Genomic DNA, 72,089 nt, shown 5'->3' with positions numbered 1-72,089 from the left:
AGGTAGGGTGGTTTTTCAAAAGGTTTGTGCAGACTCAATGGGCCAAATGGCCTCCTTCTGCACTGTATGATTCTATACCTATTGGTCAGAATCATCACTTCTGGGGTGAAGTATCCTTTCCACGCAGCTTTACAAATTGCAAATTGCTTGGGGTCTGGTCCGAGAAAAAATAGGGGGCACGATTCTTCGAGCCCCGCGCTGGGCCGGAGAATCGCCGCAACCGAACCACGCCGCTCCGACGCCGGCGTGCGATTCTCTGAGGTGCGGAGAATCGGCGCTACTTACGCCGGCGCGTTTGGCGATCGCGGGCTGCTATCCGTGGCTGGGCCGCCGATTCTCCGGCCCAGATGGGCCGAGCGGTCGCGCAGAAACGGCAGTGTCCCGCCGGCGCCGTTCACCCCTGTAGCTGCTGGCGGGAGCTCTGCACGAAGGGTCGGGCAGCGGCTTGTGGGGGGGGGGGCTCTCCATTCCCGGGGGGGGGCCTCCGATGGGGTCTGGCCCACGATCGGGGCCTACCAATTGGCGCGCCTGCCTCTCCCCCCCCCCCAGGCCTACTTTGTTGCGTGGCCGGCCCCTGAACCCCCATGCCATGTTGCGTAGGGGCCGGTGCGCTGAAGAGGTCCCCAGCACATGCGCGGGTTGGTGCGGCCCAACTGCGCATGCGTGGGTTGGTACGGCCCAACTGCGCATGCGTGGGTTGGTACGGCCCAACTGCGCATGCGTGGGTTGGCGCGGTGCCCATTTGGCGCCCAGAAGGGAGGCTGGAGTGGCGTGAACCACTCCAGCGCCATGCTGGCCCCCAATGGGTAGTCCCCGTGCCCGTTTCGCGCCTTTGTGAAACGCGACGGTGTTCGGCGCGAACACTTAGTCTCCATTTTGGGGAATTGCGCCCAGGGTTTCTCTTCCAGTATCCCAACAAAAATTGGGGTCTGGTCTGGTGTCCTAACACTAGTCATCCCAACTCAGTGAAAATCCAGGCCTTAACCTGACCCAACCAGACTTCACACATCTGGCTTTACGGTGGGAAAAATGAATCTCTTCAGACTTTTATCCATTGACCCGTGCTGTGTGGTGGTTATGTGGATTCCAGAATAAGAAGACTTAAGACTTTACTGTGATGCCCACATGGTAGAACAGACAGCAGACGATCATTATCATAATCAATGTTATGGTTCCGGGATGACTAATAATTACTCGGCTGTGTGACCCCACTTGCAAAATGACTTTGGAGACATAGGTGGCTGAGGCCCCGGGTGGGAACAGAGGCAGATGTGGCCCAAATATCTTGGCATTGGCCAGTGGGCTGCTTTCCAGGCACCATTCCTGCTGTACCATTTCGAGTGTACCATTCGTCCTTAACTAGGGAAGGCATCTGTCTCTGTAATAATTAAGGGGTAGCCAATTAGGCTCACTAAGAGCCTTGTTAAGTGCAATTAAAGGAGGCCTTCTGGAAATCACAAGAGTGACTGTCAACCCCCCCCCCCCCCCCCCACCCCCGTACCCCATCCTACCCTCTTCCCCACAGACCCCCAGGGCAGGTTCCAGACCTAGACATTGTCCTGGAGTTCTGGTTCCTGCCCCTGTAGGGAAGATGCAGATAAGGAGTCAATGGGACAGGCTTTCATCATCTCTGCCAGAGTATTAACTTGATGCTCAGTATAGATCCTGTTTGCCTTTTCTTCCAGAGATCAGATGAGTTCTACGAAGAGCATACAACCGCCTCGCCAGTTCACAGCCTGGGTGGCAACAATGGAAACGTGCCCCAATGTGAAAAGAGAAAAATGAGCAAAAATGATAAAGAATAAGATATGGCTATTATTTCAATAAGCAGAACTACTTAGAATGCTAAGCAGCTGAGTGTGAAAAAGAAGGCTGTGATTGCAGCTATTTTCTTAAACCCCTCATTTACAGCCTGTAACTGCTGCCTCCATCAAGCTGACGATCTGGATGAGAGGAAATTCCTTCCGATTTCAAATCTACCTCAGCAGACATCTGGTAGAGTCTTACTCCATGAGGAGAAACAAGTATTTAGCAAGCTCTCTGAACCTTTCAAAGGTAAATTGCCGCTGCTACTCTTTGAATCCCATTAATTGTCATTAACTTTCTGCTTTCCATTTCCAATTTTTCCTTTTTGTTGGAAAAGGTGAGTGCTGTGACCTCATTGGAAAAATGACTCAGAGGAATTACTGAACCCAAAACGGCAATGAAGCCCATTTGACCTCCGCGAAAATACAATCATTAACTGGAGCTGTTTCAACAATCTTATCATTTCAACCGTGTACTCTAATTCACATTGGCACATTAACTCATCTCTGCCGTGGCCCCTGATGATGTTCTTAGCACTTACAGCTAATTAAAATTATTGAGGAAAACGGAGAATATTGGAGTCGTTCATTATTGTTTTCAATTATTTGATCTTTAAATGTAAGACCCACTTAAGTCTCAGCCACCACCAATTTCTTGTTTGATCACGATTCCTGCTGAAAGAATGGGTGTCAGAAATCATCTGTTGGGAAGATTAAGGATTCTTGAGACAGGAAACTAATTTTTTTGTTTGCTTTGCCGGGCCATCTCTTCAGGTTAATTGGGCAGATAAACCAGAAAAGTGTTTTGTAAATCGCTCTGGTTTGAATTGTGTACAGAACATGGAACAGTACAGCACAGAATCGGACTTTGAAAGTTTTTGAGCAAGGGTCACACGCCGTGCAAGGCGATTTTCCAGTCCAAAAAAACCCCCCCCTGAAAAACAAAGCAAAAAAAAAAAACAAAAACCTAAAGCTCTTCCTCGGTAAATATCACATTTGGATGGTTACATGACAGCAATTGAGAGGCCAGTGTTAGTCACTCAAGCAGCAGATTAATCAATTTGAGGCAGCACTTGGCAAAGCTATGACCTGACCGTCTGCGACACTCTCATTATTAGTATGTTTATAATTTTATCTTTTTAGCTCATATTAAATCTGACAAGTCATGCAGGGATTAAAAATCGGAATGCTGCAGCAACAGTGTTAGAATTAGGATCAGTGACTGGTTTGACTCTTCCTGACAAGGATTGGCTGGCGAAAGACTTGTTTACAGTCAGTAGGAAATCTTCAGCCTGAGTACACACTACAAACATGAACTGACAGTTCCCATCATGACAAGCACGTAATGGGCAATGCAATGGAATCTGAAGATATATATATAGAGATAGATACGCACATATATTCAAGTGTGTGTGCCTATTATATATTCATACATATATCCAATATATAATAAAATACTAACGTTCCTTTATCCTGCCGTTCCCACTTGAGTTGGCGTTTCTTGGAACAGACTGGGAAATAATTTGGCAGCTTTAACAGACAGAGAGATCATGTGAACTATTAAACAGCTGAACTTCTTCCTGATCTGAAAGGTAAATCTGCCTTTGCAATATGGTCATCCTCCAACACTTCCATTTAAACATGTCCAAGTGTCAGTACTTTGAAGTTAAACAGAAAATAATCCCACTAAAACTAGTCAAGATGAATGCAAAAAGAATTCAACCTTTATTCAGGCACAGGCCCGAGATTCCAATGTGCTATTGTTACTCCATCTCTTTGTACGTTTATCCTTAACCAGGCATGACTGGGATCCAAGCATAACATTTTTTGACCATGTTGTAATGAATGTATCAGGATTCAATGCCTGCATTGGGAGGGGTGGAGGTTACAATGTTAAGTACCATCTAAATATTGAACCATGACAAATCGCAAATCATATTTTAAAAGAAAACAGAAAAAGTATCCAAATACAATTTATACAAACACACATTCCATTCCCTGGTGCCAAACTATTTTAGACAAGGTTTCAGATTGAAGAGGCACCAGTGTTAAACATGTGAAATAATTAGACAGCTTACAAAGCATTTTTTATTTTTTCCCCCATTAATTTTCTATACTAAAGATGCACATTGTAGGCTACCTTCATCCAGGGAAATTAAGACCTCAGGTAAAATAAGCAAAAATGAAGACAAAAAGTGACAATAGGGTTGGAGATTGGGTGAAAGAAAGATCGGCTGGTGAATCAAGGTAACAATCATTTAGGACTATAATGTACACTGTGAGCACGGATCTGCTCAAAGGAAACTAAACTAAGATCAGAATGCATAAGATAAACAATCGGGGGAGTAAATCAGGATTACAGCGCAGATTCTCAGAGTCAGTTGCTGGGATCAGCGTGAAATAGATCAGAAAGGACTACATTAGGTCTGGAAGACAGAAGACCAGGGACAGGGCACAGGTAAAATTAAATTTGATGCAGAGTCTCACGGGCTAACAGTTAGAACGGAGGCAGCGGGAGAGAGAGAGAGGACATAAAAGACAAGTCAAAATTGAGGCAAATTACACAGCGAGATTTGATATGATAGTGATCAGCATGAAGTAGATGAAAGCTGGAAGAAGCACAAATCAGAGGTACTTGGATTCATTTGGTCTCACACGTGTAGCATAAGGTTTATCAGAAGGGCTATGTTAATTGCATTGACGATGATGTGTCATTGACATCATTCAGTCATGTGTTCGAGAGGGAGTTTGGAATACACCATGCTCAGGAGCAACATGCTTACTCTGTAACTTGTGTGGATGTAGTACGAATTAACAAGTCTTGAGAAAGAACCGGTCTGTCTAATGGAAGATAGGTCACGCATACCAATAATCAAGACCAATGCCAAGAGTTCACAGATCAGAGGGATCGTACAAAACAACTGCAACCTCTGAAATAAAAGCCTGTGGGTTCAAGAAGTGCATGAAAACATAGTCTAACAATCCATTGCATCTTCAGATGCAGTCTTCTGCACAACACTGCACATTTTCATTCTATAAAGCAGCTACACCAACTAACTGTTGTTCTGAAAACTTTGCTGGACTCAGGGTTAGATTTGGCAGCATTAGTTGGGCATTATATAATGTAGGCGACACAGATCACGCCTGCTGGAATCTGAATGCCTTAAGGCAGTTCGCAAATTATGTGACTTTCAGCTGAAAACCAGCTTCATTCGTTTTGCTGGTGGACCATTTCTGTCCCCTGTTTCCCTGCACAGTCTAGTATGTGCGGGCGTGGCTTGAACTATAACAATAATAATAATCTTCATTGTCACAAGTAGGTTTACATTAACACTGCAATGAAGTTACTGTGAAAAGCCCCCAGGTCGCCACACTCCGGCCCCTGTTCAGGTACAGGGAGGGAGAATTCAGAATGTCCATTTCACCTAACAAGCACCTCTTTTGGGACTTGTGGGAGGAAACCAGAGCACCTGGAGGAAACCCACGCAGACACGGGGACAACGTGCAGACTCCGCACAGATAGTCACCCAAGCGGAAATCGAACCTGGGACCCTGGTGCTGTGAAACAATGGTGCTAACCACTGTGCCTCCGTGCCGCCCAATACCACCTGCTTAACAGTATCCCCTGACTTGTAAGGTGAGTAAAATATATATTTCTGAGGTAAAAATGGAAGCCAACTCAAAATGCAAGTATAGCATTGTTTAGCAGAAAAGATGGGTTTTCTCGTGTGCCAAATAGAGACAAAATCATAATTTTTGGTGGCAATATAATATATATATTCTGGATCGACTTCTCTGCCACAAGCTATGACACATGTCCTGTGACATTGCTTGTGCAGGCCTAGCCAGTGTTCCACACATCCCGTGAAAAGAATGAAAAAGATAGGGGGCTGGATTCTCCGTTTGGGAGTCTATGAGCTGATGTTGGCGTGGGAACGGTGGCGTTTTACGAATAAAAAGTGGTGCAAAATGGTCACCAGCTAGCAGGCACACAGCGTAGAGCCCGCCGATTCTAGCTGCGGAGATAGCCAGAGAATTGCTGGGTCCATGGCCGCACATGCGCCCAGGGATGGGGTTTACCGACCACTCTGCCGCTTGTTTTTCGGCGGTGGAGGTAGCCCGTGTTGTCAATGGGATTTCCCAGTGACAGGACCCCTCATTCCCGGCGTGGAACCTGAATTTCCCGCCAGTAAATCCTGCCGACATCTCTCAGGTTACACAAATGTCCTAGTTTTCTGGCCAATGTTCCTCCCTCAACAAATAATACCAGATAAATAGATCAAGTGGACTTTTGTCTCTTGCTGTTCAAAGGGCCTTGTTACCTGCAAACCTACCTACCACAAATGCCGACATTACAATGATTTCAAAGTAATTAATAGACATGAAGAATTTAGAAATGTTTCTCAGGGATGGAGTTAGGTTTAAAACCTGACGTTTGACGTTTTGACGTCTCGCCGCTACTGCCAGATGCAAGATCAAGGACAACATTGGCTTGATTTGCACTGCACAAAACAAACAAATTTGGATCGAAAGAAAACAGATTAGGCATAAGGAAAGCATTGCCAGGATTAGCGTGCATTCATTGAAAAAGGAATGAGAAATTTGAGGAAGTATTGCTGGAGTCGAGGATGTACGAAAACAGAGTTCAGGACAACGAGATCAGTGGCAAACAATGCCAGACCATGACTAGGGAAAGTTCAGTCAGGGTGACAGCACAGAAGAGTAGGGACAGGCAAAACAATGTAAGGGTTAGAGTGAGCTGAGACAGGGCTGCAGGAAGGATAATCAAAGCAGGAAGAGAATCCCTGAAGCTGCAATTTTAGCTTTGAACCCAAGTGGAACAAACAAACACTCAAGGCCCCAATACAATTTTAATAAGAACATTAATCATGAAAATCATCAGCCTTGCAAACGTGCCAGTCTGCTAATTCATCTGAAATCCCAGCGATTAGCATTGTACATTTACAGCATCTGATGCCATCTGGAAGCACGAACTGCTGACAGGCTGGACACTCAGATGATACAATGAAAATTGAAACACTTAATAATGCAATGGACCTAAGGATTCTTTCAGATGTCACAGACAGTCCTCTTCAGATTGTTTTGGCACACTGCTACCTACAGCACTAGTTTCCCCATCTGATGGTTTCAGGCTAGTATGGACTCAGGGTTGCCTGTCACTTTAATCTACACGCTCTAACTGCAATGGGTTGTGTCAGTTCTCAGCTTGCTCGTTTGGTAGACAAAATAGCATGTGATCTGGAAGAGAGAGGTGACTTGGAAAATAAAACAAATTACACCATTCCAGTTAGTGACAAGAGACTTTATGAACAAAAGTTAGGGGGGGAGGGGGGCTGATTACAGTTAGCATTCTTTTAGGCTGGGAATAATTGGGTGTCTGATTACCAAGAATTCAGTCCATTTGATTCAGGTTTCAGTGATTTGACAGAACTGTTGCACGGTTAAGTCTGTTTTGCAAATTCTACATCGTAATCAAAGTACGGAGGAGGGTAATATTGGGCTTGTCATTGTTTTTAATCATTGGAAAGAGTCAGAATGTCCACAATATTTCATTATTCAGCCCAAACGCCTGCCATAATGGAGTCTTTAGAGAAATCGTCGCGTTTTCGTTTCTACTTTTGAAAGGAAGCAAAATCATGTTGCCCCCAATTCTGTGAAGACAACCGTCACCAGGATTGAGGCATCCTTCCCCGGCTTGACTTAAGGTCTCTGAGAAAATAAACTTTGAAGCTTGTTCAACTTGTCGACTTACCACTGCAACATTCTTTTTCATTGGAGATCTATCTGTTTGGTTTAACACTATCTTGTTGAAACATTCATCCTTGACTCATGTTGGGGAACGTTAACTCTTCTTTGTAGAAAAAAGAAAGAAATGCACTTGCAGTCCAGCACTTTTTGCAACCGAAGGACTTTCCGAAGCACTTTGCAGGCATTAAAGAACTTTTTTGATAGTCGTAATGCAAGAAATGTGACAACCAATTTGGGCATAGCAAAGTCCTACAAACACGAATGTTAATGGCCAGATCATCTGGTTTGACGTGTTGATTGAGCAATACGCATTTTATTTATTCCAAAATATACTTCATATAGCCAATGCATAATGATGCCCTTATTGAATGTTTAAATATGTGTTTTAAAATTAAATTTATTTCTCCTTCACCACTAACTCATGCTGGGCTATATTTTCATGGCCAACACAATTCTCCTCCTAAATGGTCATTCTTCATAAAGAACAAAGAAAAATTACAGCACAGGAACAGGCCCTTCGGCCCTCCAAGCCTGCGCCGATCCAGATCCTCTATCTAAAACTGTCGCTTATTTTCTAAGGATCAGTATCTCTCTGCTCCCTTCCCATTCATGTATCTGTCTAGATACATCTTAAATGACGCTATCGGCCCGCCTCTACCACCTCCGCTGGCAACGCGTTCCAGGCACCCACCACCCTCTGCGTAAAGAACTTTCCACGCATATCTCCCTTAAACTTTTCCCCTCTCACCTTGAACTCATGACCCCGAGTAATTGAGTCCCCCACTCTGGGAAAAAGCTTCTTGCTATCCACCCTGTCTATACCTCTCATGATTTTGTAGACCTCAATGAGGTCCCCCCTCAACCTCCGTCTTTCTAATGAAAATAATCCTAATCTACTCAACCTCTCTTCATATCTAGCACCCTCCATACCAGGCAACATCCTGGTGAACCTCCTCTGCACCTTCTTCAAAGCATCCATATCCTTTTGGTATTGTGGCGACCAGAATTGTGCGCAATATTCCAAATGTGGCTGAACCAAAGTTTTATACAACTGTAACATGACCTGCCAACTCTTGTACTCAATACCCCTCCCGATGAAGGAAAGCATGCCGTCTGCCTTCTTAACCACTCTATCGACCTGCGCAGCCACCTTCAGGGTACAAGGGACCTGAACACCCAGATCTCTCTGTACATCAATTTTCCCCACGGCTTTTTCATTGACCATATAGTTCACTCTTGAATTGGATCTTCCAAAATGCATCACTTCGCATTTGCCCGGATTGAACTCTATCTGCCATTTATCCGCCCAACTCTCCAATCTATCTATATTCTGCTGTATTCTCTGACAGTCCCCTTCACTATCTGCTACTCCACCAATCTTAGTGTCATCTGCAAACTTGCTAATCAGACCACCTATACCTTCCTCCAGATCATTTATGTATATCACAAACAATAGTGGTCCTAGCACGGATCCCTGTGGAACACCACTGGTCACAGTTCTCCATTTTGAGAAACTCTCTTCCACTACTACTCTCTGTCTCCTGTTGCAAAGCCAGGTCTTTATCCATCTAGCCAGTACACCCTGGACCCCAGGAGACTTCACTTTCTCCATCAGTCTACCATGGGGAACCTTATCAAATGCCTACTGAAGTCCATGTATATGACATCTACAGTCCTTCCTTCATCAATCAACTTTGTCACTTCCTCAAATAATTCTATTAAGTTGGTAAGACGTGACCTTCCCTGCACAAAACCATGTTGCCTATCACTGATAAGCCCACTTTCTTCCAAATGGGAATAGATCCTATGCCTCAGTATCTTCTCCAGCAGCTTCCCTACCGCTGACTTCAGGCTCACCAGTCTATAATTACCTGGATTATCACAGCTACCCTTCTTAAACAAGGGGACAACATTAGCAATTCTCCAGTCATCCGGTACCTCACCCTGTTCAGGGATTATGCAAAGATATCTGTTAAGGCCCCAGCTATTTCCTCTCTCACTTCCCTCAGTAACCTGGGATAGATCCCATTCGGACCTGGGGACTTGTCCACCTTAATGCCTTTTAGAATACCCACCACATCCTCCCTCCTTATGCGGACTTGACCTAGAGTAATGAAACATCTATCCCGAACCTCAACATCCGTCATGTCCCTCTCCTCGGTGAATACCGATGCAAAGTACTCGTTAAGAATCTCACCCAATTTCTCTGACTCCACGCTTAACTTTCCTCGTTTGACCTTGAGTGGGCCAATCCTTTCTCTAGTTACCCTCTTGGTCCTCATATATGAATAAATGGCTTTGGGATTTTCATTAACCCTGTTTGCTAAAGATATTTCATGACCCCTTTTAGTCCTCTTGATTCCTCATTTCAGATTGGTCCTATATTCCTGATATTCTTCCAAAGCTTCATCTGTCTTCAGTCGCCTAGACCTTATGTATGCTTCCTTTTTCCTCTTAGCTAGTCTCACCATTTCACCTGTCATCCATGGTTCCCTAATCTTGCCATTTCTATCCCTTATTTTCACAGGGCCAAGTCTGTCGTGCACTCTAATCAACCTCTCTTTAAAAGCCTCCCACATATCAAATGTGGATTTACCTTCAACCAGCTGCTCCCAATCCACATTCCCCAGCTCCTGCCGAATTTTGGTATAGTTGGCCTTCCCCCAATTTAGTACTCTTCCGTTAGGACCACTCTCGTCTTTGTCCATGAGTATTCTAAAACTTACGAAATTGTGATCACTATTCCCAAAGTAATCTCCCGACTGAAACTTCAACCACCTGGCGGGACTCATTCCCCAACACCAGGCCCAGTATGACCCCTTCCCGAGTTGGACTATTTACATACTGCTCTAGAAAACCCTCCTGGATGCTCCTTACAAATTCTGCTCCATCTAGACCTCTGACACTAAGTGTATCCCAGTCAATGTTCGGAAAATTAAAATCTCCTATCACCGCCACCCTGTTGTTCCTACATCTTTCCATAATCTGTTTACATATTTTTACCTCTATCTTACGTTCACTGTTGGGAGGTCTGTAGTACAGCCCCAACATTGTTACCGCACCCTTCCTATTTTTGAGCTCTGCCCATATCGCCTCACTGCTCGAGTCCTCCATAGTGCCCTCCTTCAGCACAGCTGTGATATCCTCTCTGACCAGTAATGCAACTCCTCCACCCCTTTTACCTCCCTCTCTATCCCACCTGAAGCGTCGATATCCTGGGATATTTAGTTGCCAATCATGCCCTTCCCTCAACCAAGTCTCAGTAATAGCAATAATATCATACTCCCAGGTACTAATCCAAACCCTAAGTTCACCTGCCTTACCTACTACACTTCTTGCATTAAAACAAATGCACCTCATACCACCAGCCCCTTTGCGTTCATCATCTGCTCCCTGCCTACTCTTCCCCTTAGTCATGCTGACTTCATGACCTAGTTCCTTATAGGCTTTAGTTACTACCTCCTTACTGTCCACTAACCTCCTCATTTGGTTCCCATCCCCCTGCCACATTCATGTATAGGTTTAGACTGCTGGACATTGACATGTTAATCAACAATGTTGCAATTGAGCTTTATCCTTCACTCAACATTCACACACTCACTTCACAGAATTGGGAACACAAATTAATTTTCTTCACACTGGAGCAGAAGTAAATGTAAGTGCCCTTAACAAAACATTGCTGCGATTAGCTTAGTACAGACTGGGGATCAAATATGGCACTTGCTGTTGATGACTCAGTCCAATTGGGTGCACTAACGCATTAGGGCACTCTCTCCGATGCAGTAAAATGGAACAGGAAAAATAGGCATTGCTATTCCAGTGAACGTCCCTAATTCTGGAAGTCTTACATATTGATTGCAAATTCATTGAAATGAGATGTAGGTAGCGGAAGTGGTGGAATGTCTGGGCCTCTCCCTGTTGCTGAAAAGACCTGGTTGGATGTGGTATGCAATTCACCAAACGTATGAATATGATGGGCCACACAGCCCATCAAGCCCACTGCGCACTCATGATGTCTGGAAACTCCCACTGATGCACCTCCGCCCTCCTCCAATCCCTGTATTCCCTGATCCTCACAACCAAGTCATCTTCTGGGGAAGCTCGAAACAACAGAAGAAAACCTTCAGGTAAAAAGGGAGGATATATCCTTGGAAAATTCTTCCCTCGGGTGCCCTGTACCAGTCCAGGAGAGATATCGACCATTCATATTCCAATGATTTTCTGTGTGACACTATCTCTGCCTGAGCAAAATAAGAGATTTTATGATTTGGCTGACTCTTAAGTATTAATATGGAATATTTTCCAAAGATTAACCCAAAATGGGTGCAATTAAATTTCAATATGGGTGCATCTGAAATGCCTTTTGAGACTTTCGGGACTCATGTTAAACTTGTAGGGCAGCACGGTAGCACAAGTGGATAGCACTGTGGCTTCATAGCGCCAGGATCCCAGGTTCGATTCCCCGCTGGGTCACTGTCTGTGTGGAGTCTGCTCGTTCTCCCCGTGACTGCGTGGGTTTCCTCCGGGTGCTCCGGTTTCCTCCCACGGTTGTAAGACGTGCAGGTTAAGCGGATTGGCCATGATAAATTGCCCTTAGTGACCAAAAAGGTTAGGAGGGGTTATTGGGTTACGGGGATAGGGTGGAAGTGAGGGCTGGAGTGGGTTGGTGTAGACTCGATGGGACGAATGGCCTCCTTCTGCACTGTGATACGGTGGGAAATGCGGACTGCGGAGGGACGGTGTTTCCCAAACAATTATTTATACCTCGCTCTGCTCTTTTCAGTCAAAAAAAATAAAATCACACACTCCTTACAAGTCCTGGATTTCTGGTGCACACACACGAGGAATTTTCATGGTTCTTTAAATAGCCCTGCGGGATTGCAAATGATTCAGTGTTGCTGAACTGAAGGGGCTTTGCCAGCAGCAGTTCAGGGGTTAATCTGCTCACATCACACCACCAGTCAGAAGGTCCCGTATCATCAGTTACCAACGCTCCAGCTCAGCAGCCATATGTGCTGTGCAGATTTATGTCAGCTTTCAACTGGGATGTTGGATAGTTATCCACCCTACCCATCACTCATCATCAAAGCCCACCTCCCAGCCGCCATCCACACTCACACTGACAAACAATGACAATGCTGACAGACATTTCACTTGACCATTCACTGAGCTTCAGGAAATTGTGGATGAGAATTAGATCACACTGCTGAATAAATTGGAAGGATGCGATTGCAAAATCCACAATCTGTGCTCTCTGCCCCATTTATTTTCCGAACCCTTCTCCCAACGATACAATATTCCAAGCCAAATATGTTCCCAGATAAGTAACCAAAGTCCTTATTTCACCAGGTGCAGTCCTTAAGTTCAGCTGATGGGATAAACCTGGTTTAGCACAGGGCTAAATCACTGGCTTTTAAAGCAGACCAACAGCAAGGTTCAATCCCTGTAACAGCCTCCCCGAACAGGCGCTCGGAATATGGCGACTAGGGCTTTTCACAGTAACTTCATTTGAAGCCTACTTGTGACAATAAGCGATTTTCATATGTTTTTTTCAGTTGCTTTGTATTTCTAACATAGCTTCCTTTTATTTCAGGTTTTGAGCACTTTTTCATTTTTTGTAACTTATTAATTTATCAGTTATTGTGGGTAGTTGCATTAATGCACCCTTGTAAGACACACCCTCTGGTTTCCCTCATGTTAGATATCTCCTGACTGTCTAAGTCTCTGGTTTCCCAACACCATGGCTGAGATTAGTGTGAGGAATAATCATGTGTCCGCCTTTATTCTCAGTTTATATTTCTAAGTGCAGTATGGCCGACTAACCGGTTTCTGTTGATTCCCGTTGCAGATTTGGAATATTGTGAGCAGTTTTGGCCCCGTATCTAAGGAAGGATTCCCGTACCAGCCTCTCCGAACAGGCACCTGAATGTGGCGACTAGGGGCTTTTCACAGTAACTTCATTTGAAGCCCACTTGTGACAATAAGCGATTTTCATTTCATTCAATTTTTCATGTGCTGGCCTTGGAGAGAGTCAGGAGGAGGTTCACAAGAATGATCCCCGGAATGAAGAACTTGTCATATGAGGAGTGGTTGAAGACTCTGAGTCTGTACTTGATGGAGTTTAGAAGGAGGAGGAGGGATCTCATTGAAGCTTACATAATACTGTGAGGCCTGGATAGAGTGGACATGGAGAAAATGTTTCCACATTTCCGCAGAAGACTGTGGAGGCCAAATCACTGAGTGTCTTTAAGACAGAAATAGATAGGTTCTTGATTAATAAGGGGCTCAGGAGTTATTGGGAGAAGGCAGGCGAATGGGGATGAGAAATATATCAGCCATGATCGAATGGCGGAGCTGACTCAATGGGCCTAATGGCCTAATACTGCTCCTATGTCTTATGGTCTTAAGGTCCTATAGATGTAAATTTTTCTTTGCAATCAGGTGCCCTTCAGTTGTTCCATTTCTGTTCATCGAGTGAGCAAGTGGCTCAGTGTCATGGAGTTCACTCTCTGTCAGTTCACAGCTTGGTAACCTGCTGGGATGCACACATGAGTACGGCGTCAACAGGGACCGAGGATTCATGTCGCATTACATTCATCCCTCACCATCTGGTCTGGGCTTGCACAATCCTACCAACTGTCCTGTCTTGAGACAATTCATACCTCTTTAACCTGGGGTAACCCCTATCTCTGCATCTGTCAAAACTCAATTACCTGCAAATGCTTGCATTCTAAGCATTATCTGGCATCTTTGAATTTGTCTATATATATGTTTCTGGAACATACCTCTTCATTCACCTGAGGAAGGAGCAGTGCTCCAAAAGCTAGTGTTTGAAACAAACCTGTTGGACTTTAACCTGGTGTTGTAAGACTTCTTACTGTGCTCACCCCAGTCCAATGCCGGCATCTCCACATCCTGGCTGTGGTAGTTCATGGTGGCCTGCCTCCCAGTTCTGCACCATGGTATTATATGCTCTCTTGAGGAGTGAGATGCTGAGGGTCCTTTGTAGATTACAATTAATTATCTTGAAGATCTCAGGTGTGCCATCGGGACACTATCAAGCAGAAATCAAAGCTTCAGAAGCACGGAGAGAGGGTCATTATGTAGGAATGATGACATGCTTCTTATTCAGTAGCAGTGCTGGCAAAAGGTGGGCAACAAGAAATCTGTGGCTGCCTGGCTAAACCTAGTACTGAGAAACCTGAAATGATGGGCTGGATTCTCCAGAAATGGGGCTATGTCCCCACGCCAGTGTAAAAACGCTGGTGTTTCACTCTAGACTTTCCTTAAGAAAGTCCTGAGCTATTCTCCTACCTGCAGGGGTGTGGCAGGACCCCGGAGTGCTTCTCGCAGCTCTGGCTGCGGATACGGGGCCCCGCACTTCCGGTCGGGAGGCCGTGCATGCACACGGCGGCTGCCTGCAGCGGCCGCAATGTGCGACATGGCGGACTCGCACCGCGGACCGTCATCAGAAATGTAGGCCCCCCCCTCGAGATCGTGCGTGCCCATGGGTTGGTGCTGCCCGATCGCTCCCCTGGCCGTCCATGAGGACCTCCCCCAGTGATCAATTCCCCGCCCCCCAGCAGGACAACCGCGGACTGAGTCCGCAGCCACCACACAAGGTTCCCAATGGCCAATACGTGGTTAGAACCAAGCTGTCGGGAACTCAGACAGTTTTGCGCGGAGAATTGTGGGGGGCCTCTATCAATGGCCACCTATCCGTGCTGCGTAGATCGCGCGCGAGCGATTGATTTTCCAGGGAGCGGAGAACCGCTTCAGCGCCGTCGTTCCAGATTTCCGGGTAAACGGCCATTCCCCGCCCCTCGCCGAACGCGATTTCGCCGCGGGGGCTCAGAGAATCTAGCACAATAGGTGTGAAGTAGCACATCCTTTGTACCAACTTTGGTGACTAACTCCACTGGGGTCATCTGTTGCATTGTGATAATTATGGAAAACAATGGATGGGAGTTTCCAGCTTCCCAGAATCAGTTTTCCTGGCGGTGTAGGCAGCCGGCCATTGGCTGGCGGCGAGACCTTCCAGTCCCGCCGATGTCTACAGGATTTTGCGTGCTCTGCTGTTGGGGAATATGCCACAGCGAGGAGGGCTCACCATTGGGAGGTCCTGGAAGATCCCACCGGTGGGAAGAGCGGGGAAATTTTGGACAATGTTTTGGTCTCACAAAATGGCCTTCCTCAGCAGATACAGGCTGATCCTAACTACTATCAGGCAATCAACTTTCAAAAAAAGCTGAATGCTTTTATTTGAATGTCATTTAACGTTTAGTCTTTGTAGAAATACGGGTTAATATAGTCAAACCCTTTCTAAGCTATATGTGCCCTGAACGCTTTCCCTGTAGAAGCTGTTTCTATTTAGTAATCTCTGGCGTTTTGACCTGCAAACCTTTGTACGAATGTTTCACACAGCATGTCCCAAACCTTTGCTGGAAAATGAACCATGCAACCACATTTAGCAAAACAGATAGGTTACGAAGCAGCTGTCGTAGGTTAATGTTCTATTTTCAATTGAAATTGGCTTTCATGAATCTAATTTTTTTTTGCATCAAATCTGATCTACTATTTGTTCCATTTAATATAGACCAATACTCTGTAAAGAAATGGAATCTGAGCCTAATCATTTTTTTTATCTTTTCATTTCTGTTCTGCCAGCAAGTTTAAACAGAAAATCATTTTCTTGCTTTGATTTGCTATGGGTTAAACAATTTCCTTGTTTGGACAAGTTGACTATGCGAACTGCTAACTGTATACTGGAAAAAGAAATCTGGATTGATTCTTGAATGTCTCCTCGGTTTGTTATTTCGCAACAGAATGGGGAGAAGGTTTCTTACTGTGTGCTGGCAACTTGGTAATCACAGATTTAATCTGGTCACTTTCTATAACCAGATCATAGATGAGATAGAAATCAAATCAACTCTTCCTCTAATATTCATTATTCAGTACAAACAATGAAATAATGATTTGTCATATGGACAAGCCCTTTGTATACACAGGATCTGCTCAGATGAGGAGGAATGCAACAGACATCTACAGGCGCTGGAAGATGCCCTCGTATGAACGGGATATGGCGCTCGACTCATCGATCGACAGTTCCGACCCACCACAGCAAAAAACTGCACCGACCTCCTCAGAAAACAAACACGGGACACAACCGACAGAGTACCCTCCGTCGTCCGGTACTTCCCCGGAGCAAAGAAACTATGACATTTTCTTCGCAGCCTTCAACACGCCATTGATGAAGATGAACATCTTGCCAAGGTAATCCCTACACCCCCACTACTTGCCTTCAAACAACCGCGCAACCTCAAACAAACCATTGTTTGCAGCAAACTAACCAGCCTTCAGAACAGCGACCACGACACCACACAACCCTGCCATGGCAATCTCTGCACAGAGACGTGCCAGATCATCGACATGGATACCACCATTACAAGTGAGAACACCACCCACCAGATACGCGATACATACTCAGTGTGACTCAGCCAATGTTGTCTACCTCATACGCTGCAGGAATGGATGTCCTGAAGCGTGGTACATTGGTGCGACCATGCAGATTCTGCAACAATGGATGAACGGACATCGCGCGATAATCGCCAGGCAGGAATGTTCCCTTCCATTCGGGGAACACTTCAGCAGTCAAGGGCATTCAGCCTCTGATCTCCAGGTAAGTGTTCTCCAAGGCAGCCTACAGGACGCGCGACAATGCAAAATTGGCGAGCAGAAACTTATCGCCATGTATGGCCTCAACCAGGACCTTGGATTCATGTCGCATTACATTCATCCCCCACCATCTGGCCTGGGTTTATGAAATCCTACCAACTGTCCTGGCTTGAGACAATTCACACCTCTTTAATCTGGGGTTACCTGTAATGAACTCCAATTGGCTTTATTGGTTGGCCAATTGGAGTATGAGCTCCCTCAATGATAGCTCATTGAGGGAGCCCATATAATCACCTGTGTAGGCTTTGTGAGCCAGTCATAAGTTGACTGGACTGCTAGCAGCACTGTTTGTAGCTGCTCCTGTAATATCGTTATTGTAAATAAATATTGGTGTGGTGACGGAACTCCTGCCTCCCGTGGATTACTACAGTGGCGACGAGGTAAACTAAGAATTTTGCGGAGACCAGCTGCCGCACTCGGAGGGTAAGCCTTGCCATTTTAAAAGTGAGAACTACAGACGCTGGAAGGTTAGAGGCATTCGACCCGGCTATTGAGGACTGGTCCCAGTATGTGGAGAGAATGTGTTACTTCTTCCGGGAAAATTATATACTGACGGACGAAAGGAGACGGCTTATCCTGCTGACGGCGTGCGGACCCTCAGCTTTTGCCATTATACGTAGTCTGACTTATCCCGATGCACCGGACACGAAAACTTTCCAAGAAGTAACGGAATTGGTGAAAGAGCACTACGACCCAAAACCACCCCTCATTTTGCGTAGGTACAGATTCTACACAGCGAAGCGGGAAGACAGGGAGTCAGTCACGAATTTCTTGACCCGCCTGAGAAGGCTGGCGGAAAAATGTGAGTTCGGCCCGGCGCTAAATGAAATGCTTCGGGACCGGTTAGTGTGTGGTATAAACGACCTCACAATACAGAAACGCCTGTTGGCGGAAACGGAGCTAGACTGCAGGCAGGCGTTACCGCTCACACTGTCCCTAGAAAAGGCAGCAAGTGGCGCGCAGGAACTACAGGGCACACCAATGGAGGTAGATACCTGTGAGAGGGACTACCACAACGGGTCCTGCTACCAGATAGCCGCTCTCAGGAAAAACCTGAGGAATAGAGGGAAAAAGAAAAACCCTAGAACTGCCCCCAAGTCTGCCAGGACTAACTGGAGACAGAGGGAAGTACCGGCTGAGGCTCCCCCAACAGAGAAGGACCGTTTCTGGCACCAGACAGAGTGGGGTAACAACGACAGAAACCCTAGAAGGAGGTGGCAAAAGAGGAATAGCAGGTGGGGACACAGGGAAGTACACAACCTAGACGCCCCATCCTCCTCTGAAGGGGAACAATTATATAATATTGCAACGAAGAAAGCAGAACCCATTAAGGTTACCCCACGGGTGAACGGGCGGCCGACAATAATGGAAATAGACACGGGTGCAGCAGTATCAGTAATGGGAGTGGCAGCATTTAGAAAAATCAAAGATGGACTCCAGCCACTAACCCTAACAAAAACATTGTCGAAACTTAAAACCTACACGGGGGAACCCCTGGAAGTTCTAGGCACGACTCATGTACCCGTGGAATATGAGAAACAATTGCTGAAGAAACACCTAGACCAAATAAGGGCAGCGGAACCACACCTGGAGGCAGGCGAAGCAGGACCGCTTTGAGCTGGGATAGCCCAGACGGAAAGGATACCCACACCCCAGCCCCGAGCAATTTCACCAGACCCCGTCATCCAGTCGTCAGAGTCGGAGATGGACACGCTCGACGAGGCCACCTGAACACCTCTCCCCAAGGAGGAGGAAGAACAACTTCCAAGGAGGTCGTCAAGGAAAAGACGGGCACCTGTAAGGTACACCCTGCCCACTTCGGAGAACGACCCGGCGGACGACACAGAGGTGACAGACCCAGACATGATGAGCAGGAAGAAGCTCAGAGGAATGCCAGCTGGCAGGAATTCCTCGGACCTTGGGGGGGGAAGGGGTGTAATGAACTCCAATTGGCTTTATTGGTTGGCCAATTGGAGTATGAGCTCCCTCAATGATAGCTCATTGAGGGGGCCCATATAATCACCTGTGTAGGCTTTGTGAGCCAGTCTGAAGTTGACTGGACAGCTAGCAGCACTGTTTGTAGCTGCTCCTGTAATATCGTTATTGTAAATAAATATTGGTGTGGTGACGGAACTTCTGCCTCCCGTGGATTACTACATTACCCCTATCTCTAGATCTGTAAAGACTTAATTACCTGCAAATGCTCGCATTCAAAGCATTGTCTTGCATCTTTGACTTTATATATATGCTTCTGGATTCATGTGAGGAAGGAGCAGTGCTCCGAAAGCTAGTGTTTGAAACAAACCTGTTGGACTTTAACCTGGTGTAGTAAGACTTCTTACTGTGCTCACCCCAGTCCAATGCCGGCATCTCCACATCATAATGGCTAAAAATTAGGTTTATACAGGCCAGATCTCAAACGTTTGGAGATTTTGCCTTCCCCAAACATGGCCTTCATCCTCAGCAGAAGGCCCACAGATCGAGGCTCTGAAATCTGGAGTTATCAGTTCCTGAGTTTTGACCCTGTGTGTGGTCTGGAGACCCCGGGAATGATTTGATGGCTGTGTTGTGCTTGAGCGAGACATGGCTGTTAGATTGCGAGAGAGGCCAAAATCGAGAACTGCGCCGTGCACCGGTCTGTTTACGATTGAACTGGCACAGTCCTGTTGGCGAAATTAGGATCCCACCATGGCATAGCGAGAAACCAATGATCACCACTTAATGCCAATCCATACAATTAATGGGACAGACCCCCTATCTTATGGCCTCCCGTGATCTAACCACCTCCCCAGAAAATGGTCACGCGGGTGCCGATTAGTATACCTTTTTAAAATGTGAAGCTGGTGGAATGGCTGCTGAGGGGACCTAAGGAGGTGAGTAGCAATCTTCGCTCCTGGGCAATGGGTTCGGGGGCACTGTGTCGCTGCCCCGCATGCTTGGGGTGGGGGTATGCCTTCCAGAGGCAGCCTCAGTCGGAGTGGCCCGTAGGTAGGGATCGGTCAAGCTTGGGCTGGGGAGGATCGATGTATCAGCACCTGCAGATCCGCCATGCCATCTCCTGGATCATGCGTACCTGTTGCAGCGGCAATCCCAGCCTCTGCCTGTCTGTCCCACCAACCACCCATAACTCCCACTGACTGTGGAGGTCTTTGGTCACGTGGCTGAAGGCTATTGCTGATAGGGAATTGGGTAAGCATGCCATGTAGCATGTGGGAGTTATTGCCTAGCATCTCAATCAGACCGCGATGCCTGGACACTGTGTCTGAGCACCTTGTGGCCAAGTGGAGGTCATTGATCTTCTTGCAGCACTGGGTGCCGGTCCTCCTGGTGATATTCCCCGAGCTGACAATAGCTGCGTGGGCCCCACTTATGGGTTCAGGCAGTGTCTTAAGTCCTTGAAACCCAAAGGGAGCTGTACTCGGTCTCAATCTTTTCCAAGGTAGCCTTGTTGTTGAGGAAATTACCCACCTTTCCTAATATGGAAAGCACTCTTGACGTAGTGGGGCGTAAATAAAGGACTTCTTGAGAAATTTACTAGGATTGATGGCGGAGGCGCCAAGCTGGTCTGCCAACTCAAGGTTTTCTGGGATGTTTATAGGCAGTTAGATGATGTACCTGGGAAAGATTTTCCTTGTGATCATGGTGCAGAGGCCCACCAATTGGAAACAAATTTCAAGAAATCATAGGGGTGCCTCCTTTCCCTCTGAGAACTTTATATTTATGTGAACTTTGCATCTGCCAACCTGCAAAATCTAAAGGAGCTAAATTTAACAAAACAGGTTCGAGCTAAACTTCATTTTGGAAGGGATGGAATTATCAGGAAAATGATCTGAATATTGGCTTTAAACACTGACTTCGCTTTCTTGCCTTCACAGATCAATGGAGAAATGGTGCATTAATAAGACAGTCATTTATCATTAGTGTAGTCTGATTGAAGTAAAGACAATCAATTGTACAGCAATCAGCCCCCTCCCCCCTTCCACTTGAACACTGGTCCAAACCACCGTCATTCAGGGTTGGGTCGAAAGCTGTAGCCAGGTCTCATTAACCACAATGGGGGGGGGGGGGGGGGGGGGGAGAGAATTCCTCTGAACACTGGAAAAAAATGAGCGATTGTGATCAGTACCAACCTTATCAGAATGCTTACTGCATCAGTTCCAAATCCTTCATTGCACTTTTATTTATTGGGAATGAACATTGCTGGCAAGGTCAGCGTTTGTTGTCCATTGCTAATTACCCTGGAACTCAGTGGTTTGATAGGCCATTTCAGAGGGACAGTTAGGAGTTTACCACATTGCTGTGAATCTCTAGTCACATGTCGGCCAGACCGCGTAAGGATGGCAGATTTTCTACCCTAAAGGATATGAGCGAACCCGATGGATTTTTATGACAATCAGTCATGCTCACCATTAGTGAGACTCGCTTTCAATTCCAGATTTGTTAATTGAACTTCAGGTCCCAATAGCTGCCATGGTGCGATCTGAACCCATATCACAAATGCACTGGCTTGGGCCTCTGGATTACTAGGCCAGTGACATTATCACTGGACCACTGTCTAATGCAGAAGTGGCGCTGTTTAAAGTTTGGTGGAACTGCGTAAGGAGCATACAAGGGCACGGCTGCTCTAATCATAATGTTTACCCTTCCGGCTGAGTAACATCGTAAACAATATGGGAAGTTCGAGTTTTCTCTACATTTGCAAATATAATCATTATTTTAGTTAAAGTTAACTTTTGTCTTGGTAAACATAAGGCTGGTTTTACAAGAAATGTTATGCTTGCCGCAATATTTTTAAGGGGCCATCTATTTGAAAAGTAAACACTACCTCAGCCCACACAATTGAATATGTTGTAAACTGGGTCTGAATGGAAGAGGAACACCCTTACACCAAGTACACCATCGTTATTTTAAAAGACGTTACGTATGTTCAATGTGAACAATATTTAGCAGATTGAAAGGACAAACAACTGAAGAGCATTGAGTTTGCATTTGGATGAAATAGGAGTGAATGGAAATGGAATGTGACAATGGACATCTTAACTTTTGGCAGACGTATGTATACTGACATACGTCAGGACCTAAAGAAAACAAGCTTGCTGAATGTTTAAAGCCATGCTTCCCATTTTTAAAATAAAGATAAAGAAAGTAACTTTATTACCATGTTTAAGAAGATATCTTTTTCCCTTTAGATGTACCAAGTGGAAGAATTTACCTTCAGAAAATCTCTATTCGCCTCTTTTGTCCCCCAAGCTTTTGTTGCTGTTCTATTCTATCCAAACATTAACTTCAGAAACTGAGCTAAGTCATATTGAATTGATTTTGTTCTAAATTATCTCAGAATTTAAAATAAAGCACTTCGTAAGATTAAATAAACAGAAACATTTGAGAAACAATCTAAAGTGATCTGCAGATAGTCACAAAATCGACGATCTGATGGATGAGATCAATGTTCTGCAGTTGGCACAACTAAATACATTAAAATGTTTTCTTCCATTTTGTTCCAAAGTTGAAACCCACAAGAACAAATCTTTATTTATCAACCTCGAATTTCAAAAATATTTCTCTAATCTTAGTGAGTACTTGGTTATATTTCCAGCTTACATAAAAAATTAGTGAAGAAGTTATAAACCTGGGGCGCGATTCAATGCAAACATTTGGGGAGGCGTTGAGCAGGGTGTTCCTCAGCACTTGCAGTGCCAAGAATGACCCTGCTATTTAACATGACTTTGCAGGGTTTTTGTGGCCTCAGTAAGGAAACCCCCGTCGAGGCCGCACATTTTAGTCAATTTCTGCATTGACGAACTCAGCTCAACAGTGGAGGAAGACTATCCGCTGATTGGGAGACCATTTTTAAAAATAAATTTAGAATACCCAATTTATTTTTTTCCAATTAAGGGGCAATTAATCGTGGCCAATCCACCTACCCTGTACATCGTTTTGGGTTGTGGGGGTGAAACCCACGCAACACGGTGAGAATGTGCAAACTCCAGACGGACAGTGACCCAGAGTCGGGATCGAACCTGGGATCTCAGCACTGTGAGGCTGCAGTGCACCACTGCACCACCGTGCTGCCAGGGAGACCATTTTTAAAGGAAGCCCCGATCTTTTGAGCCCCCTCAGTGACACTACCGCGGCCTCTGAACCCCCCCCCCACACTTCACCCAACCTACCACTTCCGGGGTCTTCAAGCCACTCCCCCATACCCCATCTTTCATGGGTAAGGCACCCCCAGGTCTGTCTCCTGACACAGGCAACCTGGCACCCAGGTGCCTTGGCATTATCAGCCTGGCACCTTGACAATGCCAGCCTGGCGCTCTGGCAGTGCCCTTTCCAGCCTGGCAGTGCTACCCAGTCATCCCGGAAATGCCAGGATGGCAGTGTCAGGGTTCCCAGGTGGCACTGCCAAAGTACCAGGCTGGCAGTGTCAAGGTGCCATGGGAGTGCCAGGGGGCCACACTGCATTGTCCCCCATCACCTGGGGGTCTCTAATGGCCTGGGAGGCCCCCCTCATGTGCCATTATGCCTAGTCTACGTTTGCAGAAACCAGTACTGACTGGCGCCATGGCGAGTTCTCCCAGGTGAGGCTGTTAGATCCTGGACGCCGGGAGAATCCCATGAATCCATATTTGAATTACCCTAATGACTCATTTAAATCTGCTGATCTGGATCATGCCAAGAGAGAGCGAGAGAGCGCAATCCAGATCGCGATGTCTCGTGAGGTCTGGGTTGAATCTTGCAACAAGTCTCGAATGTCACAAATCCCGTGAAATGCCTCTCGCGAGATTCAACAGCCTTGTCGCGACAGCAAGTTGGGTGCTACAAAGCTGTTAAATTGTGCCCTGGAGGTTGTCCAAAACTCTACTGCCCATGCTCTAAGGTGCACACAGCCCCAGTTACCCATCACTCCTGCGCTCATCGACTTCCATTGGCTTCCAGTCCTTTAAACATTTTCATCCTTGTTTTCAAATTCTTACTTGGCTTGGCCTATTACCCGCCCACACACCCACTTCCCCCCTCACTCTCCACCCTTGCACCGACACTCCCCCTCATTTCGGTAATTTTGGTAATCTCCCCCAGCCTCAACACCCTCTCAAGATATCTATGCTCCTCCAATCCAGGCTTGTTGAGAAACCCAATTTCCATGGGTAGCTGTGCTGCAAAGGTCCAGAACTCTGAAATTCCCTCCATTATTCTCTCCAACTCTTTCCTTCTCTCTCTTCCAATCAGATTCCTTATAGACTACCTCGTTTACCAAACTTTTGGTCACACTAATATCTCCTCATGTGATGCAGTTCCAAATTTTCTTTGATAAGGATGAAGTGACTTGGGATTTTTGGCGCCGCACAAACATAAGAGGAGATCTTGTGGTGCAGTGGGTCGTGTCCCTCTGAGCCAGAATCTCTCGGTACAAGCCGCACCCCAGGACATGACGGCCACAGAAGCTTTGTGGTCAAGCAGGTTGATTATTTTATTGTAAATCCTTCCAGTACACTGATGTCAGGGGGTAAAAATGGGAGGGTTTCCTGGTCAACCAGAATCATCATAGAATGATAGAATTTACAGTGCAGAAGGAGGCCATTCATCCCATCGAGTCTGCACCAGCCCCTGGAAAGTGCACCATACTTAAGCTTAAACCCACACTTCCGCCCTGTCCAGTAACCCCACCTAACCATTGGACACGAAGGGGCAATTTCGCATGGCCAATCCACCTAACCAGCACATCTTTGGACGGAGAGGAAACAGGAGGAAACCCACGCAGGCACGGGGAGAAAGTGCAAACTCCACACAGTCACCCGAGGCCGGAATTGATCCCGGGACCCTGGAACTGTGAGGCAACAGTGCTAACCACTGTGCCACTGTGCTGCCCATGTGGCAGCTGCCGCACAATATTCTCCCCACTTTAAAAGCTTCCATGCACCCGCTCTACCATGGAATCTACGGCAAGCGTCTCCTTTTACAGATGCACCATAGAAATCATTCTTTCTGGTTGTATCACAGCCTGGTATGGATCCAGCTCTGCCCAAGACCGCAGAAATTACAGAAGGCCGTGAATGTAGCCCAATGCATCATGCAAACCAGCATCCCATCCATCGACTCTGTCTACAATTCCCGCTGCCTCGGAAAGACAGGCAGCATAATTAAGGACCCCATGAACCCCAGACATCTCTCTTTCACCTTCGTCCGTCAGGAAAAAGATTCAAAAATCTGAGGTCACGTAACAAGCGACTCAAGAACAGCTTCTTCCCTGCTGCCATCAGACTTTTGAATGGACCTACCTCGTATTAAGTTGATCCTTTCTCTACACCCTAGCTTTGACTGTGACATTATATTCTGCAGTCTCTCCTTCCTTCCCTATGTACGGTATGCGTTGTCAGCGTAGCATGCAAGAAAGAATACTTTTCACTGCATACTAATACATGTGACAATAATAAATCAAATCAAAATCAAATCTCATTTTGAGGGTCTGTTACGGACAGACAAACATAAGATGTTGTTTGCGGTCCTGTACCAATCTGCTCTCCAAGTTCTCTTCAGAGCAGCTGTGTAACAGATAATCCGTAAAAAAAAAATGTGCGGTGGATGCTGGGAGTCTGAAATGAAAAGACAATGCTGGAAATTTACAGCAGATCAGGCAGCATCCACTGAGAGAGCGAGAGAGATCTGACCAAAAAAAAATGAAATATTAATTATGTTTTTCTCTTCATATGTTTTTAACCACTTGCGCAGTTGTTTGAACATTGCTGTTGTGTTTCTGGAGATGCAGATTCATAAATGTCTGTGATAGAACTATTTCAGCATTGGCTGCGTAGGCATGCGAGGTAATAAGCCAAGAAAAATTGCCCTTACCCTCAGGCAACAATATTTAAATGGATGGCAGCCGTGCTACTTGCCTCTGGTAGGATGGGTGAAATCTATGTGATAGGTGCTTCTCAGTCCTCTGGAGATCACGAAGTTTCTTGATGTACCATTGAATTCAGGGATGCTGTTGGCAACTGTACAAGAAAGTGAAAAGGCCAACAGTCATGGACAAGCTCAAAAATTATACAGTCTTTGATTACTTTGCAAATCTGTTTGAGCTGGTGAGAGTAAAAAGAAGTTTTGCCACTTGTATAATTCATATTATTTCACAACATCCTTTTCCCCAGATATTTCCATTTCTTTCAGCAATATCCAATCCCTAACTTGAACAAACAGTGCAACCATGTAACTGAGGCAAAACTAGTTCTACTTTTCACATCTGATTCATGAATTTTCAACCCATGCGTTCATGGAGTCAGTGGTTCAACTCCATAAATTATCTGCTCACCAAAAAGGTCTCCACCATAAAGATTTGAATTTCCTCCTCGGGGGTAGTGTTGGGGATTTTTTTCTTTTGAAAATCTGCTGAATATCTTGTGTTCAGTGCAAGATATTGGTACAAAATGTAACCTACACAAAAATCTAAACATCATGCAGTTTTCACTGTGGGCACGATTCTCCGCACTCACGACGGGGCGGAGAATAGCGGGCGGCGCAAATTTTCACGGCGACGCTGGTCCAACGCCCTCCCGCTATTCTCCGAACCCCGCACAAACTCCAAGTCGTCATTCCCGTCAAACGCCTCGAACGCGCCCCCGACACGACCAGAATCGCTAGTTTTTGGCCCCCCGCTATTCTCCGGCCCGGATGGGCCAAAGTCCCGACATCATCGCGCACTGTTTACACGGCGTCCAACACACCTGCTTTTCAAGTTCGTCAACCAGTCGTGCTGACTGACGACAGCTTCGAGGAGGTGAGCGCACCGCTCAGCGCACCGCTCAGCGCACCGCTCAGCGCACCGCCCAGCGCACCGCCCAGCGCACCGCTCAGCCCACCGCTCAGCGCACCGCTCAGCGCACTGCTGGAGTCTGGCCACAATGGGGAAGGCATCCCTGAGAACGGGAGGGGGGTCCAGAGCGGGGGGAGTGGGGGAGACGGACGGGGGGAGTGGGGGGGAGTGGGGGAGATGGAGGGGGGGAGTGGGGGGGAGTGGGAGAGATGGAGGGGGGAGTGGAGGAGACGGAGGGGGGAGTGGAGGAGACGGAGGGGGGAGTGGGGGAGACGGAGGGGGGAGTGGGGGAACAGAGGGGGGAGTGGGGGAGATGGAGGGGGGAGTGGGGGAGACGGGGGGGGAGTGGGGGAGACGGAGGGGGGAGTGGGGGGGAGTGGGGAAGATGGAGGGGGGAGTGGGGGAGATGGAGGGGGGGAGTGGGGGAGACGGAGGGGGGAAGTGGGGGAGACAGAGGGGGGGAGTGGGGGGGGGGGGTATCCCGTGGAAGGCGGCTGCCGAGGTGTCGACTAACCTCCGTCTAACATGTCCCGTTTCTCTGCCCCCACCACCCTTCTGTAGGTTAGCACAATGTCTGTGAACAGAACGGCTATGTTCTGCGCAGTGGTTGGGGCCGCTGCACTGCATTTGGCGATGCAGCAGCATCCACAGCCACAACCCGCAGTAGATGCAGGGCCAGCTGCAGCAGCAGAGGGAAGGGCCGAGGAGTTGTCAGTCGTCGAGCAGCATGGGGAGGAGGAGGAGGAAGAGGAAGAGGAGAGAGTGAGGGTGCAGCCACGGCACCAGAGGCGACGACCAAGGCCGAGGGTGTACCGTGTCCGGGTCTCTTTCCTAACAATGACGGACATCACCTGCAGGAGGAGGCTCCGGCTGAGTAGGCGGATGGTAATACATATCTGTCTACTCGTGGCGCACCTCGCCCCACGTGGAACGGGGGGGAGGACACGCGATCCCAGTTGCCATCAAGGTGATGGTCGCTCTTAACTTCTATGCGACCGGCTCCTTCCAGTCTCCGAGCGGGGACCTCTCCGGGATCTCCCAGTCATCGGTGCACAGGTGTATACGGGATGTGACCAACGCCCTCTATGCCATCGCGGACCTCTACATCACCTTTCCCGAGGACCGAGCAACTCAAGACTCACGAGCTCGTGGATTTGCCAGAGTGGCCGGGATACCGATGGTGCAGGGGGCAATCGATTGTGTTCACGTCCCCATGCGCCCGCCTGCAGGGGACAGGGACGTGTTCACAAACAGGAGGGGGACATACTCCATGAATATCCAGGTGGTATGCGACCCCCACATGAGGATCATGAATGTCTGTGCAAGGTTCCCAGGGAGTGTGCATGACTCCTACATACTGGCGCAGTCGTTCATCCCTGCGATGTTTGAGGGACGTCCCCCCCGGCTGAGGGGCTGGTTGCTAGGCGACAGGGGTTATCCGCTGAGGTCTTGGCTGATGACGCCTATACGGAGGCCTCAGACCAATGCGGAAACCCGATACAACGAGGCCCATGCAGCAACCAGGGGTGTGGTGGAGCGCTGCCTTGGCCTCCTGAAGATGAGATTCAGGTGCCTGGACCGCTCCGGAGGGGCCCTGCAGTACCAGCCCGACCGGGTCGATCGCATTGTTGTGGTCTGCTGTGCGCTGCACAACATCGCGATGCAGAGGGGAGATGACCTGCTGCAGGAGGCGGAGGGAGAAGCCAGTGGCAGTGGTGCCAGCACAGAGGAGGAGGAGGAGGAGGAGAGGGAGGAGGAGGAGGAGGAGGAGAGGGAGGAGGAGCAGGAGGAGGAGGAGGAGGAGGAGGCTGGTGGAGTGGCGGGCGCAGCACGCAGACACGACCCAGGTGCTGGTGATGTCCAGGAGGCGGCACGACGGACCCGGCGAGGACGGCGGGCACGCGACACCTTGGTGGCGGGGGGGGGGGGGGCGGAGTGACCACCGGCGAGCCAGGATCCATCCGCCATGTTTGTGCGGGGCGGCCTCAGGGAGGGCGGCCACCGCGCATGCGCTGGTTGGCACTCCTTGATGGCGCCCCCTAGCACATGGCGCCCCGGGCGACTGCCCGAGTTGCCGGTACCTTGAGCCGGCCCTGCGGACACTCCATCACGTGCCCGCGTGGGCTAGCTGTGGGAGGGGGTGGGAGGAGGGGCAGGGACTGCACACCCGGCACCGAAGTTTCACCGCTCGTCAACCCCAGCGACACTCGGTCACCATCACGATTCCTGTGGCTGTGGAACAATCACACGGTTTTACAAGTAAGGTGGAACAGTGCGTTTAATGTTAACAATAATTTACAGGTGCCAGAGCCCCTACAACTAAACTGTGCCCTTCACCCGTGCCAACTTACTCTGTGTCTCACTTTGTTGCCTTACGGGCCCTACCACTACGTCTAAGTGACTCCCCAGATGATACAGCAGGAGTGGAGGAGGACTGCTGCGAATCGCCCCCTTCGACTCGTTTCTCCTTGGCCAAGCGTTTCCTGGGGCGACCCGGCCTTGATGGGCCAGGCTGCTCTGCGGGCATCTCGGGTAACGTTGTGCCACCCTGCTCTGCCTGCTGCCCACCCGATGCACCAGGGATGGGACGGGGGGAGGCCGAGAATTCCGGGACATCCCGTGATGGACTTAATGGGACGGGCCCCGAAACCTCCTCCTCCCTCGGGGAGCCCGGTGGCCCCCGGGCCTCACTTTGGGACAGAGGTGCAAGCGGGGAGGTGCCCCGTTGCGCCACCGACACCTGGCGCTGCCAGTCCTGGAGGCCTGCGACGGTATCCACCAGGATCCGAACGTTTTCAGACACGGAGTCCAGGGAGTTAGACATTCCCGCCAGGGACTGTGTGACCTCAACCTGTGAGTGCACAACGCCATCCAGCACGTGTGTCAGGCGGTTGATGCTCTCCGCGACTGACTGCTGCGACTGGGCCATGACCTGCTGAGACTCGGCCAAGGCCCGCAGGACGCCGGCAATGTCGTTTTGGCTCTGGCACATTGCTGCCTGTGAGAGGGCAACCCTGTCCAGGGCCGAGGATGACGCATGCACATTAACCCCAACGCCTTGCATAACCTGACCCATTGCCTCCACCGTGGATGCCATCCGTGCGGTGTCGGGCTGGGTCGCTGCCATGAGCGGCACCACTCCCTGCTCGTGGACGCGGTTCGACTCCTCTAACAGCGTCTGCAGAGCCAGGAAGACAGCCCTCATCCCGTCATTGTTTCCCTGGGTTTCTTGAGGCATCGGCTGTGCAGGTGGGTTGAGAAACTCCAGGAACTCAGAAAACGTCTGGGAGCCAGCTGCATGCTGGGCCTGGCCTGGCCTCCGCCAGTCCGGGCCCTCGGCTGCTCCGACCTCCACCTGCTGTACCTGCTCAGCTGTGATGTGCGACCCAGACTGTGACCCAGGAGCCTCATAAATAGGCCAGCCGGGGTGAGTGTCTCTGGGATGGTGGATGGTGTGGGAGATAGCAGTGTCGCAAGTTCGAGGTCGTCTTGGGTTGACGCCTCCTCTGTGTCATCGTCCAGGTGAGAGGCCGCAGGGCGTTGGCGGGCCATTTCTGTTTCCTGCTGCGTCGCCGCCCTCTGGGCGTCCTGCTCCACAGATTCTGTTGGGGAGGATGGGACTACCCGCTGATTGGGCACCGAGTGTTGTGCAGCCCTGGGTGAGGTGGGGCCAGATGCATGTCTCCGCCTGGAGGCAGACGGCCCTGGTCGTTCGGCATCACGTCCTAGGGAAGAGAATGAAACGGCTTATTTAGATTCGCTCGGCCGGGCGCTGGACGGTCCCAGTGGGCAGGGTGTGAAGGGACAGAGAATGGGGGAGGTGTCCAAGTGGGCAGGGTGTGTGAAGGGACAGAGGATGGGGGAGGTGTCCAAGTGGGCAGGGTGTGTGAAGGGACAGAGGATGGGGGAGGTGTCCAAGTGGGCAGGGTGTGTGAAGGGACAGAGGATGGGGGAGGTGTTCCAGTGGGCAGAGTGTGAAGGGGCAGAGGATGGGGGAGGTGTCCAAGTGGGCAGGGTGTGTGAAGGGACAAAGGATGGGGGAGGTGTCCAATTGGGCAGGGTTTGTGAAGGGACAGAGGATGTGGGAGGGGGGGTGTTTGTCATGGAGGGTTGTCTCACTTGTTGCAGCTCCACCAACCTCGCATAGCGCGACCTCCCGGGTGCCAGACCCCCCAACAAGGTCCAGTGCCCTCTGCTCAAACGTGGTGAGGGGGTGCAGGTTGGGCGAATCCCTTCTAGTCTGGTGCCGCTCACGGGTGTTGTGAGCGGTCTTGGCCTGTTGGGGGAGGGGACATAGGTAGATCATTACAATACGGCAGGTATCAGCAGTCCGTTCAGATACTGGCACAGTTTGGGGGTCAAGTTGTCATAAGACCATTGCATCTCTCCACGGGGGCCAGAGCGCTGGGTCTGTGACAACTTTGTGAACCACCCTCAACTAACTCCGCCCCAATCCCCTTCCACCCCCCGTGCCAGGGGGGGAGGTGGGTGATTAAGTTAAGGGGGAGGGATGGTTGTGACCAGGGGGCACCCTCTTCGCACTTACCCTGGCAGCCCTGGTGAGGTTGTGCATCTTTTTTCTGCATTGCTCTGCTGCGCGAGAGGTCTGCCCCACAGCACTAACGGCAGCAGCCAGCTCACGCCAGGCCTGGCGCACAGCGCTGGCAGGTTGGCGATGCCCTCTACGCGAGCAGATGATGCCCCTCCTCTGCTCGACGGCATCGAGCAGCGTCTCGACATCGGCCTCAACAAACCGAGGGGCAGCTCTCCTGAGCTCCGACATCATGGCCGACAGATTCTGTGCTCGCCCGCGCCTTTTTACGGCGTCGGGCGGCGTCACATGGGCGTGGTCGTATCGTCATCGCGTTCCGTCGTCATCGCGCACGTGATTGACGCGGCCGCGTTCCTAGCCCATTTCCCGGACGTGAATACGTCTGGAAATGGACCCTTACCGACCGTCGTAAAACGCGCCCGTTTTAACGGCCAACTTCACGATTTTTCGCGTGTGCGGAGAATCGCACCCTATATCTTACTGTAACTCCTTCACAGCCAGGATCTTTAAACACTGTTTCCACTCACATGTGTCACCTTTCCAACTACAAACCACATGTTTTTAAACAGCTTGATATTATCCAAGTGCGTCATGGCTGCTTTTGTCTTCTTTCCAAATCTTTCCAATGCTTCTGGTGTCATAGACAATAGTCTCTTGTCCTTTAACTATGCTTCTCAGTTTAAAAAGAATAGCTTTATGCTCCTTTATCACCCAATTTAACCATCACTCCTTACTCCTGACAGCATAACTCTCTCCTGGTTGTAGAAACATGACTGGATCCTGTTAATAATTTAACTTTATTTGTGTTTTGTACCTAACACTGCTGAACAAATGGGATATTTGTTCAGCTGCGCAAGCAGAAAACATGCATGAAAAATGGAAATTGAAATATCGGGAGTGGGAATGAAAAAGCATGTTTTCTTAACTTAAATATCAACACTTGAAAATAGGATTAAACACTGGAATTCATTCCCCATTTCCGGAACTCACTAAATATCAATGGAGGAGCAAAGTTATACGAGGAGAAAATGTGGCTTGAATGGACACTAATTAAAAGAATCAAATCCAATTCAACTACATATGTCAAATCATATTAGTAGGTTTGGTGATTTCCTACTCAGTGGGCCGGTCAAGATTAAAGGATTTGTTAATGTGACTGACTTGAGCAGGTACTCAGAACTGACCGAGCACATTTGACAACAAATTAATTCATTTAACATTAACAGTCAAAGATTGATTTTTCATGAAACAAATTACTTGTCCTGTACATCACCTACTCCCAGTGGGCCGTGGATAAGAGGAAGAAACAGAAAGAATTTCTGAAAAGTGGTTCCTATTTAAGGAGGCATTGCTGTTAAACGAAAAGACCTAATGCCACGTTTACATATGAGTGGGGCGCAGGAACAGAAGTTATGACACAGAAACAGGTATTCAGCATGCAACGGTTCATTTAAAAATATGATTACTCCATTGAACTATCCTTGGTGCATAGCTCTGTGTGTGATTCACATTTCTTTTAAATTACTACAGAAGGTAAGGCTTCTCTTCGTGGGTAGATGCACAGCACGTAATGGATTTGCACCATCGAGACCAGGAAATTTATATGTTTGATCTCTGAACTTAGCAACAAGTTGACTACAATGTAACTGGAAAGGGAAACTGAAAAATTCGGATTCCTGCCATCCAATGACTTCTACACACATATATAGGCACCTGTTTAGTGCAGACTGGTAATAATTTTCAATTCCTCTCTGGCCACAGGAGAGGTGCTGGAAGACTGGAGGGTAGCCAATGTTGCCATTATTCAAGAAGGGAGGAAAGGATAAATCAGGTGGTAGGGAAACTATTGGAAACAATTCTGAGAGACAGATTTAATTCGCGTTTGGAGAGGCCGGTATTAATCAAGAATAATCAAAATAGCTTTGTTAAGGGGAGGTCATGTTTGACCAACTTGATTTAATTTTTTGAAGAGGTGACCACATGTGTAGATGAGGGCAATGCATTTGACATGGTCTCTACTTGGACTTCAGCAAACTTTTGCTAAGGTCCCACGTGGGAGGTAGATAGTGAAGGTAAGAAGCCTATGGGAGCCAAGGAAATTGGGCAATTTGGATCTAAAATTGGCCTAGTGGCAGGAAGCAGAGGGTGATGGTCAAGGGGTGTTTTTCTGACTGGAAATCTGTGTCCAGTGGGGTCCCGCAGAGAACAGTGTTGGGGCCCTTGCTGTTTGTGGTTTATATAAATGATGTAGATATGAATGTAGGAGAGTTAATCAATAGATTTATGGATGACACGAAATTTTATGTGGTGATAAATAGTGAGGAGGATAGCCTTTGATTACAGGAGGGTACATATGGACAGCCTGGTCAGATGGACTGATCAGCGGCAAATGGAATTCAATCCACATAAGTGCACTTGGGCTGGACAAACCAGACAAGGGAATACATAATAAACAGCAGGACTTTAGGAAGTACCGAAGATCAGAGGGAACTTGATGTCCATTTACACCCATTCCTTAAGTTGAGAAACCAATTATCACCACTTAAGCCCCATTTCCATACAATTACTGAGAACCATCCCATATCCAACATTCCCCATATCCCATCATTCAGTGACCCCCCCCCCCCCCCTCCCCCCCCCCCAGCAAGTGGTCACACTGGTGTCAATTAGTACTCCTTTTGAAAAATATGAACCTGGCAGAAGGGCTTCTGTGGGGAGTCAAGGAGGTATTTTAAGGGCGTTGATACAATGGTGCAGACCAAGGGGAAGCGCCAAGACTGGCAGAGCCAGATGATGCAGGGGCAGCCGGAAATTGAACCAGTTGCCCCTCCGTCCCAAAGTGAATCCCAGGGCCACATGGGCACCAAGCGGGAGGAGGGGGTGCTGAGTGCTAACCTGCACCGTACCATTTTGTTCACTGGCAAAGAGCCCTGGGCTACAGGGTTTGCCACCCCAATTCTTTGTGGAGGGGGCGTAGGACCCTCGGTTAGGGGTGGGGCACCCTCCGCAGGGGTGGCCACCATGGCAGCGTAGGGGGCTGCGCTGTGGGGGAGCGGGGCAACCATGCCAACCTCTGGATCGTGTGTACCCATTCCTGGGGCAACCCTTATCCCTGCCCATCTGCCCCACCGATGATGCATAACCCCCACCGAGGTCTCTGGCCACACAGCTGAAGGCTATTGCTAATAGGGAATTTCGGGAGTTGGCAATCATGGTTAAGTAAGCACTTCACACAATCCAAGTGGATTCCTACGGGTGGGCGGGCCATGTAGCATGTGGGAGTCATTGCTTAGCATCTCAAACACACCTTGATGCCTGGACACTGTGCCTGAACACCGCGGGAGGCAATACCACACACGCAGCAGCCAACATCTGAATATCCAGGGGATGGGACACAGCTCTGGGGACATGTCCACAGCAAGAGGGTGGGTGGAAGGTGCCACTGGGAGGGAGAGATGCCTGGAGAGGTGGGCCAAGAGTTCGGAGGTCAGCCCGCATTGCGGAAGAACATGACAGAGGCATCATACTGGTTGTGCACAAAGGTGATTAATGCGTTGGACAATGCCCCATTCTTCTGATGGTGCTGCTGAGAGTGGGAGTGTCACCCTATGTAGGGTACCCTTTCAGAGGGTCAGGGCAATCTCGATGGGCCGAATGGCCTCCTTCTGCACTGTAGTGATTCTATGATTCTATTAGATGCATTAGTCTCCAAAAGGGCACAAGTACACTACAAATGGAGAAGAGAGTATAGGTGAGGAAAGTTGCTTTTACTCCTGAAGTGCAGGATTTTAATAGACGTTTTGCACCCTTACAGTGGTGGACCAAGGTGGAGGAAGCTCCATGGTGGCAGGCAGCCAGTGAAAATAAGATGCTCTGTTTTTCCCCTCATGAAATCTAGTGGGGTTCTCACTGGTGGTCGTAGTCCTAGTGACAAGCAGGTTTGTGGGCTACTGATTCTCAGAGCCTAAATGTTTAAAAGTTGAACAAGGTTATATTACTATAGGAAATGTAGAGGCTGGGTCTTTATTCAAGGTTTAGTTGGATGGATTTTTGTTTGACAATGGAGTCAAAGGTTATGGAGGATGGAAAGGAAACTTAAGCTGAGACCACAACCCAGGGCCACGATCTTATTGAATGATCGTGCAGGCTGGGAGGGCCAAATGGCTTAATCCTGAACCTAAGTCCTATGTTCTGATGTTCTCAAAATGTCTATGGTGAAGCTAATTCTTGGAGTATTACATGGAACTTTCAAGATTCCACCTGCCAATAAAAATGATGCATCGGAGAGGTTTTAAGGCTGAATAACAGAGGTAATTGCAGAAATTCTTGTTTTCATTGGGAAATTGAAACTTCGAAGGAATGTGTCTCGGAATCACTGAAAGGCATCAAGATAGCAAACGTAAGAAGATAATATTTAATATGAACTGTGTTTGCAGAACTGAAGGACTCAAGTACAAAACTGAAGCCTCAAGCAAGGTGTAGAAATTAGAATAATGTTTCCCCCATGGAGCAATAGATATTTGGAATAGATTTCCAACAGAAAAGCAGTTAATGCTCTGTTGATTAATTTAAATTTGTCTAAAAGGAACGTTGTTGAGTATGTGCCTCAGTACAGTACTGAAGGTTATAAGGGTATATATTGGCATGGATGATCAAATAGTCTATGTAGCATTATAGTTCCAAATCTCCTGAGACATGGAATTGTCACCTGATGTATGAAAGTCATCAAGATCAAATGGTAAAGTACTTGAAATAATGCAGTGGGATTATGGTGTATGAACGCTTAATATTTTTGTCTGCAATTCCACTCTGCTATTTAAGCTGATTCATAACCCTTAGAAAATAAATGAGTTAATGTCCTCATTGAAATTGTGGAGAATACATCATGCATTGATATTAAATTCATTGAATAACGTCAAAGATGCTAGATTTTAATATTACATTATTATCCTGGAAATGTTTTATTTCATCATTTCTGGGCATCTGGGAGAAATTTTCTGAACTTTCTCTTCTTGAAACACGGAATAATCATCTCTCCAAGGAGTCCGCAGGTTGAATATTTATTGCATTTATTGAGCACCTTTAATGTAAAGAAACATCCCAAAATACTTCAGGAGTGCCCTCGTTCCAATTATCTTCAGCTATTTCATCAATGACCTTTCTTTCACCTTAAGTTCAGAAGTAGGGATGTTCACTGATGGTTGCACAATGTTCAGCACCATTCGCAACTCCACGGCTAACGAAGCAGTCCATGTCCAAATGCAGCAAGATCTGAACAAAATATGCATGCTGGCCTGACAACTATCATTCACACCACACAAGTGCCAGGCAATCATCATCTACAACAAGAGAGCATCTCACCATCAGCTCTTGAAATTCAGTGGCATTGCGATCACCGAATCTCCCACTATCAACATCCTAGGGGTTAGCACTGACCAGAAACTGAACTGGAAAGTGACAACAAGAAGAAATCAGAGGCTAGGAATCCTGTGGCGTGTAACTCACCTCCTGACTCCCCAAAGTCCATCCACAAGGCACAAGTCAGGAGTATGACGGAATACTCTCCACTTGCCTGGATAGGAATAGCACCAACAACACAAGAAGCTCAACATCATCCTGGACAAAGCAGCCGGTTGGATTGGTATCCCTTCTACAAACATTCACTCCATCCACCACTGACGAACAGTGGCAGTGTGCACCATCTACAAGGTGCACTGCAAGAACTCACAAAGGTTCCTTGTGCAGCATCTTCCAAACCCACGACTGCAACCATCTAGAAAAACAAGGGCAGCAGACACGTGGGAACACCACCACCTCGAGATTCCCCATCAAGTCACTCACTATTCTGACTTGGAAAAATCTTGCCGTTCCTTCACTATCCCTGAGTCAAAATCCTGGGGCTCCCTCCTCAATAGCACTGCTAGTGTACATACCCTCAGCGACTGCAGCGGTTCAAAAAGGCACCTCATTGCCACCTTCTTAAGGGCAATTAAGGCCGATCCAATAATGCCCAGGCCCTAAAAATGAATTTAAATAAACAGACTATGAGCCAGGAGAGGCGAAATTAGGAGAGTAGCCAAAAGTTTGACTAGAGAGATTGTTTTGAGGAAGAATTTGCAAGGTGGAGGAAGAAAAAGGAGAAACAGAGATGGAAGCATTTAGTGAGGGAATTCCAGAATCAGAACCAAGGTGACATAAAGACTCTGCAAGATAAGGTGGGTAAGGGAAAGGAGGTTGCTCAGAAAGGTGGAGTCAGAGGAATAGCACTTTAGCAAGGAGGTACAAGACTGGAAGTGCTTTCACCGATATGGCGAGATGTGACTATGAAGAGCTTTAGAGATGAGGGCAAACATTTTAAATTGAATGCATTGTAGAGTGGGGTACAAATATATGACAACCTGTTCACATTGAGGGTGTATGGACCTTAATGGTTATGTGTGACCGAGTATGACAACATAATTTGCACTCAAACTATCAAACTAACAGGCTAGATAATGCAAATAATCATTCATAAGTCAATATTTTCTTACGTGCATTTCTTCACCTCACTAGCCTTGAGGCAACCTGATTTTGTTTTGTGACATACATTTAAAATGCGTTCCAACCGTAGATTAAATAATTGTTGAGTTCTTCTGGCTGAGGCACTAAATGAGTACTTTATATCTACCTTCACCAGAGAGAGAGACCGTCTGCAAATATAGCAGTAAAGGAGGAGACAGTAACAATATTAAATAGGAAAAATGTGAAAGAATAGGTAAAGGAGCTACTTAAAAGATCAGCAGTCTTCAAAGTAGAAAAATCATCAGGCCCAAATGGGATGTATCCTAGTCTTCTGAGATGGAAATTGTGGAGCCCCTGGCCTCTATTTTCCAATCCACCTTGGAAATGGTGCTGGTACCAGAGGGCTGGGAGACAGCAAATGGTACACCCATGTTTAAAAAGGGGGAGAAAGATAAATTCAGTAACTAGTCGGACTAATGTTCGTGGCAGTAAAACGTTGAGAGACAGAAATATGAGACAAAATTAATTGAAGTTTGGAAGGAAGCAAGTATTTGTTAAAGGTGAATTGTTTCTGAAAACCAGATCAAATACTTTGATGAAGTGGATATGTCCGATATAGTCAGGTGTTGTGAGTTGAAGTACAAACTCCTGACTGTGTCTGAGATGTCCTTTTATCTTTCACAGCTCATTACTTGATGGAATATCTGCATTTTCTTTTTAGCAAGTTCTCTAAATGCAATCCCCGGTCTGATGGCTGTTGAACAGCCCCTGTAGTTTGGAATACAAAGATCCAAATAATGATTGAGCTGAACTTTCCCACCTGAGGTTAAAGACCAGCATTTCTAGATGTGTAGTAGCATCAGAAGATGATGTGGAGATGCCGGTGTTGGACTGGGGTGAGCACAGCAATTGTCGCGCAATGTCGCGATGTCGCATGACAATCGCCAGGCAGGAATGTTCCCTTCCAGTCGGGGAACACTTCAGCAGTCAAGGGCATTCAGCCTCTGATCTTCAGGTAAGCGTTCTCCAAGGCGGCCTTCAGGACGCGCGACAAGCAGAATCGCCGAGCAGAAACTTATAGCCAAGTTCCGTATCCATGAGTACGGCCTCAACTGGCCTTTGGATTCATGTCTCATTACATTCACCCCCCACCATCTGGCCTGGGCTTGCAAAATCCTACCAACTGTCTGGGCTTGAGACAATTCACACCTCTTTAACCTGTGATTATTCCTCTCTCCAGTTGCTCCGTCTGGATCTGTAGCCTTAATTACCTGCAAAGACCCGCATTCAAAGTATCGTATTGCATCTTTGACATTGTCTGTATAAATGTTTCTGGAACCAACCTCTTCATTCAACTGAGGAAGGAGCAGTGCTCCGAAAGCTAGTGATTTGAAACAAACCTGTTGGACTTTAACCTGGTGTTGTAAGACTTCTTAATATCATTAGAAGAATTCTGGAACTCACTGGTCTCTTATGAAGTTGCCCACATTGGTGAAAGTTTGGTGGTCAAAGTATCGTAGCGAGTAAGGCTGGAAAGCCTTTTACTATGTTACACATAGATTTGTGAGCACAGTAAGAAGTCTTACAACACCAGGTTAAAGTCCAACAGGTTTGTTTCAAACACAAGCTTTCGGAGCACGGCTCCTTCTTGGTTAAAGTCCAACAGGTTTGTTTCAAACACGAGCTTTCGGAGCACGGCTCCTTAACCTGGTGTTGTAAGACTTCTTACTGTGCTCACCCCAGTCCAACGCCGGCATCTCCACATCATAGATTTGTGAGGAGGACGTCATCCGCAATATAAAAATGCAGTTTGAAAATCAACCCACGCCATCTATAAAACTGGAACAAAACAGACACAAACAAAAGGGCAGTCTCCCCAATCAGACATTGATGACGCTTGAATTCGTGTGATCTTTTCTAAATATGGTACAGTGTGTCTTGGGCGGGGGTTCTCCATTCCCCGCCGCTACAATCGGGAGTCCCAATCTGGTGGAGAATGCAGGGCCCCCACAAGGCCCGTTGCCACTCTCTGCTTCCCTGCCAACAGCTGGAGCGCGCTGCCTGCCCCACGCTGACAGGAAAATGCAAAATCAGGACAAGCATGCAATTAACGCGGTGGTGTCTCCCCCTCCAACGGGATGCTCCGACCCCCACAGCGGGAAATCCACTGGGCGGGCTTTGGTGTGACGCTGGCCGAGCACAGCCCTGCATAGGTGGACCTGAGGGGTGGGGGGAGGGGGGGGGTCAAGGGATTCAGGGAACTGGCAATGTGCCCCTGTTGCTGCCAGGCTGCAGAAGGGGGAACTCCTCAATGTAGCGAGAGATCAGGATGCCATTTCGAAATGACGTCCCGATCTCCAAGGCCCCCGAAGCAACCCCCAGCCCAAACGCCCTATGGGAGCCCCCACCCCCAACACCTGAGCAGAGCACCCTGGCCCGTTCGCACCTGTGCAAAAAATGCCAGCTTGGCACCTTGGTAGTGCCAATCTGGTACCCTGATAGTACCCCATTAGATAGCAGTGCCACCTGTGCACCTTGGTAGTGCCAGGCTGACTCCCAGGTGGCACAGCCAGGGGCCAGGCTGACCAGGTGGCACCAGTATTGCTAGGGTGCCACCCTGCCCAAAAGGCATTTACCTCAGGGCCTACGATCCACCCATGAGTGCTTTTCTGGTCCTCATTTGTGGAGACCAGTACTGAACGGCGCACACCCAAGCTCTCCAAGGCGAGGCAGATTGCTCCCATGCCTCGGGTAACTCAGGAATCTGCACATTAAAATGAGACAAGCTGTCTCACTTTAAGATGCAGATTTGCTAAAAAGCGATCCAGCCCATTTACATCGTCTCACATGAGGCGTTGTGAGTTGGTTAGATCCTGGAAGCGAGCTGCTTTTTGGGTGCAGCCTGGCCATAAAAGTGCGCCCAATGGGGTTGCATCATAAATGTCCCTATGGGGCAGGTTTTCAGCAAGAGGGGTGGCACGTAACAGTGGGCGGGTGCCAGCCCCATTTCCTTACCACCCACCCCTGAGTTCAGCCCCATAATATGACGGGTCGGGTGAGTGCCAAAATTGGCAGCCTGCCTGTTTGACTTTAATAAATAATCAAGGACCAGTTCAGCTTGTTAACAGGTCAACTGACCCTGATAATATGTTGCTCATGCTACGAGAGTGGGCACGCCTTTTAAGAAAGAATTTAAAAGGGCAGTAAGGGAGCAGGGTAACATATTGGGGTAGGAGGGTTGGGGGGTGTTGGGGGAGTGCCCTTTACAATTACACCCCTTTCTTCCTATCTACCTGCTCTGCAAAACTCACCACTCCTACCGTCTTCCCCGTTCCCCAAACCTCCGAAAACCTTGTTATCCAATATCCAATATCCAGACCTACCTTGCTTCAGCATGCGTGGGCCTTCTTCTTGGGGCTGCTTGCAGTCCCAGCAGCATCCACTAATGGGCTCTTGGAGCGAGTGGCTTATTTTGCTTCTGGCATGGTGGCAAGCCATCCCTCAGAACATGTTGCCAGTGAAATTGAATGTCCTCCTTTGTTGCAGGTTTGTGGGCGAGGGGCAGGGGGATTTCCTCGGGCCTCTTTGGCCCGTGTTTGAACCAAGGTTGTAATGATGTGTGGAGTACAATGGCCATGGCAGAACTCTAGAACTCACAGTGAGCATTGCTGAGCAAGTTATTCCTGATTACGTGCCGCTTGATAACACTGTCCATGTCACCTTCCTTCACTTTGCCGATAATTGGGAGAAAACAGACTGGCCAGATTGGATTTTTGTTTTGTTAAAATTCCAAATGAGGGGAAATTTAGCGTGACCAATTCACCTACCCTGCACATTGGGTTGTGGGGGTGAGACCCACGCAGACACAATGAGAATGTGCAAGGATACACGGACAATTTTCCACATTGTTGGATTGGTGCCTGTGTTGTAACAGAACTAGTGCGACAAACAAAAGTCTTTGATTACTTGGTGTTAATAATAATAATCTTTATTAGTATCACAAGTAGGCTTACATTAACACTGCAATGAAGTGACTGTGAAAATCCCCTAGTCACCACACTCTTGCGTCTAGAGTCCTGCCTTCATTCCATCCCGAGAAGAGGAGGTTCAGGGCCAAGTGGCCACTTCCTTTTATTTCTTTATTGAGAACGACACTCAACCTTGCAATTATATAGATTCTTTATTTTAAAATGTGGGTTTTTTAGCCTTTAAAAAAAATCACACTGTAACCCTTAATCGGGGCAATTCTGTATAAGTACCGCGCGCTAACCGATTGCGACACTGGAGTCCACAGATAATCGGGGCAATTCTAAGAACACAAGAGGTAAAACGCAATACATTGAGTAGCTATCATTGGGTTTCAAAGCTGTGGCACTTTCATTCTAAATTAGAATGCTCTGGGTTTAAATTCCACCCCAGATGTTTGAGCACAAAATCTAGTTTGATACTTCCATCCTGTACTGGGGGAGTGCTGAACAGTTGATGGTGCTGGGATTTGGTGGGATTTTCCACCCCCCCTCCCCTCATGTGGAGTGTTTTCCAGCGGCGGAAGTGGCTTGCGATTAGCCGCTGGCAGGATCTTCCGGTCCTGTCCCGCTGATATCTAAAGCATTTTGGGTAGCTCAGCCGTCCCATTGCCAGGGCACCCACCGTGAGGGGTTGCTTTTGGCAGGACCGGAAGTTTCCACCAGCGGGAAGGGATGTAACATCCTGCCCCGAGTCCATCGGGTGGTCGTACAAGATTCCATGGTACGATTTTGAAGATAAGTGCTCCCTGATGTCTTGGACGGGATTCTCTGATCCTGAGGCTAAGTGTTGATGCCGTTGGAAATGCCGTCGCGTTTCTCGACGGTGTTAACACGGCCTCAGGATGAGCAATTCTGGCCCCTACAGGGGGCCAGCACGGCACTGGAGAGGTTCATCGCGGGATCTGCACAGTGGCACCGGCGGCAACGTGCGCATGAGCAGTGGCTTCCTTCAACGCACTGGCCCTGACGCAACATGGCGCAGGAGTACAGCAGCCAGCGCGGGAGAAAGGAGGCCGCCAGCCAGAGAAGCCGGCCCGCTGATCGGTGGGCCCCGATCGCGGGCTAGGCCACATCGGAGGCGCCCCTGGGGTCGGACCCCCTCTCCCCCCCACAGGCCACACTCCGACCCTTCCACGCTGAGTTCCCGCTGGCTGAGAGCAGGTGTGGCCGGCGCCGGCGGGACTCTACGTTTTTCTGATGACTGCTCGGCCCATCCCGAAACGGCGGGCCGGCCGCGTAGAGTGGCTCCCGACCGGCGCCGCGCCAACCACGCCGGCGCCAATGGTGCCGATTATCCGCTCTGTTCAGGAGGCTGAGAGAATCCCGCCCCCTGTTCAATATTCATTCTTCAACCAATAGTAATTTTTAAAATCTGTCCATTGTCACAATGCTGTTTATAGAACTTTGCTCTATACAGTGAGATAAAAGCAAATTATTGTGGATGCTGGAATCTGAAACAAAATCAGAAAATACTGCACAATCTCAACAGGTCTGACAGCATCTGCGGAGAGAGAAGGGAACTAACGTTTTGCGTCTGGATGGCTCTTTGTCAAAACTTTGTCAAACTGGCTGCCCCATTTCCGACACTACAACAGTGGCATAACTTCAAAAGCCCTTCATTGGCTGTAAAGGAGTCTTGGAAGTCTTGAGGTTGTGAAAGGTGCACGATGAATGCAAACTCCATTTGTTTCATTTCTGTTGAGTGTGGGAGGAAGGAAAGACTGAAGGAAGCAGAACGTTTCACAGATTGAAGCCTGCAAAAGAATAAGTTAAGAGTAAGGGACGAGTCATGAGATCTTAGTGAGAATGAAGGGAGAAATGGCAGTGTGTATTATATAGCACTTTCAAAGCTTAGAAGAATTTAAAAGGAATAACGACCATTGTAGGAATGGTGAAATAGAGAGAGATTAAATTAGGAGACAGAAGCATTGTGATGTAGAGAGACGGAGGGAGGGAGGCTGGAGGCCAAAGAGGAGAAAAAGATCACCTCTTCGATGACAAGTTTTTTCTTGTCAACTGTCTGGGTATATAACAAAGATGCTAGTAACACTGGCCACTATGGAGCAATGTGTGAATCAGGATCAGTCATACCCTGATTAATTGTGTCTGATGTCTGATTGTCCCTCAGTGCCAAAGCATTGGAATAATGGATGGGCCATTGTAAATTTTCATTTACATTGTACTGTTGCTTCGTTTAAGCACTAAAGGTTCAGACTGTTATGAATTTACACAATTTGTCAAGTGAAAATTCCCATGAATTTTTTTGACAGTCTTTTACCTTGTCTCTTTATTCTGGTAATTATATCTTTCCACCCTGCTGATTATGCATGTTTCAGATCCGCTGCTCGTCTTCCCGCATTAGGTCAAATCATTCAACCTCTCCTTTAATTCAGCAAAAGATATTTACAGTAACTCTGACTGAAGGCTGTTTTTCTGTCACAAGTCATTTTCGGAAGCTTCCAAGTCAGTTATAATAATCCTCTGTCAGACTTCTGCATTGCACGCCCACTGGAATAAGTATGTTTTGTTGGCGCAGCTTCTGATGAGGGTTATGAAAAATGAGTGATAAGTTTATACCGTCAGAAGCTGTTAGTATGTAATTTCGATCACTTTAATGCAGGCACTGAACACGAAAAGCATCATTAACAACTGAAAATAACAAGAACTATCTGTTCATTAACTTTGTTATAACAGTGTCATAAAAACCTTATTAAAAATTACTCCCCAATTTAACTGTATTCCACTACCTCGCGTGACAATTCTTACATGGTGTAATAACATCTCTGACTGGATTTGTAAAGCTGAACAAGGTTACTTGCTCTCTTCGGCCAATCTGTTACATTTTACTGAAGAGTCAAAGTTGAATCTCATTCCATGCAGCACAAGGTGAGGCCATTTGGTCCTTCATGCGCAGGCTACTTGAAAGAACTATCAAATTAAACCCAGTCCCCTGCTCTTCTCCCAGTGTGCTTCAGTTTTTTGTCCGTTCAAGTAGTTTTCCAATTTCCATTTGGAAGTTACCACTGAATCTGCTTCCACCACACTCTCAGTCATTCGAGATCGCAGCAACCGTTTAAAAAATGCTGCACATCTTCCTCCGATCTCTGTCCTCCTGCCAGCGAAAATGGCCACTCTTTCGACATAATCCTGAAAACACCTCCCCGTCATCTTCTCTGCAGTAAGGATTTGAATTTTCTAGCGAAGAGGTCAGAGAAATAAAAAAACTCAACCCATCTTAAAAGGAGGATCAAAGGATATATCAGGAAGTCCTTGCCGGAATCATACATGGACTCTGAGTATGCTGCCAGGATAGAGTGAATGGACTTTTCTAACTCCAGGGCTCCTTCTGTGTTTTTCCGTACAGCACAGGACAGAATACTGATTCCATGAGACATCAATCACTGTGGAATGATCTTGCCAGTCAAAGTCAACTTCAGACGCAGGATTGTCCGCAATCGGCGCGATGGCCTGCACCGAAGGGACCGCGCGGGTCCGTGCATGCGGCAAAGGGCCGGCGTGATCCCACGCATGCGCGGAACCGCCAGCGTATTCTGACGCATGCACAGGGGGGTGTCTTCTCCACGCCGGCCCCTGTAGGGCTCCGCCATGGCTGGCGTGGATGGAACAAGTGCCAGCAGATCAGTGGGCCCCGATTGCGGGCCAGGCCACTGTGGGGCCACCCCCTGGGGTCGGGGGCCCCCAGGGTCGGATCCCCCCCCCCCCCCCACTAGGATCGCACCAGACGTCTTACCTGCCAGGTCCCGACATGTGGGACCATGTCTAATCCACGCCGGCGGGACTAGCCAGACACCGACGGCCGCTCGGCCCATCAGGGCCCAGACAACCCCACCCCCGCCTGAAAACCGGCAACGGAGAATACGGTAGCCGGCATCGGGGCGACAGGGCGGGATTCGTGCTGCCCGCCGGGGATTCTCTGACCCGCCGGTGGTGGGGGGGGTAAATCCCGCACAAAGTCTTATTGTAGGTTTTCAGCAAAGAATAAATCTAGATGGGTTCACAAGAATAGTAGAAGTGAAAGTTAGTGAAGTCAGCTGAAACATTGTACTTTCACCACTGAACTCAACTCAATCTCACAGATGAAATACACCCTCTTTCTAATGGATGCTGGAACTTGGCTTTTAAAGTCCCAGCCCAGTTTCTGGTGGGCAAGATCTCAAAGCCTAGAACTTGCTGTCCTCTATTGTATTGGAGATAGAATCATAGAACCCTTACAGTGCAGAATGAGGCCATTCGGCCCATCGGGTCTGCACTGACCCTCCGAAAGAGCACCCTACCTCGGCCCACTTCCCCGCCCTATCCCTGTAAGCCCACCCAGGGGCAATTTAGCAGAGCTAATCCGCCTAGCCTGCACATCTTTGGACTGTGGGAGGAAGCCGGAGCACCAGAGGAAACCCATGCAGACACGTGAAGAATGTGCAAACTCCCTACAACTCTGCCCGAGGTCAGAATCAAAACTTTTGCACTTTGAGGCAGCAGTACTAACCACTATGCCACCGTGCCATCCCTTATGTCATGCTATTAATTTCAAATGAATCAATGTATTATATCAAGAGTAGAAAAAGGAACATATACCAATATGTTGGGCTGGTTTAGTGACCCCGTTGCATCTGGTGCAGATCTGGGCGCAACGAGTGAATCGTGCATGAGCCGCAACCGGGCTTTGTGCCGGGTGTAAAACTTTGTGCGAGTCACCGGATCTGCGCCAACTGGCGCGATCTGGCTGCTGCCCTCTCATGGGTGAGTCTTACAGCTCATACACCAGATTCACCTGGTGCCTGAGACTCATCAGCTGCACCTCGGAGACCTCGCCAGGGCGCCGTTTGTTACTGGTCCACACAAACCTGAACCGGGGGTAACAGCACCTCGGGGGTCTCCCAGGCCATTGGAGACCCCTGGTGGTCAGGAATAGGTCAGGCTGGAACCTTGGCATTCACCCTGGCACCTGGTCACCTTAGCACTGCCAGGGTGCCCAAGTGGCACTGCCAGGGCTCCCGGCTGGCAGTTACAGGGTGTCCAGGTGCCAGGTTGGCACTACCAGGGGCTGGGTTAGGTAAGGAGGGTGAGTTGGGGGGGGGGGGAGGGTGCCAGTACCCGCTCCAAGGTTAGGGGGTGAGGGGGGTGGTCACAAGAGCACGGTGGGGAATGGAAGTGGGGGGAAGATCAGGGCAGCCTTCCAAAATGGCGCCCCAATCCATAAGGCGCCTTTGCGCGGCAGCAGGAAATCCCTCCAAGTGCGGCCTTGGCAGGGAGAAACTCCCTGGCGCCAAAAAAACATGGCAATGTGCCATTGAAAAGCGGGGTGTTTCTTGGCGTTGCGGCTGCAGAGAAACACCCTGTTAAATGCATCGCTCAGCGGCCCTTTACTTGAGTCCGCTGTATCCCACCCGTTGTGGATTCAAGCAAATGCAATGTTCAGGCTCATGTCTTCAAATTCTTCGCAATCTGATACCAATTAGCACTGAATGTACAATCTTGCTCGCAAAGTCTGTTGTGGGAAATGAAACGGTCACCAAAGTGCACTGAAGGAAGCTCCACCTGGGATTGGGATTGAAAACAAAAGGAGCTCTCCTCTTCCCTTCCCTCAGCAGAGTTGATGCAGATCATGGGTTTGAAGCATATCCCACTCCGAATGACCAACACCACTCACCTTGATGAGCAGAAAACTGAATAGAGAGAATTACCAATGTAATAAATAAAATCACAACCTCTTGAGGAGTACGTATGAACAATAACCGTACAGTTCTCAGTGAACTGTCTTTGGGGAGTCTCCTGCTTGGATGTCACAAGAACATCCATTTGCAGCTGTTTTATTCCAAATGACTGAATACTTGGTTCTACAGGTCAACCCTTTGGTGATTAATTATAAAGAGTAGATCTTCTGGGACCCAAGCAGAGTAAGTGCTTTATGTCGCTAACAGGAATGTTCCCCTTTAACCGTTCATTTGCAATAAAACGTATGTGCCTCATGCATCGATCAAGAAAAAGCACGTTAACCGCTGCCATGTGATATTCCATAGTTCTTTGCTGTCATCCTCAAGGTATTCATTTGTTTTTGGGGGTTACCACCCGGAACATTTGCAAAAAGCTACCTGTGCCTTTAAACAAATGGGAGGTGCTGAGTAGTAATCAAGGAGGAGGTCAACAACGATGACAGAATTTCATTGACGTTTAACCCCATATTAATCTTGAAGCAGCTTCCCAGGGAAGTATGAATCTTGCTACAGATTCTAGGGGAAGAAAACTGCTCACTCACCAGTATCTGTTGCCCGTGTACAAATACAATCGCAATTCTGAAGATGCATTTTCATCTGCATACGCAGTGTGACTTCTTCACACATTATAGCAATAATATCTAGGGAATTAAAACAAACTATTTTCTCTGAAGCATTCAATTTGCATTGAAAATATTTTTCATCAGAGCACATTTATCACTGCTACTGTGCAACAGGCCTCTCCAGCCTCTGCTTTGCTTATTTGTTCAATAGATAGTGAATATAGAGGCAAATAGATGTCCCTCACTGGGATGTCAGAATTCTAGACAATGCTGTATTACGAGGATACACAAGAATACAAGAAGAAATAGGTTTAGGAGTGTTCTATCGATTAGCAAATTAACAATTTATTAAAGTGAGAAACGATGAACAGAGAGTGAGATAAATGCTATCATGTTCCAAGATTCCAAACTCCTAACTGACTGAGAACCCACCGTCCGCCCTCAGAGTTGGCGCATTCCATGACCTTCCAGAGATTCGCCCCCTTAAAGGGGTAGGTAGGCTACCATAAGGGATATACTATATGGCCCATCGAGCCTTCTCCACCATTCAGCACAATCATCTTTGATCTTCAACTCTACTTTCCTCCCTCCATTCCCCATATCCCTTGATTCCCTGAGGGACCAAGAATCTGTCTATTCCAGCTTTAAATATATTTAATGATGGCACATTCTTTGGAGAAGAGAATTACAAAGATTTGCAACGCCTTGAGTGAAGTAATTTCTCATCATCTCAGTCCGAAATGATTGTCCCCCTTACCCTGACACTGTGGTCCTGAGTTTAAGATTCCCCTAAACAGCCGAAACAATTTCTCAACATCTACTTTATTAAGCCCCTTCAGTATGTTCCAATAAGATCTCCTCTATTCTCCTGAACTCCAGAAAATAGAGGCCCAATTTGCTCAACATCTTTGTGTTGCTTGTCCCTTTCAGGGCAACACAGCAAAGCAAAGGACAATGACCATGCCCTCATTGCAGAAACCAATTCAATGAACCTTCACTGTACCATCTCCAAAGCAAGTGTATCCTTCCTCAAATGTGGAGACCAAATTTGCATGCAATATTCCAACAAAGCACTGGACAATTGCAACAGGACTTCTTTATCCCTGAACTCCAATCCACTTGTAATAAAGGCAAACTTGCCCTTTACATTCTTAATTGCTTGCTGTACTTGCACACTAACTTTTGGCATTCCTTGTACCTGCACCCCCAAGTTTCTCTGAATATCAACATTTATAAGTTCCACGCATTTTAAAAACTATTTTGCTTTTTTATTTACAGGCCCAAAGTGAATAACTTCCCCTCGTTATTCTCCATCTTCCATTTTGTTGCCAACTCACTTAACCTGTCTTTGGGTGGGATTCGCTGTTCCAGAGACAGTGCTCACGCCAGCAGAGAATCGGCACCATATCTTGCTGGCACTAGGTGGTATTCACAAACCTTTGATATGCAAGATAATGCATAGTGACAAGCATGCAGGTTTCCCATTTTGGGCCACCATTTTGAACGGGCGCCCTGATTCCCAGCATCCAAAGACATGCCCCTCCCCCCCACATAACAAATGTTAGTCTCTCTGCTGACAAGGGGAGCACCCCAACTCCTCATCTTGGGGGAGTCTCCTCCCCCCTCCACTGGAATAATGGATCACCCTCCCCACCACGTACGTATGAGGGTGACAATGCTGGGGGCTTTCTACGGTTAGAAAAGAGGAAGTGAAAGCACTTAGAATTTTTGAAGTGGCCAGCGGCTGTCAATCAGAACAAGGTTGTATCTAAACATTGGGTTAGGATCAATGGAGGGTACTTGAGATGCATTCAAGTGTGAAGGGAAAGATAAATAATCAAACAGCCAGCCTGCTGCGTTTAAACTATTAAACTATCAATCAAAAGCTAGTTAAAGGTACTACACTGTGAAATTGAATGAATGCTAAGCAATTGAAAGGATCTCAGGGGATTTTGAGGCTTTTCAAGTGTTGCGGGCTTTCTAGAAAGGCTCTGACACTTCAAAAAGCAGCAATTTTGAATAAATAGGGCGGAGGGAGCAGATGTGAAGAAAGGGAAAGTTTTGCAGGCTTGCATCTTCAATGAACTGTCTGATCTGCTCGTCAGCTGTTAGACAGAACAGTTCAGAGCGAGAAGGCCACTTCAAAATTTAAACAGGTCAACCAAGGATGATTTTGAACAGAGCATTGCCGGAGATCACCATGGCAATAGTGATCTTCAGGTTACCCAGGGATGGAAGGAGGAGCAGTCCAGGCATGGCACTCCCATCCCGGGGAAGGATCCCGGGGTCAACCTTTTACCTATAGCCGGAGCCTACCAATCCACAGGACTCTTGGATGACCCTCCCTCTGCAGCCTGGCACATCAGATAGGAATGAGCAATGGACTAACATCCCTGGGCACTCCCTCGGAGTCGAGTCCGTCAGGACTGCGCTTGCTAATACTTGCACCAAAGCTGCCAGTGGAGTTCTCACTGTGGGTCGGTGCATGATAGTGGGGCTGAGATTCGGGTTTTCGGCCCATTTACTGATTCAAATGAATGCACATCAGCTGATTGCACATTCCCGCTGATGCTGGGTGGGAAGCCCCCTGTAGCCGACAGAGCAGGACCGGTGACTGGGATGGATCTGCCATCCGGCGTCAATCCTGTTTTTGGGCCGAGGCAAGATTCTCCACCCAATCAGAGTACCTGACCTGAGCAATGAGGAATGGAGAATCCTGTTATATATCTCTTTGCACTCTAACTATGCCCCCTACAGCTAAACTTTCCACTTCGCTTTCTATCATCAGCAAACTGTTTGCACCATTCTAACAATAGTATTAACAATAGCAACCAGTATATGCTGTACAAAAACCATCTTTTAAACACATCTTAAATTCACAAAGAATTGAAAACATTGTTAATACAAAATATCCTGTGTCCTAGGTATTGATATTATCTCTGTAAAAGCAGTACATCAACAACATCCACTTGCATTTATATCATATTTTTAACAGTAAAACAGTCCAAGGTGCTTGGATGGGTTTAAGTCCTGCTACAAAATAACAGCCAGGTTCATAGCTCAATGAATTGTAAACATGGGTCAAATAAAAACAGTTTCCATTCAGCAAAGTCAATGGGAGAAGTTAGTTCCTCAGACCAGCAGTGGCTCAGTTAGCAGCACCTTTGTCTCTGCATCATAAGATTCTGGTTCAAGTCCCGCTCGAGTACTAATATCAGGGTGATGCTGCAGGGTTATACTGAGGGACTGCTGTGCTGTTACAGGTGCTGCCTTTTGGATGAGGTAAGAAGCTGCCCTCTCAGATGGATGTCATAAAAAATCTCACGGTGCTGAGACCAAGCGAATTATCCCGAAAACTTGATCAAGAACAAATGTATCCCTTCAATCAACGTCACAAAACCAAACTATCAGATCAGAATCAGAATTGGGGAGGGGGGGGGTTGCTGTGTGTAAATTGGCTGCTATGTTTCCCATCTTACAACAGTGACTGCACTTCAAAAGTACTCCACTGGCTGTAATGTGGAGCGGCTCGGTGGTTAGCGCTGCTGCCTCACAGCTCCAGCGACCCGGGTTCAATTCCGGCCTCGGGGGACTGTCTGCGTGGAGTTTGCACTTTCTACCCGCGTCTGCGTGGGTTTCCCTCGGGTGCTTCTGTTTCCTACCACAGTCCCAAAGATGTGCAGGTTAGGTGGATTGGCCATGTTGAATTGCTCCTCAGTGTTCAAAAGGTTAGGTGGGTTTACTGGGTTACGGGGATAGGGTTAAGTAGGCTGCTCTTTCCAAGGACTGGTGCAGACACGATGGTCCGAAAGGCCTCCTGCTGCACTCTAAACTCTATGTGGAAGCCCAAAGTGCTATATAAGTGCAAGCCTTCTTTGCTGTATGCACAGGGTCTGCTTTGTTGGATCACGCTCCAATATGCATGATTCCCAGTTATTGCTCCTGTGCTCTTGGTGCACTTCAGCACAGGATAGTATTACTAGAAATGCTGAGAGCTGCAGAACCATGAAAAATAGCTTCGGCCATTCAGGTACTTATCAATTATGGACTCAGGTGGAAGGATTCATGCTGGACATCACGCAGGAAGCAAGGAGCATCGCAGTCAACCACAGTTCCTGTGGGTTCAGAGTCAGTGGGCATGGAACAACAGGGGTGGTGGTAGTCAATAAAACGTGCACTCACAGAGATTTCCCAGCCGCTGCAGAGGAAACAAAAATCTTGAGAGTCAGTTCAGTGGGTTAATATCGAATTACTGATCAGGCTAATGAAGTATAACTGTAGCAAGTCCCCCTTTTTAGCACAGAGAACGCTATATTTCAGTTTGTGACAGGTTTAGTTTTATCCCGCTTCCTGCAGGTCAAAATGTCAGCACCACAGCAAAGAAGACAAAGGACAGAAGAAGTAAAAGTATGCGGGACATGCCGATAAATTAATGTTGAATTATTAAAGCATGATTGGAAATATCGCCATTTTTCACAGATGTCAGTTTAACTATGAAGGCATCAGCACATTGAACTAGTTGCTGCTTTTTTCATAATTGAGCCCTTAGCTTCTAGCTGTGCCCCACAGCCTTTCATTAATCACCAGGAGTGAAGTTCAGGCGTATAGTGACAGCTCAAAAAGGCACTGAATGGGCCAAGTATTTTCCAGGTAGGATCAGCAATAGTTTCTAGCACATGATCCCCGACTGATGCTTTTCCAATTCCCAGCTAAAGCAGAATTAACTATGCCTCCGTGCTAAGGTCACCCCCTTTACTTGCATTATTCTCTGTTCTCTCCATTTAATTACCGTCAATGTTTCTCAGTTGGCCTTTGATTCATTGGTAAAAGTGCACAGTGTTCACTTATTCAGAATTACCTGGACTGAAAGTTTTATTCGAATTAGGCTAGTGCCACATACCCATTCTTTCTTGATGAATTAAACCTATGCCAGAAGGGAAAAAGACTTTCATTATATAACGTAACACATTATTTTGTTAACTTATTAACAGATCAAGTTTACGTGACAAGATTTAAAGGGGGCCTATCTTATGAAACAAGCAAAAGAACAGACAAGGCAAGAAGTAGTGATTGTATTTATGCCAAATTTTGTTTCTATCCAGCTTGAAGAATGTGGGAGTTTATAGAGGATATATATATATATATTTATAACAGGTTTATTGGGAGGTCACGGCATGATACTTCAGTCAGTCTAAATTAGTGAGCAGAGCGCGCTCAGTCTGGAGGATTAGCAAACAGTAGGGAAACAAAATGATTCAGCTGAGAGAACACCAAATTATTATAATGAAATGATGACTCCGCGGTGACCCCTCAGTTTCCTTCTGACCTGACCCGACCCTATATTCCCTTCTCCTGTATGCATCAAGGACCAAATTGAGCCCAACTTGCATTACTCAAAACTTATAAAGTTCTACCTTTTCCTCATGGCTCAGATGTGAGATAAACCACTGCTACCATAAATAAGATTAGCAATGGCAGAATCAGCTGGGATCGATCACGGCCTCTGAACAAATCATATTTTAGAATCATTTCAGAAGTTGTAGATTGCAGTAGTTATTGTCCCTTTATTTGCTGTTAGCTCGTTAGTGATGGATACTATCCCATATTACACTATGAAAGATGTTAGTGCCCGGATACACAGCATTGTTGAAACTAGAGGGCCTGGTGACATTTGCTGTTGAACACATTAGTATCTGGTATCACAAACCTATTAGGATCTAGAATGCATACTGTTGAACACATTATTACCTGGATATTCAGCAACATTGAACATTTTAATCATTAGAAATGTTATACAGTGAACATAGAGGTTGAGTAGACTGGGACTGTACTCGTTGGAATTTAGAAGGATGAGGGGGGATCTTATAGAAACATTTAAAATTATGAAGGGAATAGATAGGATAGATGCGGGCAGGTTGTTTCCACTGGCGGGTGACAGCAGAACTAGGGGACATAGCCTCAAAATAAGGGGAAGTAGATTTAGGACTGAGTTTAGGAGGAACTTCTTCACCCAAAGGGTTGTGAATCTATGGAATTCCTTGCCCAGTGAAGCAGTTGAGGCTCCTTCATTACATGTTTTAAGGTAAAGATAGATAGTTTTTTGAAGAATAAAGGGATTAAGGGTTATGGTGTTCGGGCCGGAAAGTGGAGCTGAGTGCACAAAAGATCAGCCATGATCTAATTGAATGGCGGAGCAGGCTCAAGGGGCCAGATGGCCTACTCCTGCTCCTAGTTCTTATGTTCTTATATTGGCCCACAGAAAACAGATCTGGCAATGTCAGCTGTTATGATGGGAAGGAGCAAGCTGGTGGCTCCTGGAACTCATCTTACAGGAGGAAGCAGAGTCAAGGGGAGGTTGGTGGATTAATGTAATGGTGGAGACTGACTGCATCACTATAAGCGCAGTGTCCGCCTGTCAGATAGTTTGGAAAATGCTGCGCCAGTACCCGGGCCTGAGGGTGGGGTGAGGATGGGGTATCAGGGCCAGGTCTCCCTCAGATTGAAGCTGAAATGTGCTCCCCACAACCCAATACTCAAAAGAACCAACTTCTTTTGAAATGATCAGTCCTTTTTGAGGGGTTCTTTGCCAGACAGGAATCATGTGAATGTTGATTTTCAGAGAGACTTTGGTGCATTGGTGCAAGGAACGCAAAGGTTAGCCTTCAGGCTCAGCACGCAATTATGAACACAAATGACACGTTGGCCTTCATTGCAAAGAGGTTGGAGTACAGGAATAAAGAAGTCTTGCTGCAGTTGTACAAGGCCCACACTCGGCACACGGTGTGCAATTCTGGCCTCCATATTTAAAGAAGAATATATTTACATTGGAGGCAGTAGAGTGAAGGTTCATTCGATTGGTGTCTGGGATGAGGACACAGTTCATGATGATAGGTTGAGAAACGTGTGCCCATATTTTCTGGAATTTAGAGGAATGAATGGTGATCTCATTGAAACGTTCAAGATTATGAAGGGGTTTGACATGGTAGGTACAGAGATGTTCTTTCCTCTGGCTGGGGAATCTGGAACAAGGAGTCACCGTTTCAGTATGAGGGGCAGACCATTTAGCTTGAGATAAAGAGGAATTTCTTCATCCAAAGGACCGTGGACCTTTGGAGTTCTCTACCCCCAGGGTGTTGAGGATGTTCCATCATTAAATATATTTAAAGCTGAGATAGATAGGCTTTTGGGGTCTCAGAAAATCAAGAGATATGGGGAGGAGGCAGGAAATTGGAGTTGAAGTCCTGGATCAGCTTTGGTTGTCCTGAATGGTGGTTTGACAGGCTACCTGGTCTATTCCTTGTCTTTCTTACATTGGTGTTCTCTTGCTCATGGTGGGTGGCACTACCATCGCAGAAGAACTGGGTGTACCTTGTTCTGGTCTCTACAGGCTTATGGAGCTCTGATTCAGGTCCCCCAGACCCCAGGGCTGTCATATGGATCTCAGATGGAGCCCTGATCTATTTTCCAGCCCTTTTGCACTCCCAGTATGAGGTACAGCGAGAGCATGCTGGACGTCCAGAAGAATTTTAGCTCCATTGTGTGCTGGAGTGCTTATATTATCAGACTGGTACTTGTACCATTTCATCACACGTCCCAATCTGCAAGTAATTTCCCCACACAGCAACTCTAGTCCTCACATTCAGTTTCTGAAACCATATGGCGAGCAGGTACGTTGTGCAATAGATTAAAAGTTGCACATGCAATTTTGAACTTCTCCCTGCAGATTGTGCCTGCTGTCAGAGGCAGGAATCTTACTGGCAAGTAGCACAGGGCTGGGGGTGGAATTGGTCTTCAGCGCTTGCACAGAATACGTGATCTTGAATTAGCAGCATTTTTACTTCCCACTCTAAATCTCCGGAAAGGAAAACAGAGTAGGAAGTAAGATAGGCTGCCGATTCACTATTCCTCATCTTGCACTCTGCTGAAGAACAGTTTCACCCCAACTCCATTAAAGCCACATTGCACACTTTATGGAGGGTGTCTGAAAGCTCAACCTATCTTTGGCAAAAGAAAATGTTTGCCTCAGAGTTCATCAACGGGAGAAATAGACACCGGGGACACCTCTAATACTCAGCTTATTCACTTTCTGATACCTCTAGAAAGAACAGCAATCCACACATATTCCACAATAGGTGACTTTGACAACTATCTGCCATTCCAGGTGCTTTTATTGTATCCATCTGGGCACCTGGTGAAGTGTAAGTTCAACTTAAAGGACAGAGGAAGCGAAGGGTCCGATCAGGGGGGCTCATCCATGTTATTTTGTGCTTTGTCCAAGAATTGCACAGTCAAGGTCTCTTGACTACATTATCTGCTCACTCCCTCGGAAGTGAAGAGTCCTTTGAGCCACGGACCCTGTAGAAATTCAGCATTACAGTGAGGGAGCAAGGTGTTAACTCAGAGATCATGATCTGAGCAGCCTGACACTGAACACTGTTATCCCTGAAAGGCAGCTACTTTTACTGTTCTGGGCTTTAGTTCTGGGGGTACGGGTCAGATTTACACAGAGTTGGGAAGAGGTGGCATGGAGGTAGCTTGGGGTAATGAAAGGTCATGGTGGGTGGAGTGCATGAGTTGACATGCAGGAGGCATGAGCGTATAAGGAGGCATAAGGAATGTGCTAGCATGAAAATGGCTAGGGGGCTAAGGGCTCAAGGATCTACAGCTTCTAAAACAACTGTGTTAAATCCCAAGAACTGAGACTTTCTAACCAGCCTGCCTTGCCACTTGCCCATCTCCATGCATCCAGGGGTGGTAGGCCGGACTCCATCTTGCCCCGCTTTCAAGTTGAGAAAGTTGAATCTAACGGGGTCCTTTAAACCGAGGCGGATCTGCCAAGCGGGAAAATCTCCCATCACAAGCCTTGGTAGCAAAAATCCGCCTCGGTGAATTTTGTCAAACGAAAGGAATCTTGACTTTTGCCATAATTAATGATTTGATAGTGAAATTACACATTCAGAAATCGTACATTTCAGATATGCCGTGTCCCAGAATTGTGTTGGAAGCTTTTTAACTATGAAGGAAATAAACAATGTTTGTCTTGGGTTTTCTTTCTACTTTTGGGAGCAATGTTACTTCCAAAATTTTTAAAAGTAACGTCAGAACTCAAAGTAAATGTTTCAATGCGATGAGAATATTAAAAAGGAATTACTTCAGAGGGGAAAAAAAATCTCAAATTCTAAATACATTTTCTTCAAAAGTATTATTATTCCAATTATGTGAAGTCCTTAATTCTGATATCAGTACATTTTTGTGTTTTAACTGAGGACCAACACTTCACAGTGAATCCTCTTTGGATACACCCCTGGGAATCCCTTGCAGTTGCAGTTTTCATACTTCTCAAGCTTTAACTTTCCAAGTTTCCTCAATTGTTTTTGTTTTTTTCCCTTGACTTTATCCTAAGGTGTTGCATGTCAGAATGTAATGGATGTATTGGAACGGCCCCTCTTTCAGATAACAAATTATCAACTTCATCGAGGTTCATTAATTATGTCATCTAATTGGATTGAGGCAGGTGCAAAATACCTCAGATGAAGTGGTCACTGGCAGAGAGGCCTGAGCACAAGTTTTTCTATTAGAAACCAGCATGTCTCCAGACTCCTGGAATTACTTTGTACTTATTGATTAATGGCCATAATTTATTACAGTGCAGAGAATCTAGCATCGAGTTAAATGTGCGATTAATCAATTTTCCATCAAATTATGAACAGCAGAACGGTTGAAGGAGAGAAAATGCCAAGTGAATTTTTCCCATGGCTTTGTGAGCCTAAGGTATGTGGGCATCTAGTTTAGGGGAGTTAATGATTGTCTTTCAGTAGTTTAATACTTCCTGCCACACTGATAAATGTCATGTCTACAAATGGACCATAGCTAGTGGTGATGGAGAGACCACCGTGCATATGTTCCATAGCCGGCTTCTTGCAATATAAAGACATGCTTTTCTTTTTTTAAAAACTCACTTCACGACAGTTTATTAATGCAAAATACATTGTTGCCTTCAGCCCCCGATACATCATTGTTATGTCAGCAATATTATATTACGTTGGTAACTGATACTCTGAAAGCAATCCTGAGGCGACAAAAAGATAGATTTCAATTTTTTTTTAAATAACAGATCTCATTTTTAAGTCCCCTATAAAACAGCCAAAAAGATTCATGTGCTTTTTGGAACGATGATTTAAATGCGGTGCTCTAGTGCATTAATTCAGTCTAAAGCACTTTTTTTTTTCTAATAACAGTTGAGCTGCTGCATCTGTTCTGAATTATAGTTGGCACACCACACAAGGGTTATGACATTTCTGCTGTAACTATGTTCTGAAACATTGTGAATATTGCCAATGACACATTTCTCTCAATTATGGTACTTGTGACTATTCTGAACTGCAGCATCTTCATGCAGCCAAATTAAGGCTATATTTGCTTAACATGCTGATCCAACATTCAAGACACTTCATCCTGTCATTAAAGCACTCGAGGTGTGAGTCTCGGGGGAGAAGCACACAGGCACAAATGACGTCAGATATTCAGCGGCTTGATATTGCAACTTGAGTGTGACTGCCAGTGTGGGTGGGGAGTGCAAGCAGGGAGAGATGGACAGTATGCATGCATAGTATGGTGCAGTCTACAGGACAGCAAGAGTTATATGGTCATTGTGTAGTACAGGCTAAAGAGAAGATGGGGGGGGGGGTAGATCTTGATTTTATGCAACAGTGTATAATAGGTGTTAGCGAGTTTGAAGCCAGTTTTACATCACTCCCAAGTTTTGTTTACATTGAAGTCAAGATGTATCACATTGTGTGGAGAAAAGGGTTATGTAAAGCAGTGGAGACCATTTGTGCCCCTGTTACTGACGTATCCTTCCAATTAACATTTCCACCCACATGTTAGTTTGTCAAATGCTTCACGAATAAAAGTTCTCATTGGGCTTGCTAATAGTCAGTAATGACTAAATCTGGTATTTGGAGGCAAAAGGAAAATACTGCGAATGTTATAGCTATAGTAACAGAAATAGCTGGAAATGCTCAGCAGGTCTGGCAGCAGCTGTGGAGAGAGTAAACAGAGTTAACGTTTCAGAATCTTGTTGAAGTGTCTCATGAGATGGGGATGAATTGGAACTGTGGCCCAGGGCAGCTCTGAGACAGACTGGGTCAATGCTGCTGAGGTTGAATACATTCATGTGGTGGCGCAAGATGCTGAGCCTGGATTTCATGTTTCATGGTTTGAGGGACATTGAATGACTTTGCGGCTAGCTGCAATCATGGGTAGACCCAAAATCATGGGTGGCACGGCAGCACAGTGGTAAGCACTGTTGCCTCACTGTGCCTGGGTGTGATTCCAACCTTGGTCCGAAAGAGCAACCTAACCTCAGCCCACTCCCCTGCCCTATTCCTGTGACCCCACCTAACCTTTTGGACGTTAAGGAGCAACTTAGAATGGCCAATCCACCTAGTCGGCACATCTTTAGACTGTGGGAGGAAACCGGAGCACCCGGAGGAAACCCACGCATGCATGGGGAGAATGTGCAAATTCACACAGTCACCCAAGTTCGGAATTGAACCTGGGTTCCTGGTGCTGTAAGGCAAAAGTGCTAACCACTGTGCCACCCTCCACAAGTAAAGAAGTGTTTCGGTCAATTTGTTCACAGCCGGGCAACTGGATGACTCGGGTAACATTATCCTACTTTTGAGAATGCCTTCCACAGTAGGATTTGACACAAAATTGAACAAGGGAATTGGCGAAGGACCAGAGACAGGTTTGTTAGCGTTTCAGAGCAATCGTTCCTCAGAACTCAGCTCCAAAGGTTTCCTTCAAGAATCCTGACTCATCCATATGCTTCTGGAAAAGCTATTTAAAAATAAATAGTGTGACTTGAAATTACTCTGTCAAGTTTATTCTTTGCCTCTCGGTCTGCTGTATGGGGATTTAAGAAAGGGACTGGCGCAATGGTGAGTCAGCTTTGCACGGTGACAGTAGAACGCTCTGCTGGTTGGGGTTCGCATAGGCGAGTTGAAAAATACAAATTGTAACATGAGGGCGGGGGTGGGGGGCACACTGATCCCTGCCTAACAGAAAAATTGGGTGGGGGTTCAGTATTGATGCATAAATTCATAACATCTGAACCCCCTGATGCACGATCAATGACTACTAAAGCGAGGTTGTAGTTCAACTGAAGGCTTTAATAAGCTAGATGTTTCCCCCCGGCAGCTCAGGTACAGAAATGAAGCTGCTGGGGCGGCACGGGCTCTTATACCCCGCCTTGCAGGGCGGAGCTACCGTACAGGCTCGACCAATGGAAAGCATACATTATCTACCAATGGTGTTCCAGCATTACTAGGTACCGTTATACCTCTACACAGACTACCACACCCCCTTTCAAGTGTGTCGCTTGCCTCACTGTCAGCCAGTAACTTCTAAATGTTTTAGGTGCATGTCTAAAGAAGGGCGTTCAACTATTGCTGATGCTAACGCAGAGAGGCAGTGGTATTGTGCTATTGTCACTCGACGAGTCATCCAGAGACCCACGCAGGGCAGATGGTGATATTTAAATTCAATAAAAAAATCTGGAATTAAAAGTCCAATGATGACCATCTGGTTCACTAAAGTCCTGGTGCTTAAGTCCTTTAGAGAGGGAAATCTGCCATCCGTGCCTGGTCTGGCCTACATCTGACTCCAGTCCGCACCAATACCCTCTTAAGTGCCCTCTGAAATGGTTGAACAGTTCAAGGATAATCACCGATCGACCAGAAATGCTGGCCCAGCCAGCGACCATCCACATCCAATGAAAGGAAAAATAAATTGGAGGCCTCACACCTGATCAAATGCCTGCTACCAAATAAGGCATAATATTTGCTGCAATTTTTCCCCATGTACTGCAGCCTAACCTATGGCCCTAAAAATGAGTGCTGGAGGCCTATGACCAGTAATAATTTCCTTCCCTGCCACCGCAGTCCACAGCTTTTACCTCATGTCAGGTTCCTGACTGAGCTTTCAGGTGAACTGCCTCCTGATTGGTGTCAGAAGCCAGTTGGTTGAACGTTGATGAGAATCAGGGCCCAATTTGTAGAATGTCTCTAACTGAGATCCTCAGTTCCAGATGTTCATTTTTTTAAATTGCCATTTTCCTGAAAGAAAAAGGCTGAATTATATCAGCTGCTGGATTCCCCAACATCAGGTAAAACATGAGGCGGGATAGGGTGGAGGGGAGGGGGTCCACTGAGGGGGACAGCAGCAGTCCCGCAGTAGAGACGGTCCCAGAATTCTCCGGACATTGGGACTCTCTTTGCAATGCACTCCCACACGTGGGCTTCCTGGTGGCATGAGGCAGCTTCAATGAGAAATCCCATTAACAAACGGCCGGAGTAGAGAATCCCGCCACCAGCAAACGGCGCACTGCCGAGAAACACGCGGCTGAGGAACCGGGGAATCCAGCCCAGTGTTTCTGCCATTCGTGGACAGGAAGTCCCGTCAGCCAATCAGTGGTCGGCAGCTCTCCAGTACTTCAGGACTGAGATGTGTGGCAATGGACCTGGATTTGGATAACTGTATGGGGGTCTCGCTGAGTGCCCAACTGGAGGTCCTCAGTGAGTGTGGGAGGGGAGATGTGCGAGGGGGTGGGGTGTTGTGATTTGAGAGGCCATGTGGTGTGGGGAAGCTGAGGAAGGTAACACTCCGATAAGCCCTCAAATAGACCCAGGGACCAAGTTAAGAGGGGACACCTCCTGCCGACATAAAGCCTATATAGGTAAACATGCCTGTCTGGCGGCTTGGCGTGGATCACTCGTGCCTCTGGTTAAATCTTAGCATCCATGGGATGAGGCCAGGGTTCCAAGCCTGGTCTTAAAGGGGCATCACCTACATGATGATATGGGTACAGTAACCGTTCATCACATTCAGCCCCGTTTAAAAAAAAACGCAAAGTCCGTCGACGATGAAGTGGAATCACATGTCTAGTCTTTTCGGCGGCCTGATCGTCCTCGTCGACCTCCTCAGCTCGGGCGGTGGTGCGGCGGACACAGACGTCTTTGGTGAGGGTACATCCGGGAGCACGGTGGTCGGAGCTATGGTCCGGGTCGGGGTAGGGGGTCGGGGCGCAGAGGGGATAGCTGGGGCTGGGAGTAGCGGTGCCGACGCCGGTGTGGAGTGTGGAGGGCGCGCGTTACTGTGTCCTGGAGGCCTTTAGCTCCATTTTTGAGGAGTCGCTGTCGGATATAGGTGGAACGGATGCCGGACACGAATGCGTCTCGGATGTGCAGCTTCATGAGAACCTCCGCCGTCACATCCTGATGATTGTAGTTCCAGGCGAGCATGGTGAGCTTTTCCACAAACTCGTATAGCATTTCCCCTGAGCGCTGTCGGCAGGTAGAGAGCAGATGCCGGGCATGTACCTCGTTTATGGATTTGTCAAAACGCTTGCGTAGGATCTCGACCGCCTCATCGTAAGTAGTCACCTTCTCGATCATGGCGGAGATTCTGTGACTCACCCGGGCGTGGAGTAGGCGCAGCTTGCGTGGCCCTAGGACGGGAGTCTCTGTGGATTCCAGATAGGCCTGGAAGCAGCGGAGCCAGTAGTTAAAAATTTATTTTGCCTCCGGTATCTGTGCTTCCAGGTTGAGCTTCTCTGGCTTGAGACCTGCGTCCATCCTAACATAGTTCTGCTTATTAAATTGTAGTACCCTCAATTGCGACACAAAAGAGTAGAACAGTAAAAGAATGCTTTAATCAGCAGAGAACTAGCCTGTTGCCGAGACGGGTGCTTACTGGGTGCCGCCTACAGGGCAGCCCCTTATATACGACTCCCTGGTGGGCCGGAGCAGAGTCCCCCAGGGTTCCAAGCCCGGTCTTAAAGGGGCATCACCTTCATGATGATAAGGGTACAGTAACCGTTCATCACAGTGGGCTTCAATTCGCTCAATGGTGGGTGGGCTGCCCAACCCATCCTCTCCCCTTGCCCCTCCCCCACACTAACAAAATCACATTGGGGGCAGGGGAAGGAAGGTAGGCGCTGGGCAGACTCACCGTTAATTTAACAAACCCCCCCACCCCCGCCACTTTCAAACCCGTCACCAGGGGAGCAGACAATCCAGCATTAATTTTGCGGCTGATATAAATTGGTTTAGATATGCAGCAAAAAGAATTGGACCACGTAAAATTGTACTAAAGTCGTTCCACCTACTTTTCCTTTGCATTGAAAATATGTGTACCCCTCGCAGGAAACACTATGTTGGAATTAAAGGACTGAATATTTTATTAGTTTCCATAAAAAAATATACCTCGAAGAATTCCACAATCAACACGCCACAGTCTCCAGTCAGAATTAAACTTTGCGCCTTCAGCACCCATATTTCCTCTGTGGTAATTTCTAAATTCAAGGTTAGTCACCAACTGTACTTTTGTGTACTTCAGAATTGTTCTACCTACAATAAAAGTGATTAGATTTTGGGTAGACCTGCACCTTAACTTATAAAAATTGCGTCCCTGTTGCAGTTTCTGTCTAACTCTGTTATCCCCACGTGTCAGAAGACATTGCTGAAGCTGTCAACCATATTTTGCAAGCTTTTGAGGTGAAGACTGAAATTAAGATGCAGATTATATCTGTTTCATTACGTGCCTGCATGCGCATCAGAGCAATGTTAACATGGGACGGGAGGACAGCACCACCCATGGTATGCTGTACAAAGTTACATGGTATCAGATTCAGCGAGAACACGCTAGAATCAGCCTGCATGGAGCAGCACCATGCATGGTGATATCCGAGATCTATATGCAGTTAAAGACCAGCAATAAATGGTTCACGTTTAGAAATATAAATCTCAAGATCTGGAGAAGAGTTGGCTGTCATACTGTCACAGTGTCTGAACAGAGTGGAAGAGTGATCCATATTACATCCCACAAACTGATGGGAGGCAAAGGTTATACACTCATAGTGCAGAAAGGACTGATGAGGAGATGGGTGTTCAATTCTCACAGTGATAAAGGTTGGAGAGGTGGCTGTGGGGTAGGAGCAGAGGCCATATACTCACCTTGAAAGGAAAGCAATCATTTTATTATTTTCAAATTCTATAATCAACCTGTGAGCTACTGAGCGCAGTCCCATCTCAGTGCCACATTTGCTAATTTCACAGTTTGAAAACCTCTATTGAAAATAGGGGCAGGTTTAGCACAGAGGGATAAACAGTTGGCTTGTAAAGCAGAACAAGGCCAGCAGTGTGGGTTCAATTCCCTTTACCAGCCTCCCCGAATGTGGCGACAAGGGGCTTTTCACCGTAATTTCATTTGGAGCCTACTTGTGACAATAAGCAATTTTCATTTCAAAAGGCTGTTAGGATAGCACATAATTTGGTACTTCTCTTCCCTTGCTAGTAGGGGTCATTGAATGAAGTTCAACAGCTTGGCATGACCTCCCACAGTGGCTCAGGGTTAAATGATGTGGGTGTTCCCATTCAGAATGAATGATCACCATTCCGTTAGTTGATCTCTGTGAGAGCAGATGATGTCCATTGCAATTGGCCCCGTATTATGAGGTTGGGAATGAAACAGAAAATCAGCCAAAATTCCCTTATCATTCAGCAAGTTAAATAGCATGTAAAATTTTCTTTCTCTCTTACTATTCCCCACCAGCCTGTCTACTCACTTTCCAGCTCATATGAAGAGTACTCACTTTGGCAAGAAGTCAGAAGGTTGCCAGGCATGGAGCTGGACTTTATTCAGGGAGGAGATCGTTTGAGAAAAAAAGACAATATGACTGTAGAAGTATAATTTAGTGAGGCAAGGGCAATCTCTCATTCTCATTGCTAATTGTAAATTGTGAATTCAAGCCAAACGCAAGACTTCAGCAAATAATCTATGCAGACACTTTGGTGAATTATTGAGGGAGTGCCCATTGGTGTAACGGCCAAGCTTCAGGTAAGATTGTCAACTAAGGCCGCCATCTTTGATGCACTATCAATTACGATGAGACGAGAGTAGAATGTAATCGAGACTTTATTACACAGAGATGTGTGGCCTCCTACAGCAGCTGACGAAATGGCTGCTGTTCGGAGAGCACACACATTTATACTCCGCCTACTGGGTGGAGCCAGCAGGCAGGGATCTACCCCCGTACCTGTAGTACAGGGGCCTTACCGTAATACCCATATATACAATATAATACAACAGTGGTGACTACCACAATCTTCCTAGTCATAAGAGATTCCAAGGCACTATCCCAAGAAGGACAAGAGTTCTTGAAGAATCCTGGTCAGCACTTATCCCTCAACAAACAGTGTGAAACTGTCCATTGTCTCATAGTGGGCCTTGCTTAGCGCTAATCGAGTCTCTTGGTTGATTCTGAATTGCTCTATGAAGCGTCCTGGCAAACCATTTAGTTGTATCAAGGCCAAAGAGGAAAGTCTGCTGCCACACTTTCAGGGCAACTAAGGATGAGCAGTAAATGCTGAACTACAATCCAAGGATGAAAAACAAATGATTAATTTTGCCTGGAAAACCGCTGCTTTGGATTTCATACACACACTTCCATGACACAAAGTTCTGCTCCAGGTGCGTTTTGTGAAGTCCACAGTTAAATATTTAAGCTCTGTTTTACCTGTTGCCGATGAGACGAGTGTGTTCCTATTCTGTGTGGTCAACACGTTGAATGCAGTTCTCTTACACCAACTGCAGCGGTTCAAGAATGCAGCTCACTACCACCTTGTCAAGGGCAACTATGGATGGGCAATAAATGCTGGCCTGGTGAGAAATGCCCACATTTTATGAATGAAAACAAAATGCTGTTCCCCAACCCAACCTTCTACGCTTTTGCTTCATGCCTTAGTAAGTGGTCTTTCTATATTTAAGTGGGAGGAAGTTTCTGAGCCTGTGTTGAATAAATGGAGCTGAAATAGCATAGCCATAGAATACTGTAGATGAATGATTTTATCTGCTGAGGTTGATTCAGCCCCATTCTAATGTCAGGGCTCAATTACCTTTCTCGTAAGCAGTTGCCATCAGCTGTGGTTACTTGCTTAAAAATAGTTAAAAACAACTACAAATTACTAAAAGGATATAACAGTTGATTGGAACTATTGATTTATAAAGGAAGTCTTGATTGTAGCATTCCCTGACTAAGGTAAAGTTGACTGAGCTCACAAAAAATAACATGACGAATCAAAGACTGGGGTAGATTTATCTCCTGTTTCCAGGTGGAATTCAGGCAGAGGCACGGTTAAAATGGAATGGAGGGCTTACTCATTCTTTTCTCAATCCAATCTGGCTGACTGCAACTTTAAATTGCAGGCACCTAGCAAGGATACCTACACAAGCCAGTGGGGTCCTCTGTAAGTATGCAGATTGGGCACTAATGACACTGAATTGCCAATTTAGCCTGAGGCCTGAACTAGGGAGAAATATTGGATTCCCAGCTTGATGCGCAATCGATGGACACGGAAACGAAGGAGTAGTCCAAATCGAAGGCTTTAATCTACAAGAAGTGTGCCCAGCAGCAGGAGTACAGAAATGACCTGGCTGCTGGGAAACACGGGTTCTTATACTCCGCCTCATAGGCGGAGCTACCTTCCTCTCGAAGAAGAAACACTTGGGCCAATGGGCAGCGAGGCCTTCTGCACCAATGGCAGCTTGCACTCCCAGGTACCTTAATACCCCTAGTCATACTACCACACAGCTCGATCAAACCAGTTGGAAACCGAAGCTAGTGTCAGAAGAGGTGCAGTATGGAAAGTTGTTAATTTTCTTTAAGATTTTTCAGTGGGTCTGGAGGAGCAAGAGTGTTCAAAGGGAATTGTGGGCCTCTCAACATCCCAATTTCTACCCCACCCTCACCAGAATTCCTATTTGTGCTGAGGACTATACTCGAAGTTCCCTGATGATGGCCTTATGCCTTCCTATTTAAACAGCACCCTGCCAATTTCCTGGTCTTTTAAGTCAGCAAGTGGCATCTTAATGAGGTTCACTTTGTTAAAATTGGCCGTGCCTGACTGCCACTGCTCCCAGGGATGCTACACAGCTGGCTTTGCTGCAGTCCCTCTCCACAAGTTAAATTCAAGTGGTGAACTTTAACAAAGATTTATATTATTTGACCAAGGCCTCTGTAACTCAATAGATGCACTTCGGCTCTGACGAGACTTTAGAAATTCTGGTGAAGGCAGAATTCCGGATAGTAAATTAAAGCAGTAGTTGATTTTTTTTAAAGGAAAACGGTATACTCCTCAAATGCACGACCAACTTTCACAACTTCAACAGGGTGATCAACCCAGATAGAAGTGTGAATATTCCTCACGTTCCCGAACCGACAGAGATTTCCCAAAATCCTGCGGGGGGAACTCATTATTTCCACGACTCTTGTCAAAACCTGTAAGTACCAAGATTCTTCCCAAAGACCGCTTTTGACCCTTGAATTAGTGTTACCTCATCTCGAATCAAGCCTGTCGGTATTTGTTTTACCAGGTTAATTTTATTGGATCTAGCCATGACCTTTCCCTAGTCTAAGGGATCCAAAGATGTGCGGGTTAGGTGGATTGGCCATGCTAAATTGCCCATAGTGTCCTAAAAAGTAAGGTTAAGGGGGTGGGGATTGTTGGGTTACGGGTATAGGGTGGATACGTGGGTTTGAGTAGGGTGATCATGGCTCGGCACAACATCGAGGGCCGAAGGGCCTGTTCTGTGCTGTACTGTTCTATTCTATGTTCTATGAGTTTGTACCAATCTTCATTCATTTTTCTCCCGATGGCCCAACGTTGGCTCCAAGAGCCGTGCGAACCACTCTGGCGTCGGACCGCCTGGAAGTTGCGGAGTCCTCCGCATTTCCGGGGGCGAGGCTGGGGCTGGTGGGGTTGGCGCCACGCCAATCTGTGCCGAAGGGCCGCTGGCGTGAGTTGGAGCATGCGTAGAATCACCGGCGTGTTCTGCCGCATGCGCACAACCGCCGGCGTGTTTCCTGCGCATGCACAGGGGGCTTCTTTTCCGCGCCTGCTATGGCGGAGCCTTACAGAGGTCGGCGCAGAGGGAAAGAGTGCTCCTACGGCACAGGACCGGCCGCAGATCGGTGGGCCCCGATCGCGGGCCAGGCCACCGTGGGATACCCCCCGGGGCCGGATCCCCCCGCGACCCTCCGAGGACCTCGCTAGATGGCCGACAAGCCAGGTCCCGCTGGTCTGGACCATGTCCATTTCACGCCAGTGGGACTGGCTGAAAACGGACGGCCGCTCGACCCACCGGGGCCCGGAGAATTGCTGGGGGGGCCACTGCCAACGGCCCCCGACCGGCCCGGCGCGAAACCCGCCGCCACCCAAAAATTGCCGCCGGAGAATTCGGCAGCCACGTCGGAGCAGCGGGGTGGGATTCACGCCACCCTCCCCACCCCCTCCGGCGATTCTCCGACCTGGAGAATTATACCATTGACAAAGCACACAGCAGCAATTTTGTATCTTAAATTTCAAACATTAAAATTAATAATAACTTGATTAGTACACATTGAGGCTCACAACTTACTTAAGCATCTGTGTTTCTGGCTGGTTACTAATTATACAGTCATTCTTGATTAATACATGTGACAGATTCTAAAATACAGAATACAAAATGGCTCCTTTAACACAGTTTTAGAACAAAATGGCACCTTGACCTTGTTAGCTTGCAACCGTGAATATAATGTAAAAATTCTATAAATGTGGTCGTTAAATTAAAATCTACTGCCCATGCCTAGTTACAGAGACCACTGTGTTAAGGACTTGTGCTCATCCTAGATTTCTTGTTAACTCTACTCCCCACTAAATCCTGATCCTACCATCAGCTTCAGCATTAACCGAGTGGGATACCAGTACAGTCCAGTTCTGTCACAACTCTGCTCCAACATTAACCTCCCTCGACCTTTCAACCTCACACCACTGGCCCATTAAAGGGCTTACTAGCTCCAGCGGATTACGTCATCAGTGATATGAGAGCACGTGTCAGTAGAACTCAAGGGAGACATGGTTATGGAAGGAGCCTAAGGATTATTTAACCCTGTCCATAGTTGTATAAAGTGAATCAATGTTTGAAAGTTCCTGGAGGCTTTGTTTCCAGTTATCTGTGTTAAACACCTCCTGGGACTTCTTAAAATGATACTTCATGGGGGTAGCGATAAACCTACCGAATAGTCAGGATCCCTGATCAAAGTGGTGAGAAAGTGAAAGTCTTTGGATATAAGGCAGCCAGGGAATGGTTGTAGCAGAGAATCAGAAGGAACAACACCAACGGAGAAAAGAAAGAGTTAATTGAAAGTGACAGAAAATCATGGAGAAAAGTCCTACCTCTACCTAAAATCTTTGACCATATGAATACACCAATCAAGTAGAACACTGGCAGAACTAACCTCACATCCAACAGGAGGTATAGAAGGGATTAGCACAGAGCTTGATAAGAACAAGTCAGCACCCTCCTCTGTTCTATAGGCAGCAGTGCAGATGACATTTCAAAAAGACAGGGGGCGGGATTTTCCCAGCCCTAGACCGGGCCGGAGAATCCCCGCGAATGGGCCACGCTGCCCCGACACCGGCACGCGAGCGGAGAATCAGCAACATTGGCGCAGGCATGGTCGCGGGTTGCTCTCTGCGGCCCGCCCGCCGATTCTCCGGCCCGGATGGGCCGAGCGGCCGTAAGAAAAGAGCCGAGTCCCGCCGGCGCCGTTATAATCTGCTCTGGGCCAGCGGGACCTCGCTGTTGAAGGGTCGGTTGGCGTCCTGTGGGAAGGGAGGAGGGGGTCCGACCCTGGGGGTGGCCTGGCCCACGATTGAGGCCCACCGATCGTGCGGGCCAGGGCTCTGCGGCTGAGGGCCTCCTTTCCTACGCGCCAACCCCTGTAGTCCTGCGCCATGTTGAGTCAGGGCCGGCGGTTTGAAGGAGGCAACTGCGCATAGGCACGTTGGCGCCGGCGCCACTGCACATGCGCAGATCCCGCGGCGCACAGTTTGCACCGGGATCGGCAGCTGGAGCGGCGTGAACAACCCCAGCGCCGTGCTGGCCCCCTGATTAGAGAATCCCGCCCAGGGTGTTAATCAAGATTTAGACCTTAAAATAGGTTATTGAGGCCTTTACTTTATTTCCGTCTTCAGAAGAACATTATTGACTGGAGACAGTTTAACAGATGCACTCAAGAATCTGGAGAAAGTATTTACTATGTCATTAATGACCTTTATCGTTTGGCTGATAGTTTGAATATGTGATCTTAAGGATGAACACATTTAAGATTGTTTTATGGTGTGAATGCTTAATGAAGCTTCATCTGATTTTCTGCAGTCCAGCGAAGATCTAACATTAATTGTGGAAGGCAGTGCAATTAGCGAGACAGGCTGAGCTACAGAAGCAGAACAAAGCATTAATCTGGAGTGATAGCCAACCTTTGTGGAGTCAGACCAATAGAGGCATTAGTGCACCCACTTAAAAAGGGTACCCAGAATGAAGAGGGGGCAGTGCTGCCATTATTCAGCGCGACCAAGTTGGTGCAAGAAAGCCCATTGGTTCAAAGACTGTTCTGCAATAAATACAATGTGTACTTCCTGTAGAAAGAGGAACCTTTTTAAAGCGGTGTGGTGAATGTATTACTGCTACCATTCACCATTGTATTGCATTACATTGTATTGTATTATGTTGATGCCCTTGTGGGCTCCAGCTATGGCTCCGCCCCCTCGGGGGAGGCATATAGATCTGCAGCCTGTAGGCGGCACTCAATACAGACAGTCGCAGGCAGGCACAGATCTAGCTGATTAAAACCACTGTTCACTTCAACACTTCGTCTCGTGTGAATTGATGTTCCCATCAATTTAATCAGCCAAGATATCACTATTGGGGCAGCACGGTGGCCTAGTGATTAGCACAACCGCCTCACGGCGCTGAGGTCCCAGGTTCGATCCCGGCTCTGGGTCACTGTCCATGTGGAGTTTGCACATTCTCCCCGTGTCTGCGTGGGTTTCGCCCCCACAACCCAAAAAAAAAATGTGCAGAGTCGGTGGATTGGCCACGCTAAATTGCCCCTTATTTGGAAAAAATAATTGGGTAATCTAAATTTATAAAAAAAAAGAAAAAAAAAGATATCACTCTTGAAGTTGCCCACAAACCTGATCGACTGGAACTGGACCCATCAGCAGCTTAAGCCAAAGGAATCTTTTTTCACTGGCTCCGCTGTTTTGAGGCCTACCTCTCCGCCTCCTCCTCGCCCGCCGTCACCAAGGCACAGAAACTGAGTCTCCTCCACGCCTGGGTGAGCCACAGAATCTCCGTACTAATCGAGGAAGCGACCACATAAGCAGACGTGGTCGCGACCCTGAAAAGACACTACGTGAGGCCGGTGAACGAAGTGTTTGCGCGGCATCTCCTCACCACACGTCGTCAACGTCCCGGGGAACCGCTGGAGGAATAACTATGCAACCTGAGGGTACTCGTTTGAAATTGCAATTACAAAGGCATCACGGCCTCGCAGCATGTGGAACTCTCCATCTGGGACACCTATGTGGCTGGAGTCCGGTCCAACTATGTCAGACAGCGCCTGCTCGAAAAGGGCGCCCTCGACCTAGAGGAGACGGTAAAACTATCCACCTCCTCAGAAGTAGCTTTCCAGAGCCTCAATGCTTTC

The sequence above is a fragment of the Scyliorhinus canicula genome, chromosome 13 (assembly GCF_902713615.1).
Source record: "Scyliorhinus canicula chromosome 13, sScyCan1.1, whole genome shotgun sequence".
NCBI classification, from domain to species: domain Eukaryota; kingdom Metazoa; phylum Chordata; class Chondrichthyes; order Carcharhiniformes; family Scyliorhinidae; genus Scyliorhinus; species Scyliorhinus canicula.
Note: the sequence above shows the minus strand (reverse complement) of the source record.